The 57920-nt window shown below is 41.9% G+C and overlaps 1 protein-coding gene and 1 long non-coding RNA gene across 8 annotated transcripts in view; both read left to right on the forward strand.

Moving 5' to 3' along the window:
• Nucleotides 1-6272: 6272 nt before the first annotated feature.
• WEE1 (WEE1 G2 checkpoint kinase) lies at nucleotides 6273-22997 on the forward strand. Of its 5 annotated transcripts, none has more exons than XR_005530568.1 (13): nucleotides 6274-7156; nucleotides 8595-8800; nucleotides 9519-9579; nucleotides 9758-9930; nucleotides 10415-10536; nucleotides 13890-14036; nucleotides 16375-16470; nucleotides 16557-16642; nucleotides 17469-17639; nucleotides 17736-17881; nucleotides 19020-19108; nucleotides 22388-22667; nucleotides 22766-22842. XR_005530568.1 is itself a non-coding variant. In XM_039244617.1 (12 exons), the coding sequence occupies exons 1-12, from the start codon at nucleotides 6581-6583 to the stop codon at nucleotides 22882-22884; spliced, it is 1992 nt and encodes a 663-aa protein (XP_039100548.1). In that variant the 5' UTR covers nucleotides 6273-6580; the 3' UTR covers nucleotides 22885-22997. The 5 variants fall into 5 exon arrangements, 3 of the variants coding, with proteins under 3 accessions (XP_039100548.1, XP_039100550.1, XP_039100549.1); XR_005530569.1 differs by having other exon boundaries at nucleotides 22388-22568; nucleotides 22766-22826; XM_039244617.1 differs by lacking the exon at nucleotides 22388-22667 and having other exon boundaries at nucleotides 6273-7156; nucleotides 22766-22997.
• A 30723-nt stretch (nucleotides 22998-53720) lies between these two features.
• The window catches only part of LOC120240019, a 9177-nt gene continuing 4977 nt past the window's right edge, over nucleotides 53721-57920 (forward strand). Inside the window, exons 1-2 of one of the 3 annotated variants that reach the window (XR_005530563.1) lie at nucleotides 53721-53782; nucleotides 54884-55107. This is a non-coding gene — a long non-coding RNA (uncharacterized LOC120240019). The other 2 variants (XR_005530564.1, XR_005530565.1) reach the window with 2 other exon arrangements.

Raw genomic sequence — 57920 nt, forward strand, 5'->3', positions numbered from 1 at the left:
TTTTTGCGAAGTGACCTTTTCAGTTATTGAAACTCAGAACACAGAGAAAAGCAGCCCTTTGTGCCTCTGTAAAGGAAAAACAAAGCATTGTTGGAGAAAATGCAGCTACTCAGTTCCATCCCAGTAGAAAGGAGTTTTAAAAATATCAAGGAGGAAGCATGATGTTTTGGCTAACTGCTTTACAGAGCTATAGTTTTAAATATGTTGACTGAGAACTCCTTTCTTATCTAGGGATCATACCATACCGTGATCAGTATTTTCTCTTGGGAAAAGTCTTGAAGTTAGTATCATTGCCACAGGCCTGACTGATTGCAGAGGACTATCAATTCTTTCAAGATTAGGAAGCCTGTGTAAGGGCTGAGATAACTGGGAGCAGGCCTGAAGGCTGCTTTTACTAAGAAGGCTGGTTACAGGCAAGGTTTCATATATGTGCAGATATAGCTTTTGAGTGCCCCAGCATGGTCTCTCACAGCTGAAGCCCCTAAGCAAAAACTGAATGAGAATCTTAGGTCCTCAAACTTTTTGTATGCCTTTTTGTATGCAGTCCATACAAATTGAATAAGAATATTCCTTTAGGTATGGAAAATATTCATATCCATATTCCATTCCTACATATTATAATTGATATAATCCATACCTCAAGGATATAATGAAATTTGTACTTGATCTACCTTAAATAAATGTTAAAAGCATAAATAGAAATAGTGTTAGTAGTCATTAAGGATTAATTAGGCATGAGAAGAGATAATGTTTATTTCATTAAAATATAAGCTTTCAACTGACCACTTTTCCTGAGCCATACTTCTCAAGTTCTTATATCAATACAGTTGACCCTTGAACCACAGGGGTTTGAACTCTGCAGGACTACTAATACATGGATTTTTTTCTATTAATACCGTACAGTACTGGAAATGTATTCTCCCTTACAATTTTATTGTTTTTTAAGTTTACTTACTTATTTATTTTGAGAGAGAGAGAGAGAGAGAGCAAGCACAGGAGGGGCAGAGAGAGAGAGGGAGAGAGAAAGAATCTCAAGAAGGCTCTGCACTGTTAGCACATAGCCAGATGCGGGGCTCAAACCCATGAACCATAAGATCATGACCTGAGCCAAGATCAAGAGTTGGATGCTTGGGGCACCTGGGTGGCTCAGTCGGTTGGGCGTCCGACTTCAGCTCAGGTCATGATCTCACAGTTCGTGGGTTCAAACCCCACATTGGGCTCTGTGCTGACAGCTCAGAGCCTGGAGGCTGTTTCGGATTCTGTGTCTCCCTCCCTCTCTGACCCTTCTCTGCTCACGCTGTCTCTCTCTCTCCCTCAGAAATAAATAAAACATTAAAAAAAAAAAAGAGTTGGATGCTTAACCAACTAAGCCACCTGGGTGCCCCTTTCCTTATAATTTTCTTAACATTTTCTTTACTCCAGTTTACTTTATTGTAAGAATATAATATATTCTTACAATATATAGCATGCAATATATATAATATATAATATATTCTTACAATATATAGCATGCAAAATATGTGTCAACCAACCGTCTATGTTCTCAGTAAGGCTTCTGATCAACAGTAGGCTATTAGTTACATTTTGGTGGAGTCAAAAGATATACACTGATTTCTTATAGCAAGGGGTAAGCACCCCTAGCCTCTATGTTCTTCAAGGATCAACTGTACCATTTCTGTTCTGACTTGATTTGTATACAATCAGCCAGATGCTTAACTGGCTGAGCCACCCAGGTGCCCCCTTGTTTTGTTTTTAAAGATTTGGTGGGGAGAACGCCTGGTTGACTCTTTTTTTTTTGAGTTGGCTCAACACCCAATAGGGGGCTCAAACTCATGACCTCAAGATCAAGAGTCACATGCTCTACTGAATGAGTCAGCCAGGCACATCCCTAATATATATATTTTTAAATTTTACTAATTTACCTTGAGAGACAGATGCAGAGAGAGAGAGAGAGAGAGTGTGTGTGTGTGTGAGAGAGAGAGAGTGTGAGTGGGGGAGGGGCAGAGAGAGAGGAAGGGAGAAATCCAGAGCCCCCAATGCAGGGCTCAAACTCACAAACCTTGAGATCATGACCTGAACTGAAGTCGAGTCAGGTACTTAACGAACCGAGTCACTCAGGCACTCCCCTAGTATTTGGCTAAGTGAAAAACAGATTTGACCAACATGGTTTCTTTTCTAAATAAATTAGAAATCTATCAGAACAGGCTCCTATTTAGAGAGAGTTATTATTTCTCCAGAATCAAAACATAAACTAGAAAAGATTCAGCTTTGGGTAAAGCCTAGCTATTCTCATGAAACATGTCTACAGACTGAAAAATTAGTCCCTAGTACTGAAGGATATTTCATTCAAAAGTGTACGACTTATGTTACTAAGAAAATGAACATATATTTAGGTACTTGTATACATTTAAAAAATTTGAGGGGCAACTGGGTGGCTCAGTTGGTTAAGCATCTGACTTGGGCTGAGGTCATGATCTCATGGCTTGTGGATGTGAGCCCCAAACTGTGCTGACCGTGCAGAGCCTTCTTGGCATCCCCTCTCTCTCTCTGCCCTCCAGGACTCGCCCTTTCTCTCCCTCAAAATACATAAATAAACTTTAAAAAAAAAAAAGTATTTGAGAGGGTGACTTAGGAATCCCAATCATAAATCTTCAGGGCAGGAATCTTGCTTATCTTGCTGCTAAGGAAGGTGAATGGGCTGACAATAGTGGTATTAAAGTCTTATACTTGCTAAGTCATCTGTCTAAAGGAGATAAACAGGTTGTTTGTTCTCCCAACACCTAGAGGCAAGATTTTTACTCAGTTATTACAACATTACCACAAACTTGTGGATTCTGCAAAAGTTGCCTAGCAACATCACAGTTAGGAACAACATTGGGTGGAGAAAAGAACAGGAAATTTGAATTAGATATGCCCGGGGCAGGTGGGCGTAACTCCATCCCTCTGGTACAGTGAGTGCTGTACTCAGAGAAGCATGAAATTTAAAAAATCAGAACAATCATTTAGAATTTCAGTTAGGACATTGCTGCAGTTAAACCATAGCACTGTGCCATGTTCTCAGCTAGAGGAGGTAGGGCCCAGGTTTCTAACTCATTTTGGCACTTTTGTGTTAAAGAACACTAGCTTTTTATTCAATTATTCCAGAAACATTTATTAAGTTCCTTTTTGGGGGCCAAGGCACATTGCTGGTCACTGGAGCTCTAAAGACAAATAAAACTTGATCTCAGCCCTGGTTGGAAGGGAAGCCAGACAAGTAAACAAAGACTGTTACTGAGTCCATGCCAGGTGTGGTGGAAAATCTGGTTCGTGGAGTGTCTCTTTTACCTAGAAGTGGAGGAAGTTAAGGAAAGGCTTTATAGAAGAAATGGTTCTCCCACTGAGTCTTGTTCCCAACTTTTGAAGAAATTCCTTCTTTCCTTCAGTCATTCTATACATTCAATGGAAATTTACCTCTCCCATTCTGTGGACAGACTTTGGGGCCAAGAATTCAAAGTACTGGGGCTGGGGACCAAGAACTCTTCCCTTCCCATTTGGAAGCCAGGCCCTTTTGCCCTAATCTACTTCAAGGACCTCCCAATTTAGGTAGGGAAGCAGACAGGTGGCATGGTTAAGAGTTGAAAAAAACAAATGTTAAAAGAGTGTCTACCTCCAAGAAGGAGCAGCTGGGATACTTCTGTACCATTTGAATTTATATTGAAATAGAAAAATAAGCCAATCAACAAATATTTAAATAAGGACTCTATTATCACTCAGAAGATATTGAGCACGTAAGCCATGTTAGAATACTGCAATAAACAAAATAGAAAAGGTCCCTATACTCAGGGAACTCATTTTCTAGAAGAGGATAGTAATAAACAATCAACACACTTTGAGATAGATATAAGCCTGTTAAGGAAATAACAGGATGTTGTGAAGGAGTGAAGGGGGAGGGGAAGTGAGCGTGCATGGATAGCAACAGAGGATATAGAATTCCTACAGAGAAGGGGCTCAGGAGCAACATTCTAGTTGGGGAGAGGTTATCTACTGAGCTTTAAAGTTTACTTAGGAAACACTATTTTCACATACAACTCATGTTAAAAATCAATAAAGAGTAGTTTTCTAAAGTTATTTTTTAAATTTTTAAAAATGTTTTTATTTTTGAGAGAGTCCAAGCGGGGGAGGTGCAGAGAGAGGGGAATAGAAGATTTGAAGCAGGCTCTGTACTGACAGTAAAGAGCCCAATGTGGAGCTTGAACTCCTGAGATCATGACCTGAGCCAAAGTTGGATGCTCAACCAACAGAACCCCAGGTGCCCCTAAAGTTATTTTTATTTACACTTACATGAAATTAAGAAAAGTGATTCAATATGGTCAACTACCCATATCAAAGGATTATACTGCATCAGGAGTGAAGGAGAGGAGGTGTTGTAGGAAGAGTGCTAGAAACCATTCCCTTTGGGGTATCCCCACTAGGGATCAGAGAATGCCTCTCCTTGAAACATGACAAAAGGGTAGAGTTCCAGTCTTTCAAGAGCTTAGCATTGAATTTGGATTAACATACAAAAAAAAGACACAAAAGCAAATGTCTGGAGAACACAGCTGTTTACCCTTCACTGCATCTTCAGTTATGTGATCTCAGGGAATTTTCCATGTGGTAAGTTTTTTTAAAAAATATAATTTATTATCAAATTGGCTAACATACAATGTATATACAATGTGCCCTTGGTCCATGTGGTAAGTATTAAAATGTTCCATTATTAAAAATGCAGCTTGAGGTCAGTCTTTGAAATGTGTTAGAATATAGTGGTAAAGTGTTAATACTCATAAGGTGCTACAATAAAACAGACAATAGAAATAAATATAAGTGGCCATTGGAGCATGAACACTGTCCAACCATAGTAGTCAAAACAACAAAATTAGGGGGGCTTGAATGGCTCACTCAGTTAAACCATGGACTTCACTCAGGTCATAACCTCATGTTTTTGAGCTCAAGCCCAGAGTCATGCTCTCTGCTGCATGATGAAGCCCGTTTCTGATCCTCTGTCCCCCCTTCTCTGCCCCGCCCCTGCTCTCTCTCAAAAAACAAACAACATTAAAAACAAAACAAAACAAAATTACATTAGCAAACATTAAATATCCACTAATGCCCAAAATTCATGAGCAGCGCGCTCTAATCCACTGCCAGTGAGAACGTAAATTGTTTTCTTCTGGGGGGCAGTTTGGCAGTTTATAGCCTTTGACCCAGTAATTCTCACTTCTATGAATCTATCTTTAAAAAAAAAAAAAACCTCTACACAGAGGGGGAAAAAACCACGTGAGGAATTAGAATATTCATCACGGGGTTATTTACAACTGAAAAACCCCAGAAACTTTCCCGTGCGACTCTAAAGGGCAGATGAAACCACAATTTGACAGGCTACTATAGGAATTTTTTCTTAAGCTGCATTTAAGATTGCAGTGAGGTGGGCCAATCCTTTTTGCCAACATTGGCCCACGTGCTGGCAAACAAATATAAACACCGTGGCCGCGTGGTGGGCACTTGGTTTCGTGGTGGGGCCGATTGTGGTGTCGCTGGTATTTACTCTCGAGTCTGGGTTGGCCTGCCGTGGCCTGGGGGAGCTCGCCTCGTTGCGGGCACACCCGACCCTGAGAGTCACCCTGGAGGGAAACTAGGGCTCCAGAGGCCTTCCCCCCACAGCCGGTTTCCCCGCCTCGGGGTCATGTGTGTTGGCCTTCCTGCTGATTTCTGGGTCTGGCCTAAGCAACAAGCTCAGTTCTCAAAGTTCCAGAGTCACCATTTCCGGCCCAAACCTCTACCCGGGAACGTGACTGCCTACAGCCACGCCTACAACGCCCCAGTGGCTCGCACCAAAGGAACGCGCGGCTGGCACCGGAGGCACGGTGGTTCCCTGCTGGCCCCGACCCGGAGGCACCCAGAAGTGTTCCCTGATCCCCACCTCAGACCCCAGAGCGCCTGAAGGACCGAGAGCAGGCCGCTTCCAAGGGGGCGTTCGGCTGGGCCTAGTCGAGCCCAGCACCCTTCGCTTCTCCCAAAGGGCATTCTTGGCTGCCCCGTCCGGCCCAGACCGGGCGGCGCCCGGCCCGGCTCCCGGAGGTCGGGCTCGCTCATAGGCTGGTGGCGCTGCGCCCGCCCAGGCCTGGCCGCCGAGGGCGGGCGGAGCCAGCGGGTTCGCGCCAAAATCGCGTAGCCGATCCCTCCCCCGCGGGCTACGTCGCGCCCTCCTTTTTTTTCAAACCCCGGGCTGGGCGGGGATTGGTGCGCTGGGCACTCACGTGGTTAACGGTCGCGGGAAGCCGCGGAGCCCGAACCTGCGGCTGGACCTGCGGGGACACCAGCCTCCGCGCCCGGGCCGCCCCGCCTCCGCTGGACAGTCCGCGCTGCCGCTGCCGACCCCCGGCACCGCCGCCCGCAGTCCCGAGCGCTCCGGAGCCGCAGCCCGCCGCCGCGCACGTCCGCCACCGCGGCAACCAGGCGCGCCCAGTCGCACGTGGCGGACCCGCCCCCTGGGCAGTCCGCGTCCTCGACTCCGCGGGCTCCGGCTCTCGGCTCCGCGGTCCTCGGCCTCGGGCACAGGGACGTGATGAGCTTCCTAAGCCGGCAGCAGCCGCCGCCTCCTCGCCGCCCCGGGGCTTCTTGCACTTTGCGGCAGAAGCTGATCTTCTCGCCCTGTAGCGACTGTGAGGAGGAGGAAGAGGAGGAAGAAGAGGAGGGCAGCGGCCACAGCACTGGGGAGGATTCGGCCTTTCAAGAGCCTGACTCTCCACTGCCGCCCGCGCGGAGCCCCACAGAGCCCGGCCCCGAGCGCCGCCGCTCGCCCGGCCCGGCCCCCTGCAGCCCCGGGGAGCTGGAGGAGGACATGTTGCTGCGGGGCCCCTGTCCCGGCGCGGACGCGGCCGGCGGCGGGGCCGAGGGTGACTCGTGGGAGGAGGAGGGCTTCGGCTCCTCGTCGCCGGTCAAGTCCCCGGCAAACGCCTACTTCCTGGGCAGCTCGTTCTCGCCGGTGCGCTGCGGCGGCCCGGGGGATGCGTCCCCGCGCGGCTGCGGGGCGCGCCGGGTTAGCGAGGGCCCCTGCTCGCCGCTGCCGGACCACCCCGGGACCCCGCCGCACAAGACCTTCCGCAAGCTGCGGCTGTTCGACACGCCGCACACGCCCAAGGTGAGAGGACGCGGGGCCCGGGCGCCCCGAGCCCGCGCCCGCCCAGCCTTTTAAAAAGGCCGCGGCGCCGGGAGCCGAGCGCGGCGCTCCCCGGGTTCGGTTACATAACCGCCCGGCCGCACCCCCACTCGCTCCCCTGAGCCGCAACAAAAAGTTGGCAGCCCCTCTTTTTGGCCCTGCCCAGAAGTTGTCCGTTAAGATTATGTAACTGAACAATGGGCCTCTTCTGGAACTTCTTCATCTTTCAAAGGGGCTGATCGGCGCGGTCCAGGTGGCTGACGATTTCACGCCGGTCGAGTCGGGGCCGTGCCGAGCGTGTCAGCCTGGAGTGTGGTACTGATAACGTGGTTTGGAAGGATGTGGAGTGGTGCTGGCGCGGCCACCTGACACTCCCGAGCGCCGCAGCCATCTGGTGCCTTTTAAATGCAGTGATGGGCCCTGTAATTTGGGCGGCACACGCAGGAGTTCGGTTAAAAATTTTTTTTCATGAGCTTATCGTTTCGTGTCATGTGGTCTTAAAGGGTTAAGTTGGAGGTATGCAGGAAGACTGCGCTTCGACTTGGGAGGAAAGGCTGTTTTTCCAAGCATTTCCAGTCGTAAAGACTCCTTAATTCAGGGTAGCTTTTAAGCGTCTATCGGTGCATATTTATCGGGTAAGCGTTTGTTTACACCCTTGGGTTTGCAATGCGCGTGTGGTCACCCCGAGTGTAATGATTAAGGATATTAACTCTTAAAAGCCAGCAGTGGTGGTGTTGCTTGGACCCTTGTGCTTTCATACTGCTGGTAACGTTATCACAATGAAGGAGGTGTTCAGCACCTGTTGTTGAATGGCAAGTGAGTGTGCAGATTGCCACTTGGGGAACTTTAAAAGCAACTGTAGATTTTAAAACGGACCCTTCACGAGATTAAGACAAGCATCACGTTTGTAAGAGTAATATGGAAAACGTACCTTTTAAGTGAGTGCGGTTCAGTATCGTTAGTTCTAGGCAGACCTCAGGAAGAAGTGTGGTTTTTTGAGTGTTCTTGTGTATTAGGGACATGCCCAAGGCAAGATCCCTCTGGAGGCCAGGGGAGGAGGCCAGCGGAGGTGGTTTTGAAAGCCCTATTTGGATGGGGGGGGAAGGGAGTTTTTATGGGGCTCCCTGACTTCTTTGTATTTTTAAATGGATTGAAAGTTTAACTTTTAGACTCTAAAGTAAACTTCACTGTAGTCTGCATTTCTACTCATTTTAGTATTAAAGACCTATTTTTGTGGCTATTTTTTCAGGAAAGGTGATCCTTTCAGACTCCTCAAGTTAACCACTGTTTATTTTGCTTGAGATGCACTGGATTGTGTGTTGCTTTGACCTACAGTATCAGCCATGTGAAAGGCTTGTTGAAGATTGGGTTGAGAAGGCTGTAGGATTTAGATACTAAAATTTCACTTTTCCTGTCCTAGAGTTTGCTCTCCAAAGCTCGAGGAATCGATTCCAGCTCTGTTAAACTCCGAGGTGGTTCTCTGTTCATGGATACAGAAAAATCAGGAAAAAGGGAATTTGACATGCGACAGACTCCTCAAGTGAATATTAATCCTTTTACCCCAGATTCTGTGTTACTTCATTCCTCAGGACAGTGTCGTAGAAGAAAGCGAACACATTGGAATGAGTAAGTTATTTAGTTACCATCCAAGGTTGGTTTGTGGTACTTCTCAAAATTTAATTTCATCTGTATGCCATGGAAGTTTATGCTCTGATATTTTTCTGTTACTAGCACTTCCCTATGAGGAGAGGCAGGTGGAAAGTAATCACCTGTGGAGAAGTAGTGGTGTAAGAAAGGAAGGAATAAAAAGGTTAGATAGGTTATAGGAAATCTGGTATAAAAATGAGGCGGGCAGAGAGAGTTATTTAGAAAGACTTTAGGGGTGCTTGGGTGGCTCAGTTGGCTAAGCGTCCGACCTCAGCTCAGGTCATGATCTCACGGTTTGTGGGCTCGAGCCCCTCGTTGGTCTCTGTGCTGACAGCTAGCTCAGAGCCTGGAACCTGTCTTTGGATTCTGTGCCTCCCTCTCTCTCTGTGACCCTCCCCTGCTCATGCTGTCTCTATCTCTCTCTCAAAAATAAATACAAACGTTTAAAAATTTTTTTAAAAATAGACTTTAATTTTGAAACGTGTGGTGGTATTGACTTGTAGACAATATGAAATTTTCAGTAGGAACAGCATTTTAATCAGCTGAGTTATATCTTGTAATTACAAAGTTAAGTGCTTTCTTGTCTGTTTTTATTCATTAAAATGCATTTTCACTGTACATCTATCAGATAAAGTTTTGGGTCTCTAGTTGATGTATCTGTCAATCTGTTGATGGAAACATACATAATGTTTTCCAGTTCTTGTGAAGACATGGAAGCCAGTGATTATGAGTTTGAAGATGAAACAAGACCTGCTAAAGTAAATAGCTTTTTATTTTTTTGTTTCTGAAATTTCATTTTCTACTTAACAAGTTATATATACATGTTAAATATTCATTCAACCATAAAACGTAATGATTTTTAAATTTCACACATAGGGCTATCATAGCAAAAAATTATTTTCGTGTCTTTGTATATATGAATATATCTTATTACAGAGAATCACAATTACTGAAAGCAATATGAAGTCACGGTATACAACAGAATTTCATGAGCTAGAGAAAATTGGCTCTGGAGAATTTGGTTCTGTGTTTAAGTGTGTGAAGAGGCTGGATGGATGCGTTTATGCCATTAAGCGATCAAAAAAGCCATTGGCTGGCTCCGTTGATGAGTATGTATTAAAACTTTTGTCTTTTATTCCCTATGGTATTGCAAACATTAAGGTTTTACGTAATCAAGCACTGAAATTAATTCTCTCACTTTTGAGAAGCCATAATAATTTAATTAGATCCTTTTCATTTTGTGCCATAAATTCTTACTGAATTTGGCAAAATAATATAAGTAGTCTGATTTTGAAGCCTAACTTAAATTTCTTTTTTCTGGTAGTATCCATGAATTCACAGTAAAATGGAGTTTTATTTTTCTCCTAGTCCTAGAGCCAGCAAGGTTCCTTCTTTGTAACTGACATTCTTCTTTAATGGAAGCCTTTAGAAAAATCTGATACAGTCTTAACCCCCTCCCTCTTAAGCAGGTTATTCTTCAGCATAATGATAGATAACAAATCAAGTGTCTTTTATGAGGTTTCAGATAAATTATTTCAGTTTAGGCTTGAATAAAAATGATGTACCATTCTGTCAATCTCAAATTTCTCCTAGGCAGAACGCTTTGAGGGAAGTATATGCCCATGCAGTGCTTGGACAACATTCTCATGTAGTTCGATATTTCTCTGCATGGGCAGAAGATGATCATATGCTTATACAGAATGAGTATTGTAATGGTGAGTAATACATTGTTTTCTTTGAAACTTGTGAGCTCAAAAAAAAAAGAACACTGAGGAAATACTTATTTTTATCTGAAGTCCTGCTCTAATTCTGTCTCTTTTATTTCTTAAAATTCAAAGATCAAGAAGCCTGACATAAATTTCAAGTTCATTGCCTACCTTGATGTTAAGATTGAAAACCTTGTCCCTTTTACCTTAACAGTAGAATTGTGCATATTGTTTGTGTGCCTGTTAGCCACACTGATCTTGAGAGGACAATGGACTTGCCAGATATATTTTAGAACTCCTAGCATGTAGCATAGTTTATGTGGAATATAGTAGTTAATAACACAGGTTCAATGTATCTAGTCTTTTCCATTTCATTTTATGTGCTATTACTGGTTGCTCATAAAGTGACAGTAGACTCTCCATTGTTCTGAATCTAGCCATTTGTTCAAAGTATTCTATAATCTTTCCCCATTCTTGTTTATCCAGCCTACTTTACCACTAGAATCCACTCAGAATTTATTATTTTACACTCTTTTTTAGTTCTCTAGCTGCACCTCTCCCCCTCATTTCCCCTCCAAAGCAACAAAACCAGTATCTATAGAGGTTCAAGTTTGGACCTCTGGAGAGCTTTCAATTTCAGCAAGTCTTTCCAGGACCAACTTGGCTCCCCCCTTTTGTTCATTAAACCTTTATCAAAACCCTGGTCTCAATTCTGATTCTTGTAAATACCTGTTATTAAATAGGTAAATCGTTATGTACACTGGATTTCCATTTCTATGTATTTTTGAATATTAGAGAATTTAGAATTTAGTGAACAGTTGACAGGTGACAGTAGTGATTTATATTTGTCTTCTTTATTTTTGTTGGTTTTCATTATTTTTTTCCTTAAATAAGACCAGCCGTCTCATAGCTTGTGAATGAATAGATGATGTAAGTAGTGGATTTTCAGTATTTAAAGACATTGAACAAAACAGAGGTAAAAGCCATTTCTCACACCTAACTTCTTACTGAGTTGTCGTTTTATTAGTTCTCTACACTTGAAAGAACTAAGTGCTCAGTATACAGCATTGCTGCCAATTTGTTTCATACATCTCTTAAAATGTTTCTATTCATATCATCAAAATATGTATGTAGCTGTCTCTCATGGCCTTGTGGACTATTCTGATTTTTAACCTTCATTTTTCAGTTATTGTACTTAATATAGGGCAGTCTGACTGTCTTCTACACTCCATGTTTGCTAGATGCCATCTTCTAGTTTCTTTTTCCGTCTAACCTTATTGATGTTGCTGGTTGTCCTCTTAACAAGTATTTCTGTAGCAGTCCAGGATCACAAATTTGTAACAGTCTACCAAATAAATATGTGGTGGTGTAATTCAAATGATTTTGAGAAAACTCTTGGTCCTGAGGGGATAGAGGAGTGAGTTGTCTTGCTACCCTCTCATTATGAAGACTTTGTCCTAACAAAACAAAACCTTGTCCTGTAATAAAGTTAAATTATAAAATAAGCTTTTGAAATGGTTTATTATTTTGGAACAGTATATAACAAATATACAGATCTTTAAAAATAAATAGACCTGGGTGAAACAGGGTTGCCTCAGTATAGTTGTTCTTTCTGTGTAGATGAAAGGAAATAAGGTGAACTAGATACATTTGTGAACTCTTCTTTTGTGTCCTTTTGCCACCATTCTTCTCTTCACATAAAGCTTTGAATGCCCGAATAATAGACCTGATCTTCAGATCCTTTTCCATAGTTTCACAGGGAAATGATCCTATTATCATTGCATTTGTACATGGTGATTAACTGATATCCTTTATCATGACTTAAGTTTCTTTATTATCTCAAATGTTCATTTGCATTTTAAGTCTTTTGTCTTGGTTTGGTGATAGACTGAAATTTTTACCCCTGGTAAACAAATGTGGAAAAATGTTGATGGATAGGGGAAGAGAACCTGAAATATCCATTGAGAGTGTTGCTCTTCTCACCTCTCTTCCTTTCAGTAATGAGATAGAAGGAACTGGCCTAGCTATAGTTGGTAGACCCACTAAAAAGCAGCCATATTCTGTCTAATTTAACTTGGTCTAGGACTTCAAGCCCACTTGTCTGACAAGCTTATTGACCTCCCTTCTATAGCCCTCTTTTTCCTGCAGTTCAAAATTTGTGCAATTCAAGTACGGAGAACATACTTAAGCCTAAAATATTGAGGTGTGTGATTTATTTTTATTTTTATTTTTATTTTTAAAACACATTGGACATTTTGCTACTTCCCCTTTCCTGACTAATGTATCATAGCTAGATCAGTATACCTTCCTAACTTTATTACCCTGGCTCCAATTTCATTATTCCTAACTAAGCTTTAAACAGAAGTGTTTGTTTTGGTTTTTGTTTTGTTTTGCTTTATAGAAGTCCTCTTTTCCTTTGAGATAAGTTATAAACTTACAGTGTTTTTTAAAAAAACTTGTATAAACTTACAAAGCTTCTTAAAAGTATAAACAAATTAGCTGGTTTGATTCTATAAAAGTAAGTTAAAACTATACTAAGATACTGGTTTTTACCTATAAAATTTATAGACTATTGTCAAGGGTGTGGGAAAACCAGTATTCTCATACATTAATGATGGGAGTATACATTAGTACAGACTTCTCTATGGGGGATTGTGTGTGTGTACGTAAAATTGCCCCAGATTTGTCTTCTAAAACTCTCAGCTATAGAAATGTCCCTCTCAGCTAAAGAAATTTATCCTGTATATAAGATAGTATTACACACACAAGCCACATAGTAGTATTGTTTTTGATTGTACAAACTCTAGAAACCAGTAGGGTTTTTTTTCTATGAGATATATTAAATGTGTGTGATATGACCAATGTACAAAGTTAATCCTTGGACTGTAGTGTATAGTAACAAAGGCTTGGAAATTATTTTAAAATGTTCCTCACTTAGAAGAATGGTTAATTATAACCATTCAGTGATACAATGGAATTTTGTAGACTTAAGAGAGAACAAGGTAGTCTTTGTGTATTAGTAAAGGATGATCTTGAAGATCATGAAAATGTTTCCACTGTGTAAAAAGGAGTTGAAAAGGATATATAAGAAACTAGTAACTTTCGTGTATTCTGGGAAAAAGAACCAGGTAGATGCTGGGGTATCTGGATGAAACAGAGACTTTACATTATATTTGTACCCATGTGAGTATATTACCTATTGAAAGAAGAGTAGATATGATTTTGATTTCACAAACAGGAAGGAGAGAATAGGTCCTATAAAATGTTATTTTCTTTGTTGAATTTGTGATCATTCAGTAAAGATGGAAGGGAGAAAAATATTTCAGAAAGAAGAAATTGCTAATTTTTCCCATGTTTGTTAGGTGGAAGTTTAGCTGATGCCATAAGTGAAAACTATAGAAGCATGAGTTACTTTACAGAAGCAGAATTGAAGGATCTCCTTTTACAAGTTGGCCGGGGCTTGAGGTATATTCATTCAATGTCTTTGGTTCACATGGATATAAAGCCTAGTAAGTATTACAAATTCTCTGACATGTGTTCTTTGTGTTATAGAGAATAAATGATTTCATTAAAACAATTTGAAAACATACACATCCAAAGGGCGCCTCAGTGGCTCAGTTGGTTAAGTATCTGACTTGATTCCAGCTCAGGTCATGATCTTCTGCTGGTTTGTCAGTTTGAGCCCCGCAATCAGACTCTGTGCTATCCTCAAGGAGCCTGCTTGGGGTTCTCTCCCCCTCTCTACCCCTTCCCATCTCGTGCTCTCTTTTTCTCTCTCAAAATAAATAAGTAAACTTAAAAACTAGATATATAGTGTGTACACACACACACACACACACACACACACACACACACACACACACTCCTTACTGTTTTTTCATTGTTAGTTTTAAAAGACCTTTGAGCCACATATTAGTATTTTATGATTTTCAGTCACCTTTTCCCTTGTTATCCCAAAATATTTGAGACAGTAAACTAATTTTTATTAAAAATTGGAAAAATTTGCTACATCTTATGGGAACCACATAGTCATGCACTAGGACTCTGATGGGTAGACTGAGAACCTGTTGTTTAAAGCCACTCTCTTCTGTTACGCTGTAGAACTATAATCATAAAATAATGCTGGTACTGGTAATGGGGTTGTTAGCATACAATGAGATATGTGAAAATGTTTCTGAAAACTTATGTGTTATACAAACATGGTGGTATTTCTACTCTATATACCATGAAAGTGTTACTTTTATTTAGTTACATTTATTCAGAAAATAAATGGCACATTCAATATGATTATCTTACATTAAAAAGATGCAAGTGAATGCTACAATGACATTTTAGTGCAAATCTCTCTCATTTTATTAAAATAACCTCATAGTGTACACACTGTTTTAAAACTTGTCATATGTCAACTCTTTTTGTTTCAGTAAATTTTTATCTCCTCTAATAACCAGATCATGCTTAAAATTTTCCCAGCTATCCCAAGTTCTTAATGGTTGATTTGTCCATGCTAGTATCCATTTCAGGACTCTGCCCTGCATCTGCTGCTATCCCTTTTTTTTTTTTTTTAAAGGTTTTACCCTTCCTCTACTTTTTTTTTTTTAATGTTTATTTTTGTGAGAGCATACACGCCGACAGAGGGAGAGGGAGACACAGAATCAGAATCAGGCTCCAGGCTCTGAGCTGTCAGCACAGAGCCCAATGCAGGACTTGAACTCACAGACTGCAAGATCATGGCCTGAGCCAAAGTCGGACACTTAACTAGCTGAGCCACCCAGGTACCCCCAATGTTTGTTTTTGAGAGACAGTCCACAAGCAGGGGAGGGGCAAAGAGAGAGGGAGACCCAGAATCTGAGGCAGGCTTCAAGCTATCAGCACAGAACTCATGAGCCCAAGACCTGAGCTGAAGTCTGACACTTAACTGACTGAGCCACCCGGGCGCTCCATGGCTAGGTGTTTTTAAGTTGAGTTTAATGGAGTTTCTTTGTTTTGTTTCTTTTTTGTCTATGGAAATGTGCGATTCATGAGAAATTAAATCATTTTACACAACCTACTTTAATTCTGTAAGTTACGTGAAGAATTTCTTAACCTATGTGTAAACAACTCCCTTAAGTTTTTATTTTCAAAAGGGAAAATACAATATTTGGACTGAAGACAGTAAATTTGAATTAGTAAGTTTTGCCTATACTCACTCATACCTTGTATTAAGTGTCAGACAAACACAGTGGACCCTTACAAGTACCAAAAGTGGAAAATATTAAGGCATATGAATTTTAAAAGTTCAAATTTACAAATACCATCATAAAATAAGTTCTATAAAGTGAAATTCGAAAGGTGATTTCAGTGACTGTAACATTTATAAACTCAATATTACATTGGTAAAACTATTAAAGTGAAAACTCACTGAAAGTATGTGTACAGCAGAAATGAACCACAAAGCTACATTGGGATGTACATGCTGTATGGTTAGTCAAATTCAAGTTCCATTATTTGTACTTTTCATACCTGTGCCTGTCTGTAGCATTAGGTAGCCTCACAGATTACTACATGATTACCTTTTGTATTGTTTCTAAGTAGTTAAAACCAAAGATCAATATGTAGATGTTAGTGGTCTAATGTAGTGGTTTCCAAGTATTCAAAGATCAGTTCTAGGCGAGAAAATAATGTTCCTAGAAAATACAAACCCAGTTCCTATCCCCTGAGATTCTTACTCTTCATTTGCTTTTAGGGTAGAACATAAGAGAATCTATACATTTAAAAGTTTTTGGGATGATTCTGATGCACGGCCTTGTTTGTGAACTTTGGTTACAGTATTAATTGTTAGTGTAGCTTACATAAATAATTGTTTGACAGGTAATATTTTCATATCTCGAACCTCAATCCCAAATGCTGCCTCTGAAGAAGGAGATGAAGATGACTGGGCCTCCAACAAAGTTATGTTTAAAATAGGTAAGCAAGAAAAATGATCAGATTATTACCTTAAAAATAAAGTAAGAGGCTGTTTAACTCTTGACTGTTTTTTTCAATACTTATAGGTGATCTTGGGCATGTAACAAGGATTTCTAGTCCACAAGTTGAAGAGGGTGATAGCCGTTTCCTTGCAAATGAAGTTTTGCAGGAGGTAGTTTTTTTTCTTTAATAATCCTATTTGCTTTCTAACAATGCAGACATTAAAAATTTAAGCTAATAATTAGTAAAATGGTAAAAAAAAAAAAAAAAAAAGCCTAAACCATCAGCTGGGGTATTTAATCTAGCAAATTTCAATAAAGGCAAAGACTTAAAGTATTCAACAATGGTGGAATTGTAGTAAAAGGCAAGTTCTCATACACTACTAGTGAAACTGTAAAATGGCGTAGCCTTTTTGGAGATTAAAGTATTTGGATCTATGAACGTTTTAAAATCCTGTACGCTTTGACCCAGAATTCCCATTTTAGAATAATGTAAGTAAGTCTTTAGCAATAAGAGAACAAAAATAAATAATGATATATAGTTAATAGTACTGTTCCAAAAATAGTGTGACAGAAAAGAGTATGACAAAATATTTTGTGATAATGAAAATAGAACACATAGAACAAATAAATTATACGATCCCATTGATCTTTTTATATGTGTATGTATATTTGTAACTTGATGATGATATATATGTTTTGTGTTTTCATATGAATGCCCCCAGAAGGATAGGAGTTTCTTTTAAGAGTTGAAGAGTTGACTACTGAAAGAGAAAAGGCATTTACTTTTAGAAATGTATTTACCACTCCCCTCCCAGAGTGTGTATTACTTTGTAATTTAAAAAAACTCCTTAGATTTAGCTTTTTCTCTGAACAGGTCTTAAAGTTAAATGTGGCATTGGATATTTCAGTTTAGTTCTATTTCTCACTTAATTTTACTTTGTTTTGGACATTTTTATATTCCCTTAAAAAGATTTTTTTTTTTTTTTAATTTTACAGAACTATACCCATCTACCAAAAGCGGATATTTTTGCCCTTGCCCTCACAGTGGTATGTGCTGCTGGTGCTGAACCTCTTCCTAGAAATGGAGACCAATGGCATGAAATCAGACAGGGTAGATTACCTCGGATTCCACAAGTGCTTTCCCAAGAGTTTACAGAGTTGCTAAAAGTAAGCATTTTTTTAATATAAAGCACTTTTTATTGACGTGGATTAATGTTTTGTTAAATTACCTGTTTTTACCTTACTTTTACTTATCTTTTTAAGATTATGATTCATCCAGACCCAGAGAAAAGACCTTCATCAATGGCTCTAGTAAAGCATTCAGTATTGCTATCTACTTCTAGAAAAAGTGCAGAACAATTACGGATAGAATTGAATGCTGAAAAATTCAAGAATTCACTTTTGCAGAAGTAAGTAAGGGTTTTTTTGGAATGTTTTATTTTAACTTTGTCATTTTCATTTTCAAATTTTATTGAGAGATGACTTAGGTTTTTTTGTCAGTGAAGGCAGTGGTGGTTTGGTATGCTGTACAGTTAAAATTTGGGGATTTCTGCTTTAAATTAGTGTTTGTGGCATATTAATTTGTATTGTTCCTCAACTTTAAAATTACAGACTTGAGAAATTTTTTTTTAATTTTTTAAATTTTCTTATTTTATTTATTTATTTATTTATTTATTTATTTTTTGAGAGAGAGGGGGAGATAGAGCATGAGTGTTGGGGAGAGGCAGAGAGAGAAGGAGACAGACTCCAAAGCAGGTTCCAGGCTCTGAGCCATCAGTACAGAGCCCGATGTGGGGCTTGAACCTCGAAATCATGACCTGAGCCAAAGTCAGACGCTTAACCAACTGAGCCACCCAGGCACCTCTGGACTTAAAAAAAATTTTAAGACTAGCATGTATTTGCAAGTGGTAATAATCCTCAATCCCTTTGGCAAAAGCTAAGTGAGTCTGTACAGGTTTTTTTCCCCCTAAAACTCTCACCATAAGTTAAAATTTTGCTTCATTCTTTTCTACTATTTTTATGAAAGGATTAAATTACTGTCAATTAGTAGATGAGTCTCATATTTGATTTGAATGACCTTTGACATTTTCACTAAAATTATTGGAATGCCAATTCTAATTCATTTGCTTTATTGGTGATTTTAATGTAATAAAACTATCTTGAAATATTAAAAGGTTTATTTGCCACTAGTTTGATAGCCATCATGGTTCATACAAATAGAATTTTCCTTTTATCTCTATTATATAGACATTTTCACAATATGAATTAGAGTTATTTGAAATTAAGACTCAAAGTCCTTATTATAAGCATCTTTTACTCGTGTTCAGTGTATATATTTTACTTTTGAGAGCACAAAATAAAACCCTAAATTTAAGTTGTTTGAGCAAAAGCAAAGTTAATACTATAATTTTTTCCCTCAGTTGTATCTTTAGAATAATAATTACATGCTAAGATCTTCTAGCTGATAATATATGTTTGGCTTCTTATGATCCCTTCCTAGGATGAATACAACAGGTGACGTCTTGTTTTCTATTTTTATGTTCTTAGAGAGCTCAAGAAAGCCCAGATGGCAAAAGCTGCAGCTGAGGAAAGAGCACTCTTCACTGATCGGATGACCACTAGGTCCACCACCCAGAGTAATAGAACATCTCGACTTATTGGAAAGAAAATGAACCGCTCTGTCAGCCTTACCATATACTGAACTACTCATTTCCCACCTCCCCAAAAAAACTGTGACAAGAGGAAGCTAGGTTGAAATCACTGCTAGAATCCAGTTTGCAATTACTTTCTCAATTGGTATCAGTAGTTTTACTGAAATACCTTTAGAACTTTTACTTGTGAATTACAGTTGAAAGCTGTATTTTGACCAGTGCTATATCAGGCTTTCGTCTAGTCTTACTAGTCTGTCTTCTGTAGGATGTCAGTCACTGTTGAATGTTACACCAGCCTTTCCAGGGTTAACCACTGTGGTGGTGTGCTGCTTATAGTTTGCTGTTGCATTGTAATAAAAGGTGACTTTCCCTATAGTGACCTGTAAAAAGGACTCAAGGGCTTTATTACAAACATATTCTCCCTTTGAAAAGGGAAATGCTAAGAGACTCCGTACTACTCAGCCTTCAATGTACCTGTGTGTCAATCTTATATTTCTTTTTTTTTTTTATTGTGAATTATACTTGTATATCCAACTGGGAGCACTTTGTAGGCACTGCATGAACCATGGAATGATAATTCTATGGAAGTATTGCCTTGTGAATTTGCTGCTATTTTAGTTTTGTCCTTGCTGTAAAATTGTAGCATTAAACAATCATTGTTGTTAATAGGCTTTTTTGGAAAACAATTATGTGAAATATATAGCTGCTCTTGATGACAAGCAGCTATTTGCCTTTTTTTTCTTTGAACTTTGAAGCTAGTGCATTGGAGTAATGCACCTTTTTTTTCCCTTTTGGATTGCTGTCTTAATGTAGTATAATTATTACTGGTTTTGTAATTTTTCCTGATAATGCCCTTCCCTGACCCTTTTTTAAAATGTTCCCTCCCTCCACCCAATTTTTGTACTTGATTGTATTGTTAGTCTGTTTTTAAATGTTTTCCCCGGTTTCTCTTCAATATTTGTGTATATAAACTAATCTTGGCGATAGTGTACATAGCTGTTTGAAATGCCAGAATGACTTCTGACTATTCCAAGCTTTTCACAAAATATATTTTATCAATGATTAGCCATTTGACTAATAATACTGGCTAACCAGACATTGCAAAAACAAAAACAACATAGAATTTGTCTATCGTTTGTTTGCCTATTAATTTTGGTTTAAAACATGTTTGCACATGTCTGCTTGACTTGTGTTTTACTAACATTGATTGGCATATTAAAAGTCACTCTGAGCTCACCATAATTGCCTAAATCTTTGTGATGCCTGTTTTCTACTGTTTAATCTCTATCACTACATTTTAACATTTAGAGTATAGTGTATATAAAGTCTAAAAGCAGAGGGCACATTTTTGATAGGATATGAAGCATTTATTATTTAATGATGAGCTTTAGTCTACATCAGTTACATTTTGTGATTGAAGAAATTGTCCATTGATGATAAATGTTTTTCATTTGTCGTTATATTTAATATTTGTTCATCACATTGTATATTATATACTTGATCTGCTAGAAATGTAATGTAGTTAAAAATAGCTTTAGATTATTAAGTGGATGTAATGACTCATAATTTTCTAATTTGACCTGAGTCATAGAAGAGAGCTTTAAAATGAAGTTGTAACTCAATTGAACTAGGGCTGGATTTTTTTAAGAATTGAGAGCAGATTTAAATGATAAACAGTGTTTGCTAATTCTACATGTGAACTAGGCTGGATTTTTTAGAATTGAGCGACTTAAGTGATTAAACAGTGCTAATTCTATGTGACATCTTTTTCTGATATAGATTAGAATCAGAGTAAGGTCACACACACACAAAGATGTCACAAGAGTTTTGTGCTTTTTGATCATAGGTAAACAATTTGTTTGATTAGGGTCTATTTCTTCCCACTATAAACATTTCTAATAACCTTAATTATTCGGCTTTTAAGCCTATGGTATGCTAAAAAGCACATTTTAGAGGTGTGAAAGGAATTAGTGTAGACAGGAACATTAGATAAAAAGCTGCAAAGGCTGGAGCAGGTAACACATTTCAGTAGTCACTGAAGACAAAGCTATAAAAAGTAGAGAGAGTTGGTGTATATTGGGATCACTCAAAGTCAAGGTGCGTTTTTCAAGTGCACTAGCTTCAAAGAAAAAAAATCAAGTGTTTTTCATCAAGTTGATATTTGCAGTAAATTTTTCACATATTGTTTAAGAATATTAGATTAAGTAGGGGAAAAAATCTGGTTTTCTAAGAAGGAACTCTTAAGCCATCTGAAAGCTGAGGAGAATTGAGCTAATATTTATTCACCACAGGATGCTTAACATTGAGTGCCTTCTATGTACTAATTGGTAGACAAAAGACCAGTGAAAAATAGTCTTTGCATCTTGGTACTCAGGATAAAATAGAGGAGACCCAGATAAATGTAAAATGACAATAAAATGAGATAAGTGCTATGTTGGAGGGATTCTACAGGTAGAGTGATAGCTCAAAGGACAGTTACATAGCTTGGGAAGATGCTGGTGGTAGATCCAGGGGATTATGTGTAGACCGGTTGGGAATTAGGTGTAGACTGGTTTTATAGCTATTATGATTTGGCAAGAGTAAAGAGGGCCTGAACTAGGACCCCTGTAGATGGACATATGCGAATAGGGTTTTCGTTAGATGAGGAACACTACACAATGAACAGATTTTGTTTTTATAACAATGAGAACTTGTTAGCATAATACCAGGAGGAAGCTACAATTGCTAATATTGAAACATTGAAGAATTTTCCAGAAAAGTTAACTGCAATGCAAAGTTAATAAATGCTTGTTACTGTTTGAGACAGATATTAAACAAAAAAACTACTGTTTTGGAAAGCTGACTTTAATAAGGAAGAAAAATTTTAAGTATTGACTATGCAGTTGGGTAGGAGGAATTCTACGTTGCAGTTGAGTGCAAATGGAATTGTTGCCCTACCTTTAACTTGCCACAAATCCAAGGCGGTCCCCTTTAATTAGTGAGCTAATGTCTTTTAAAGGGCCAATTCTGAAGCTTTGGTTTTCATTTTCACTCTGTTCCAGAGGTCAAGAAATAAGAAATAATAGCTTTTAAAATGTTGCTAACAGCTGGATTGAGTAATGGTTTCAGTGGTCTTCTAATTCTTAAAGCAGCAGCAGCAGCATCCTGACATTAGAGTAGTTTTCCTTCCCATTTCATCTCCACAAAGCATTTTCCTGACTTTAGCCAACAGAACAAATAAGTCATTGCATCCTTAAGGTATATTTATTTGTGAAATTTTTAAAGGCCAATGAAAGCGATCGACAAGGAGGATGGATCAAAAAAGAATTTTGGAAGTGTTTTGGATATTGTGAAAATCCTAAGTGAAGCCTGAAACTAGGAATTTGGAGGAACCTGCCTCATTCAGTATTTTGAAGGCATTTGTAGAACTGTAAAAAGCATCAATGAACTGATTTGACATTGCAGAGTGAGTGGATCTAGAAGTTTCTCCTGCAAACCTGGTTGTATTGTTAGAAATCTCTCAGAAGCTCAGCAAGGTAGATTTTTATAAAAATGGAGGAATAAGGTATCATTGAAACTTACCCTTCCCCCAACATTAAGCTTTTAAAAACTTTGAGAAGCATTCATCTGAACATCATTGAACTTTTTTTTTCTTTGTGGCAGATGACCCTAATTTTCAATGCAGTTCAAAGGTCTCTGGAGTAAGGAAAAATATCTATGTGTGCTCTAGGAAGACTTACCAGGAAAAGATGACATGTTCTGTCCAAACTTCATTAAACTAAGAGTCTAAGAAACTTCGGCCAGTCCAGCCCATGAAGAAAAATACCTCAAGGAACATTTATATCATAGTTCATATTGTTTAGTTTTATATGGTTAATAAATATTTTGAAGAGCATTATATTTATTTTGAGTTTTGACATTCTTATGAAATGGGTTTCCAGGTCTGGAATTCCAATTTATGCCTACCAATCTGTTATGCCAGTGGGAAATTTAGTGTACAATGACTCCATTTAGGATGATTATCCAGAGAGGAGTCGCCTTTTTGCAGATGAAGAGGCTGAGGTAAGTTAAATAACTTAGGAACTCAGTTTGGTGAGTAGGAAAGATAGAATTCTGACTCAGATGTTCTAGCAAAGAATCCTGCTTTTTCCAGACACATGAAAGCTGATAAATCCTATTTAAGGGAAAGAGTACAGGCAACAAAGAGTAAGAAGGGGCAGTCTGAATATTGGGGAAATTGGGCAGTCTGGTGTCATGGAAACCAAGAGAGAAGCTTGAAGGAGAAATTAAGTGTGACTATATACAGAAAAAGATTAAGTGACTCAAAGCTCCACGAAAGGCATCTAGAGTGGAGATCTTTGGTGAGCAGTTTCAGCAGAGGGGTAAACACTTTATTACAGTGACTTGGGGTATAAAATGGGAGATGAGCAAATAGAGACAGCAAGTATAAATCGTTTTCAAGGAACATGGCTTGAGAGAGAAGGGCAAGGGAGGAGAGGACTGTAGTTACAGGAGAACTGGGTTTTGCTGTTTTCACTACCACTTGTTGATCATTGATTATGTACTAAATGTTTTATATACATAATATAATTTAATCCCCATAAAAACTCTGTGACAAAATCCCCATTTTGCACATGATATTTAGAGAGGTAAAAGGAATTTCCCAGATTATGTCGCTATGAAGTTTCAGGATTCAAATTTAAAGTGTTTGTCTTGGGGGGCACCTGGGTGGCTCAGTCGGTTGAGCCTCTGACTCTTGATTTCAGCTCAGGTCATGATTTCATGGTTTGTGGGATCAAGCCCCACATTGGGCTCCGTGCTAACAGCTCAGAGCCTGCTTGGGATTCTCTCTCCCTCTCTCTGCCCCTCACCTGCTCACGTTAATAAATGAACATTAAAAAAATATAAAGCATCATAAAAAATTAAGAAGTGCCTGGGTGGCCCAGTTAGTTAAGCATCTGACTTTGTTTCATGATCTCATGGTCTGTGAGTTTGCGCTCTGGATTGGGCTCTGTGCTGACAGTGCAGAGCCTCCTTTGGATTCTCTGTCTCCCTCTCTCTCAAAAATAAATTAAAAAAAAAAAGTGTTTGGGAGCACCTCGTGGCTCAGTTGAAGTATCTGACTCTTGATTTCAGCTCATGTCATGATCTCACAGTTCCTGAGATGGAGCCTTGTGCTGGGCTCTGTGCCTGTTTGGGATTCTCTACCTCTGTCCCTACCCCACTCTTGCACATGTGCACTCTGTCTCTCAAACATTAAAGAAAAAGAATTAAAATAGGTAAAGTGTTTGACTGAACCACTAGCCAAATTCATAGCAAATACTCTAAGCCTAGAGCAGAGGAAGGATGGATGTGAATGAGACAAGTTTGAAAGTGTTTAGAGGAATGCAGGAAATGGGGGAGGGGAATTCCAGTATGATGGCCCCTTTTCTGAAGCTGCAACTGAATCCTGTGAACTGAAGTGCCTGAGGACAGAGCTCATGTATGGGAGGAATGCTGACTCACTCTGCTGCCTTCTTTCCTTGTGAATGAGGTGGTTAAAACATTTTCAGAGTATACTATATAGCTATTTAAAGCAATGTTTCAAGGAATTTCTATGATTTCCAGAAATGCATGTGTTATAATGTTCAAGTGAAAAATCAGGAAACAAAATTATATATAAGGGATTTTTTTTAAGCATTAAACAAAAGAACAGAAGGCTAACAATGGCTGTCATTTGAATGGTAGAATTGATGGATATTTCCCACTCCTTTTTCCTTTCTGAACTTTATGTATTTTTTTAAAAAAATTTTTAATGTTTATTTTTGAGAGAGAGAGACAGACAGAGCATGAGTGGCGGAGGGGCACAGAGAGAGACGGAGAGACAGAATCATGGGGCTCGAACTCACAAACTGCGAGATCATGACCTGAGCTGAAGTTGGATTCTTTTTTTTTTTTTTTTAATGTTTTATTTATTTCTAGCAGAGAGAGAGACAGCGTGAGCAGGGGAGGGTCAGAGAGAGAGGGAGTCACAGACTGAAACAGGCTCCAGGCTCTGAGCTGGCAGCCAGCACAGAGCCCGACGCGGGGCTCGAACCCACAAACCGCGAGATCATGACCTAAGCGAAAGTCGGACGCTTAACCGACTAAGCCACCCAGGCGCCCCGTTTTTTTTTTTTTTTTTCTTTTAAATGTTTTATTTGCTGAAGTTGGATTCTTAACCGACTTAGCCACCCAGGCACCCCAGAACTTTATATATTTTAAACAATGAACCTTTATTTGATAATCAAAAAAAATAACTTAAAAAATCTCTGATAACATGCAGTCAATACAAATTGAAAAGTCACCTACCTGACAAATTTGTCCAGTGATCATTCCTGTACATTTCTGGTAATGAAGACCTCTCCCTTGAATACAGGGGCATTTATGTGATCTGGGCTGGGCTAAATGCAGTTTTCCCTGGAAGCTCCACTTGTTATGTTGGCCAAGCTTTCTACTACTTGGAAAAGGCCTATCTACAGGAGAAGAGAGTGAATCAACATGAAAGTAGAATTGAGAAAGGAGAACAGTAAGACCTGACAGTGTATCAATCCCTGAAGCCAATCTTGGTTTGGTTCCATGACGGTATATATTTCTCCTTTTGGCCTAAGGTTTTTTGAGGTGAGTTTGCAATTTTGCAAAACAGTAAGCTATTTTGAGGTGAGTTTGAGGTGTTGGTTGCAATGAAGAGTTTGACTGGTACAACATTTTTCTCCAAACTGGCAGCCACGGATATTCTAAGTGTTGTGTGACTGGGAAATGTATGCCAAAGATCCTGCAGTCCCTGGATTAATCCCTTTGCTGAGGTTCCTGCTGTGTCAGGACTGACATGTGACAGCAGCAGCAGACTCCCCCATCTCCTCCTGGCCTACCTCATTTCCTGGTGACTTATGGTGAGAAGAACATCAACTTTCTAGTGACTACTTTGTGCAAAGTACCAACACAGCAGTTCCAGAAAGAATTCTACTGAAAGAACTTAACCTCCACTGAACAGGATTACATCACCTGGTTCCATTAAGAGCTAAAGGGATTTATGCAGCCAGGTGATTTAGACAATAATTATATGTACAGCTGTTTGCCTGCCTGCCACACACTACTGCTCTGTCAAAGATGCTATTCTTTTTTTTTCTTAAGTTTATTTATTTATTTTGAGAGAGAGGGCAAGCAGGGGAGAGGCAGAGAGAGAGGGAGAAAGAATCCCAAGCAGGCTCTGCACTGTCAGCACAGAGCCCGAAGCAGGGCTCGAACTCATGAACAGGGATATCAGGACCTGAGCTGAAACCAAGAATTGGACACTTAACTGAGCCACCCAGGTGCCCTCCAAAGATGCTGTTCTTAAAGAAAGAAGCTGGAGATAAAAGCCAGTAAAGTGTCTTTAATTTGGATTTGGATTTGACATATGAATTTGAAAGAAAAAAAAAAGGTGGTATTTTAAGCCTCTTCATTCTGAGGAATGAAAGGAGTAGTGGGAAAGGGAGAAGACTTAGATCCATCATGTGCTTCCCAAAAAGAGTCCTGGTTGCAACATTGAATAGATTGAGAGTAGGGGAGCCTAGGTGGCTCAGTCAGTTAAACATCTGACTTTGGCTCAGGTCATGATCTTGCGATTTATGGGTTTGAGCCCCACGTCAAGCTCTGTGCTGACAGCTCAGCACCTGGAGCCTGCTTTGGATTCTGTGTCTCCCTCTCTCTGCCGCAATCCCCCCCGCCCCCCCCCCAGCAGATAGCATTCTCTCCCTCTTTCAAAAATAAACATTAAAAATAGATTGAAATGTACAGTGGAATTGCACTCATGTTCGCTTGATTGCATTCTCTGGTTCATTTTTTCAATCAAATGTATTTTAAGAATCTGCACTGTATTAGGGATTAGTAGATCATGTTAGGTACTAAATTACAAATGCAAACAAGATAATCCCCTACTCTCCATTACATGGAGGTATTAGGCAGAAACAGCTATATACAGTAAAATAAGTGTTCTTTTTAGGGCTTGCCTAGGTCACTTTGGAGACCAAATAATAAGCAACTAATCCAGTGGATAAAGGGGTGGATCTTGCTGTTGCCAGGACAGGTGACACTTCATCTAGGTCTTAAAAGATAAGAGTTTGCTAGGTGGATAAGGTAGAAGGGTTTTCTAGGTGGAGGAATTAGCATGAACAAGGCACAAGGAGTGAAACTGCATGGGGTATTAGGATGGTGAAGGCATATTGTGTGCGTTGGAGAAGTGAGCTAGTTTTGGCACAATGATATTGGGAATTCAACTTTATTTTGCCAGGTTCGTGCTCTCCATTTCTAGGTGTTGGTTCTGTGATAAAATGTTGAGAAATAGGATTTCTGTCTATTCTTATGCAGAGAAGAGTTGAAAACAATGAGGGGTGAGCAAATGAAGGAAAAGTAGGTAGGCTTTATCAGTCAAAGAATGTGAGTCATAACAGCTCTAAGCGGAAAAGGAAAGAAAAGCCTCTGTCACCTTGACAACTTTGGCCTCTTCCAAGTCCCATCTTCTCCTGGGATGGGCCTAGAGAATCTGGTCCTAACACAACACCAGCACGGCTGTCTGCTCCTACAGCAGGCCAATTCTGGGCACTGTCCCCCCAATCCCCAGTGTTCCTGGTGCTGTCTCCTCTGTGTCTGGACCCTGTACCTGAGCCTTGAGTGCTACCGTTCCGTGCCCCCTCCTATCTCCTGGGCTCTAAATGCTGAGCTGGCCCAGTAGAGATAGGACTGCGGGCTGGTGGTAGAGGGCAGGGCTGTATTTTGGAGCTGAGCATCTATCTCTTCCTCTTTGGTAGGGAGCTTCTTTTCTTTCTTATTCCTCAGTGTCCAGAGAGGACCAAGAATCTAGCTGCCTCCTACACCTAAAGACAACATACCTGCTGGTGAGCCTCCATGCTGTTACTTTTGTGAGCTTGGCTGGAGTACCTGCCAAGTCAGCTGGGTTGGTGCTTTCTGTGTAAAGGCTGAAATTAGAGAGACAGATCCTAACCAATGTGGCCAGAGGGTAAATTAGAGCTAAACTCTTAGGGGATGAGAAGAGCCAGTACAGAAAACCAAATTCAATTGCAAGCCAGAGGCAGAAGGCTTGGGTCCTGGCGTGGACTGGGAATAAGTGAGAAGAGGTTGGCACAGTTCCCACCTGCTCTCTCATAGGTTGTCAGCCGTGTACAGTTAATGTATCACACTGGTTCACACACTAGTGTGAGTCTGCACCACTAATGCTCCCTCCTTTACTCTTTCTTCTGCACCTAGCATTGAAAGGAAATCCTTCCTCAACCACTAGGCTCCTTATGTGAAACTGGAGCACATGCAGATTTTTATCTGTATGCATTTTTCCTTCTCAGGAAGATTTCAAGGCTCTCCCTTTGAGCATAATAGAGCAACTCAGAGACCGGATGGTGAGAGGGAGGAAAACACAGAGGGCAGCATGGGCATAGATGCTCAGGCAGCTTGGGAGAGAGGCCACAGTCTGAAGCCTTAGAAGTACAGAAGAGGGGGGGAGCCTGGGTGGCTTAGTCGGTTGAGCGTCCAACTTTCGCTTAGGTCATGATCTCGCGGTTCGTGGGTTCGAGCCCCACGTCGGGCTCTGTGCTGACTGCCGGCTCAGAGCCTGGAGCCTGTTTTAGTCTGTGACTCCCTCTCTCTCTGACCCTCCCCTGCTCACGCTGTCTCTCTCTCTCTCTCTCCTAGAAATAAATAAAACATTAAAAAAAAAAAAAAAAAAAAAAAAAAAAAAAAAAAAAAAAGAAAGTACAGAAGAGGGAGGATGGCCGAGGGGTCTAAGAGGGGAGGACAGAGCAAGGAGAGAGGGCTTAGTCATGTCACCTTGTGTCTGGCCCATGAGCTTAGTATGGGCAACACCCTTAAGGCTATTTGACTGTTTGTGGGAGGATTAAGAAACACTTATTTAGCAATGATGTAGTAATCCCTACTAGGAGTGGCTGTATTCCAATTCCAATATTCTAACTCTGACATTCTAATACTTCCTTCTACTCTGGAAAGTGTCCTTGTCACCTCAAGTAGGTGTCTAGCATCCAGGACTATACTATGTGACTGTATCCGCATGGCATAGCTGATGGGTCCAGTAGCAGACACTTGAATCAAGAGGGCTAATAAGATCTCTTCACAGCCCAACCACTGGTTGTATGGGAGTCAACCCCCAACCCAAGCCAGGCCAGAATCCCTCCTCAGAGTGAAGAGAGAATACTCTAGTCTCTCTCTGCTGGGGACAGGTGGGATGTGAGAGAGGCCTGGGAGCTACTGGCACTCAGCCATACCAAGGAAGTCAATGTGTAGCGGGGAGGAAGCGTGTGAAGCGTGTGAAGCTAGCTTGTGAAGAGAACCAGATGCTGAATCTTCAGTGCCAGTTGTACCTGACCAAGGTCAAACTCCCATTCCTCTAGTTTAGTTGATGCTTGAAACACTCAATGGCCCTGCTGTTCTTTCTGAAAGCAGTTGGTTAGCTTTTAGTTTCTTGTGTCATGCACCAAGAGTTCTCACACAGATGACAAACTAAGTAGGCTAAATTAATGTTGTCCAAACCTTTGTTCATCCTTAGACCTCAGATTACTCTGCATCTGTCAGAGGAACTGTGTCAATAGGAATTGTTTTGCCTCCCCCCCCAACCCCCTGCCATTTTGGGGAGCTCCATTACCAGAGCCACTGTCTGCTTTTCTAGGAAACTACTTATGTAAGAACTGGTCCCTAACTCTGAGAGTCCACACTTTAGGAGAAGATATGAAACCCAGAAACCTAGACACTTTCCTGGAGTATCCATCTATTTTTAGCTTTATGTGTGACCCAGTCTCTTCTCATAGAAAGCTTAATATTTGCTTTCTATGAGAAAAGCAAAACTCATTTGTGAACATGAAGACAAATGCACTGCACCTGCTCACTTAGGTCCTCTCCCACAGTCCATGACTTAGGTCAACTGCCCACCCAAGATGGGCAGCTGACCAATGCAGAACATTTCCTCCTGAAATCATTCGTGGGAGAAGAATTCACAGTTGAGCAACTCAGGATTATGCATGTTTTATATTCACTGATCTACTGACTAAAAAGAATGTTTGGGACATCCTAGATTCATAATAATGAAGATGGTTCAAGCTTCCTTTTCTATCCAGAGGAGAGGCAGCATCTGCCAGTCTTAATGTAGACTCTGCTATTTCACACAGGGTCTAATATTTTAGTGAAGAAAGCAGGAGGTGAGGTTATAGAATAGAAATTTCCATTTTGGGCATGTTGACTTGAAGATCCTTTGAGGGGCACACTGGTAGCAATATCCAAAGGACAATCAGCTATGGAGCAAGACCAAAGTTGTAGACTCAAGCATCATTGGTATTTGAGCAAGTGGTTATTGAAACCTTGGGCATGCGTGAGATAGGCTAAGAGGAGTTTGTAAAATGGAAGAAGTAAACCCAGGGCAACACACTGGGAACAGTGATATTTATGGGATTGGTGGAGGAAAAGGAATTAGTGAGGAAGATGGAGAAAGAGTCTCTAAAGAGATAAAAGAAAATGAAGGGTGACTGGTGTCTCAGTAGTTCAGGAGAGGAGAATTTCAAGAAGGAGGAGGAAGTGGTCAACGTAGAGAAGAAGACTAATAAAACAAGGCCTGAAATGTCCCTCTATCTTAACAAATGTCTGGTGACATTGGAAAGAGCAGCTTCAGGGATATCGTAAATAGAGAATTCAAATGTGAGTGGGCTGAAAGCAGAGACCTTGGCCCCGGTCCAGAGACAGATGAAATTTTCCCCACTATTGCTCAGTGGTATGTGATGACAAGAAGTTGGAAGGCAAGGAGACAAATGAGGCAGTGAAGTAAGGAAAGGAGAGCTGCAAGAGCAGCTATGTTTAGAGAGTGGGATTTTGTCAGAGTGTAGCACTTTTAAATGATGACAAGGCTCAGAGTGTGGCCAAGAGGATAAGAGGCCCAGGTGGAAAGAAGGGCAAAGGTCATTGAAGACAAGGGAGTCAGAGACTTTAAAATTAAGATGTAGAATGTTTATCCGCAGAGACACTAAGTCATCCAAGATGGTGGCAGTATTTACCCTAAGAATTCTGAGAGCCAGGGGCCCGTGTCCCCAGTGAATGTTGGAGGCTAGGTAGATGGCGGTGCCAAGGAAGAGATGGCAGTCTCAAAGAAGAGTGGTGGTCTAAGAGAAGCAGTGAGGAGTGGAAGGATGCTGACCACCCTCCTCCTTGTCCCATGGAAGGTGGGCTTTCGGAATAAGTTGGGATGTCTCAAGAGGTTAGCAAGGGAAGCCATGTCTTCAGCCAAATTTCAGTTAAGGCAGAAAGTGGAAGGAGCTCCTTTCTGTGGGTAAACAAAGGTTCAGGTGATAGGGTCAGGAGGCTGGGCAGGGAGCAGCATCAGCCCAAGAGTGCAGGAGAAGCTAGGTTACTGAACTCACTTACATTTGGAGAGTTAGCCTGGGATGACAGGGAGGGAGGGGGCACAATGGGACTGATTGGCCGGGACCCAAAGGAGACCATGATTGAAATGGCCTCCATGCTGTGCTATTTAGGGATTTGTACCAGGTTCCCAATAGAAATTTAGTGACATTATTTGGGAGTCTTTGCAGGGCTAGGCCCTGGTGAAGGGATGGGTAGTTAGACCCAAGCAAGAATAGGAATAGACAGTGGTGTCTGGCACCTTCAACCCTGGATGGATATGCTTTTGTTGTGGATCCTGTGGCAGGTCCCTCATCCATGCCACCATCTCCCCTCTATAGAAGAGTCATGCTCTTTAGGTAGGATTGGCTTCACCTCCAGCCCCAGCGGTATGTCCTTAACCAGTTAGTGAGACCCCATTCTTCTCGCCCAGTTGACCGGTTCACGGAAAGACCTAAGCCAGCTCTGCCCTCCTATGGATGTTGGCTTTCCTCTGGCCACAGCAGTTGCTTTGGGATGGGCCCATGACAGACATTGGCCTAAATAGATTGAAGCCCAGTAACCTGTATGGATGGTGTGGTGTAAGGATGTACAGCCTGAAGGAACTGCAGCCATTTCTGCACCAGCAGGAAAAACAGAGTAAGGACAAGGCCAACACACAGAGGAGAGCAGAGCTGAGGGAGTCTCAACAGAGTCCAAGCCCCTGAAGATGTTGGGAACTTCTGGATCAAACCACCAGTCAAGTACTTCTTGCTTCTGAGATAATAAAGGACTTTAAGGATTTAAAATAATTTGAGTTGAATTTTCTGTTACATATTTTGGGCATCCCTTTGTCCCATCAGCTCTGCCACATGACCTTTCAGGGCCAACGTATGTCTGTGGGGGAGGGCATGGTGTGGATTCTAGTGTTCTTACCCCTCAGAAGACTCTGATTCTGAAGACGGAGCTGGATGTAAATAAACTAGGAGCCAGGGAGGGAGCCAGTCTATGACAGAGAATATATGGCTCACAGCTTCTATCTTGGTGACCCAGGCATTTATTTATATTTTGCAGAATCTTTTACACCCTCAACCTGTATTCTTAAGCAGTCTCCCTAAGTTACTTTTCTGTTAATGTTTCTCCTTGTCTCTTATCTTTGCCACACTGTTAGTATCTTCTTTCCCTTCCCCAACTCATTTATTCAGTGAGTATTTGTCAAGCACTTACCATGTGGCAGGCATTGTTCTGGGCACTGGGGATACATCAGTGAACAAAACAGATATAGATGTAGATATAGATATAGATAGATCTATCTTTAGATTCTGATAAAGTGGAAAATCCAAAGCAGGGAGGTTTTTTTTGTATGCTTGCCTGAGAAAGTTGCTTTGGCTTCTGAGTAAAGATCTGAAGGAAGTGAGGCATTGATCACACAAGAGTCTAGAGGGGAAAGCATTCCTGGTAGAGGGAATAAGTCCAAAGGGCTTGAGGTAGGCATCTGCCTGGTGTGTTTGAGGAACAGCAAGGAGGCTGGTCTGACAGAGAGGAGTGATGGAAAGGCTAAAGAGTACTAGGTGAAAATGTCAGAAAGGTGACTGGGCCTTTAGGGCATAGTGAGCAGTTCAGCTTTTACATCTGATGGAGACAAGAACAGGTTTAAGTAGAGGCCTGACATGGCCTGACTTAATTTTAAAGCAAAGAAGGGTCAAGGATGACTCCATATTTTTGGTCTGAGCAAATGAAAGAATTAACTTGCTATTAACTGAGATGAAGACTTGAAGACTATTAGATTCTTCTTTGTGGTGTGTGTGGGGGCAGGTATGTGTGGTGGGGGAATGGAGAACAGGCAGTCAGTTTTGGACATTTCAGTTTGGCATCCATTTGGAGAGGTCAAGTGGACAGACAGATGTTTGGGTCTGGAATTCAGGACAGAGGATAACCTCACTAAAACAACAACAACAACAACAACAACCCCTTGTTTTGCTTTTACTTTGAAGACCCCTTCCCTGAACTATGACAATACTCATATCTTTGGATACTTCATTTAGAAAAGCTCTGAGCGTACTGACAATGAAGGGGTGGTATTTTATGGAAGAGGATGGGGGTGAGGCAATCTTTTTGTGATGTCACCTTCCATGGACGCTAAGGTCTTGTTAGTTAGCATATCATCTCAGCATAATGAAGTCATCATTGCTGTAATATGTATACAAAGTAAACCAATTTTTAAAATATTTCAAGTATTTCTGCATGATTTTTCAATCATGAAACCAAATGGTGCTCTACCAGTCATACTCTCTTGCCTCAGGGGTTTTGTACTTTCTGCTCCCTCTAACCTGGAGCACTCTTCCCACAAATATGAACAAGATTTGTTCTTTTGCTTTGTTCATTCTCTGTTCAAATGCTGTCTTATCAGAAAAGCCTACCTTCACGAGATTCAAATAGCACGTCTCATCACTAGCTGTTTTTCTACTTAAAGTGATCACCACCTCATGTGGTGTGTATGTTTCCTGTCTGTTATCCTCCATTACTCCTCAATAGCTATTTGCTGAATGAATGAAGATCATTATACTGCTGTTCAAAAGGACTGTATAAAGCTATCGTGACTTTATTTAATTTTACCACTTTGCTAAAATATGCATTATAGTATTAAACATCTTTACTACTTTATTTTTTTTTATTATTTTTTTTAATGTTTTGTTTATTTCTAGGAGAGAGAGAGACAGCGTGAGCAGGGGAGGGTCAGAGAGAGGGAGTCACAGACTGAAACAGGCTCCAGGCTCTGAGCTGGCAGGCAGCACAGAGCCCGACGCGGGGCTTGAACCCGCGAACCACGAGATCATGACCTAAGCGAAAGTCGGTCGCTTAACCGACTAAGCCACCCAGGCGCCCCACATCTTTACTACTTTAGTAGATGTAAGGTACTATGTCAAGGTTGTTTTAAGTTTAAAATTTAAACTTAATATAAAAAAATTTAATGTTTATTTATTTTTGAGAGAGAGAGAGAGAGACAGCGAGACAGCATAAGCAGGGGAGGGTCAGAGAGAGAAGAGAGAGAGAGGGAGACACAGAATCCCGGACACAGGCCCCAGGCTCTGAACTGTCAGCATAGAGCCCGACGCCCCAGTTTTTGCCTCTTTAAACTCCAGTTTTAAGTTTGGAAATGTTAGTCCTGGGGCTCTTGGGAGGCTCAGTTGGTTAAGGGTCCGAACTCGGCTCAGGTCATTGATCTCACGGTTCGTGGATTCGAGCCCCGCGTCGGGCTCTATGCTGACCGCTCAGAGCCTGGGGCCGTGGATTCGAGCCCCGCGTCGGGCTCTATGCTGACCGCTCAGAGCCTGGGGCCTGTCTCCGGATTCTGCGTCTCCCTCTCTCTTTCTCTCTCTGACCCTCCCCTGCTCACGCTGTCTTTCTCTCAGAAATAAAAACATTTAAAAAATTTTAAAAAGATGTTAGTCTTGTTTAGCAGTTTCTTCTTTTGTTTCAAAGCCTCGAGAACGCTGGCATTTAGCCGCAAACATAACTGTTTTACCCCACATAATATAGTGTTTCTATGTTCTTTAAAACATTTCGCATTTTAATCCTCTTAGAGTTTATTTTGATGTATAATGTGGAACTTAGATTTCCCCCTCCCCCCAAATTTTCATTCCTTACTAAGTAATCCTTCCTTACTGCCGTGTTCAAGAGTACTACTTTATTCTTTGTCTGATCAGGATCATGTCCATACACGTTATGTTGGTTTAGTTTCATTCTTTTCCGTTGAGCTCAGGTTCTATTTTTAGCTCAGATCTCAACCTCTGAGCTGAAGAACGGAAGGAACATTTCGCCCCCTGGAGGCGGCCTTTGTCCTCCAGGATCAGGGAAGCCAGAGACCGGGCAGCAAGGGCGCTCACCATCCTGGTATCTGGCCTCTCAGCCGGGTGGAGGTGTTGCTCTGCACTCCTCGGGAAGAAGATTCGGGGCCTCCTTCTGCCCAGGACTCCTGGGGCCTTGAGCTTCTCCGATCCCATGTCTTTAATATCCAGTAGAACCGGACCTGTACCCGGTGGTCATGTGAGGACTGTCGCCCCTGGGCCTCTCTTTGCATCTTTCCACGCCCCTGACCCCAGGCAGGTGGCCCGCTGTTCTGACCTTCCGCGCGGAGGCCCGCGGCACCGAGGCGCAACGTCCCGACAGGTTGTGGACACTGACTTTGGGTCGTACTGAGAAGCTGCTCTCTGGGCCCGCACATTTCCCTCCACGTCCCCAGCTGTTCCTCACCCTTCTTCGAAGATCACTGACTATTCCCACTCCTAACAGGGGGGCTCGCTGTTGGAAGCGCTGTCGAAGCCGACACGGTTCACACATGAAAAATAAAATATCTGATTTATTCAACAGATGCGCACACCTGCTGTGTGCCAGATACTGTTGTCAGACGAGTCCCGTACTGAGCCAGCCCCGGGCGCCTAGAACCAGCCCGGTTTGGTCGCCAATGTCGAAATCATTGAACATGGTCTTTGAACGTCTCCGGAAGTGAGTGCAGAGCCGGGAGGGGCGATAGTCCTGGAGCTGGCAGCAACGGGGAATGGGCTGCGCTGTGCACCCTTCTCCTGCCTCTTCCCATTAATCCGCCAGCCGCGGAGATGGAGGATGTTCAGGGCGTGCATAGCCTCGGGCCCCGCGCGGTCCAGCGCAAGGCCGCGGCGAGTCTGAGGCCGGAGCTCCCAGCGCCCTTGCCGCCCCTCATGGCGCGCCCCTCCCGCAAGAAGGCGATGAGCAACCCGGGCCAAGGCCCGGCGCCCCGGTCTGCCCAGCGGAGGGAGCTCGCGAGCAGGACATGCCGCCCACGCCAGGGCTCCTAGCGGCTCGCCCGGGGGGTGCTCGCCCGCAGCGATCTCAGAGGCTGAACCTAGCGCTCAGGCCCACGCCCATAACTCTTTGGACCTGGGCTTGACAGTCCACGTCCGGAAAGCCCGGTCATAACTGGAGAATAAAAAACTTAAATGTATGTGAACCAACCAGCGGCTGCAGCATTTCCGTGAAAAAACCCCGAAAAGCTGGGGTCTGCTTTAGCAGATTTTGCAGATCCCCCAAGGCTGAGATCCGGAGCCACGCGCGCTGCAGTGCCCGGGTCCGGCGTAGGGGACCCGCCAGCAAAGACAGCCTTTCTGCAGGATGAGGAACACCTGGGATAGGAGAAGACTTTCAACATGCTCCTGGACCTGCACAGGCACTTACTGTCCCTCTGGAAAACATGCACAGCAACAAATCTCTGAATCCAGTATTTCTTTTAAATGCATTTGTATTTATTCATTACAATCCTATCAACAGGCTTGAAAAATAGTGTTCACCGTTGTATACTTGTGAGACATAATATTTATTCGGGCCCAGTAGGGGTTCTTAATCGGGGGTAAGATTAGTCTAGGATTTTGGGTAGTGGGATCAATGAAAATCCTGAAATCGTTTCAAATTTTTGGGCTGATGTGCATTTTTCTGGAAGAAGATCTGTAACTTTTATGATTACCAAAGAGTTCACAAACTTAGCTTGGTGAAGCAGGGCTGGTCTGAAGTGAAGGCTCAAGGGGTTTATGAACTCAGAACTGTTTGCACTAACCTAGGAATCTAGACCCCTCTGAAAGAGTTTGGTTCTCTGGTGAGGGTTGCTGGAGCCTAAACTTGACTCTCCCTCCTTACAGAAGGTCCTCTCACCCCCCACCTAGCAAAAACTTTCAGGGGCAAGTTTGGTTTCCTTTTAAAGTCAAGTTAAGTTCAAGGAGATTTACTTCTGCATTTCTCTGAGCTTAAATAGAAATAACTCTCTGGTGGGTTTTTTCCCTGGGTTAGTCATGCAAATACCGTATGTTTCATTTACACTTGGTTTCGGCCTCTGGGGCAGCCCTCTGCACATGCCTGGCCCAGGACCTCTGCCTCCAGGCATCGGAGTCTCTGGGGGAACTTAGGTGCTGACTTCGGTGAGGCTGGGATTTTCCTCAGCCAATGCACCCACGAAGCTAAAACGTGTTCCTTTTAAGGAAAAAAAGAATGCAAGATTAGTGTGTGTGTGTGTGTGTGTGAAGAAAAAACTACAAAACCACCCATAATCCCACTAATAGGCCTAACAACAATAACTAATTTTGTTTTTAATGTCAGCTCTCCTATGTGTACACATAGGATTATGTGATTGTAACAGTATAGTAATTATAGTAATTGTATATTAAGAACTGTTCTTGGGGCGCCTGGGTGGCTTAGTTGGTTAAGCGTCCGACTTTCACTTAGGTCGTGATCTCGCGGTTTGTGGGTTCGAGCCCCGCGTCGGGCTCTGTGCTGACTGCCGGCTCAGAGCCTGGAGCCTGTTTCAGTCTGTGACACCCTCTCTCTCTGGCCCTCCCCTGCTCGCGCTGTCTCTCTCTCTCTCCTAGAAATAAATAAAACATTTAAAAAAAAAAAAAAAGAACTGTTCTTATAATTTACAACTTCTTAGCATACCATAAACATTTTACTGTCCTTATAATCAGCGTTTTTAATTTAAAACAATTTTTTTTTTTTTTGTATTTTTGAGAGAGACAGAGTGCGAACTGGGGAGGGGCAGAGAGAGAAGGAGACACAAAATCCAAAGCAGTCTCCAGGCTCTGGCTGTCAGCAAAGGGCCTGACGTGAGACTCAAACTCACGAAAGGAGAGATTATGAACTGAGCTGAAGTCAGACGCTTAACTGACTGAACCACCCAGGTGCCCCCATAATCCATGTTTTTAATGGCTGCATATTTTTCCACCCTACAGGCACACTTCATCATCTACCTTTGTTGTATGAGCTGCCAAACGTCTCAGAAGTGGGGAAAGTGAAAGAAGAGTGAAGTGATTGGCTGGTGCTCCCCTGGCCAGTACAGCTTGCTCCCTTCCTGCCCAGGAGGGCAGCAGATGTGGGCTCCAAGCTTCAAAGCTTCCCAATCAGCTCTGTAGTGCAGCTGTGTAGACTGAGAGCCTACTCAGCCTTCCCTTCCCTCCCTCACCTCCTGTGAACTGAGGCCTGTCAAGTTCTGGGACAGGATGTGCTGGCCCCTGAAGGGGATTCTGGGAAGACCTAATGAGATCATTTAGACATTCAACTGGGTTAACCAGCAGAGTTTTCAAGCATGCAAATTTCTGAAAGGAGTGAGACGAATTGGAACTAGGGTTAGCAGTACCCCAGGAAAAGAATCTGCCTGCAGGGTTACGCACAAAATTCACTGCGCCCTGGGATCCAGAACCAACTGGACACACAAAGGGTATAGCAATTTCATCCTTAACCCTGAGCATGTGCCTGTGTGCATAACTTTCTCCACATCTTTCCTACTTGGAGTGTGGTATCATAAAAATCATCCCATTATGTAACTGTGGCTACAGAAGAAAGATGGCATGGGACAAAGATGACCTTTCACTTTTTATATTGGGTGTTATTTGAACTCTTTAAATGAGCAGGACTTTTTTTTTTTTTTTTTTTTAATTGGTGGTTGGGGTGCTTGGGTGGCTCAGGCGAACTCTTGATTTCAGCTCAGGTCATGATCTCAGAGCCCCGCATCAGGTTCTGTGCTGATAGCTCGGAAACCGCCTGTGGTTCTTTCTCTCTCTCTGCCCCGTTTGCACACATTCTCTCTCTCTTTCAAAAATAAATAACTAAACTTAAAAAAAAAAGAAAATATGGATAAAAACACAGACATGCAGATAAGCCAGTGGCAGTATTGCTGACATCTGTCTGCTCACCTCTACCCTCGATGGTCCTGCCATGTTTCGCCTTCATTCTCTTTCTCCAGGCCTGTAAACTCCTGAGAGCAAGGCCAGGGTTACTATTTGATCTCCAGAGCATAGTACAGCTCTCAGCACAGAGTGGCCAGTAGGTCCATCAATTAATATTCAGAGTGAATGAACTATGGCAACAATCTCCTATTGGTCTCTCTGCCTCTAGTCTTACCTTTGCTGCTAATTAAATTCAGCAAAGATACACTGATGTCCCTTATAGGCCAGGTGTTTCTTGCTCTTGTCTTTAAAACTTGTCAGTTTCTGTGTTCTCCAAAATCAATTTTAGAATTTGTATTATAAGCTTGAATAATTTCAAAGGATATAATAATTTCTGGCTTATTTCATAAACTGACATTTAAAATTGCTGTAACACTTTTTAAAAAAGGTATCTAATAGAATCTAAATACCATGGTAGGGGTGCTTGGTTGGCTCAGTTGGTAGAGCATGTGACTCTTGATCTCAGGGTCGTGAGTTGGAGCCCCATGCTGAGCATGGAGCCTACTTTAAAAAAAAAAAATCTAAATACCATAGCAGCTTAATGCCTACCATTATTCTTTTTTTCTTTTTTTTAAAAACCGACAAACAAGGTCTTCTTTAAAGCTGGAATTTTATCTTGTGCCATTTTCTTCTTAAACTTGTAAAATCCATTGCCCTTCTTCTCACAATATTTTATCTTGATGCAAGTCTTTTATTGATTACCTTATTATTCTTGTCTCTAATAACAAAATATATAGGAATTGAAATTAAAATTTCCTAAGATCATTAGGTTACAGGTGCTAAATTTTTTTTTAGGTGCTAAATTTCTTCTGGATGGAATAGCATTACAATTATTATTAGTACATAATTGATCAAAACAATATAAATATATCATAAATTATAAATAATTATTAACCATGAAAATAAAATTTTAGTGAAAATGTCTCTCTTGGGCCCGTGTTTTTATTAGTCCATGTATTGATGGTTAAATATTACCTTGTTTACATAAGTAAATGAGGGGCACTTGTGGCTCAGTCAGTTGTGCATCCAACTTCATTCAGCTCAGGTCATGATCTCATGGTTCATGAGTTTGAGCCCTGCATCAGGCTCTGTACTGACAGCTCAGAGCCTGGAGCCTGCTTCAGATTCTGGGTCTACCTCTCTCCCTGTCCCTCCCCTGATCACTCTCTCTCTCTCTTTCTCTCTCTCAAAATAAATAAACATTAAACAAAAAAAGTAGGGGCACCTGGGTGGCTCAGTCAGTTGAGTGTCTGGCTTCAGCTCAGGTCATGATCTCATGGTTCATGAGTTCGAGACCCATGTCAGGCTCTGTGCTGACAGCTCAGAGCATAGACCCTGCTTCAAACTCTGTGTCTTTTCTCTCTCTTTACCCTTCCCCGCTATCTCTCTCTCTCTCAAGTAAATAAATATTAAAAATAAAGTAAATGAGAATGGAAAGAATTTTGTTATTGCAGTCTTTCTTGATTATTTGAGCCCCTTCTGAGTTATGTGCCAAAAATCACATGGCAACCTATTATCAAAAATAAATTTAAAAAAATTTTTTTAATGTTTTATTTATTTCTGAGAGAGAAAGAGAGACAGCATGAGCAGGGGATGGTCAGAGAGAGAGGGAGACACAGAATCTTAAACAGGCTCCATCCAGGCTCTGAGCTGGCTGTCAGCACAGAGCCCAACACGGGGCTCAAACCCACGAACCATGAGATCATGACCTGAGCCGAAGTTGGACACTTAACCAACTGAGCCACCCAGGCGACCCCAAAAATAAATTTTAATAATCTATCAGCTGATAACTCAATTTTCAGTTTTGCTGAAAGCAAAGGAATTGGAAAGCACCTGACTTTCAAAAGGATTTGTTACCCAGTTAGACTCATCCACTTTTCAATTTCTGGGAAACATACCAAGAAAGGCTTTACCAAGACTAAGCAAATTAAGATTACTCATATCTTTTATTCTTTCATAGAGGCACCTTATTTAACCCAATATACTCAGAAAGAATTGGGAACATAAAAATATTAATTTAATTTTTCTTAAATAGTTTATTGTCAAGTTGGTTTCCATATAACACCCAGTGCTCATCCCCACAAGTGCCCTCCTCTGTGCCCATCACCCCCCTTCCCCTCTTCCCCACCCCCATCAGCCCTCAGTTTGTTCTCAGCATTCAAGAGTCTCTCATGGCTTGCCTCCCTCCCGCTCCCCAACTATTTTTCCCCTTCTCCAAGGTCCTCTGTTAAGTTCCTCCTAATCCACCAATACGTGCAAACATATGGTATCTGTCCTTCTCTGCCTGACTTATTTCGCTCAGCATCACACCCTCAAGGTCCATCCATGTTGCTACACATGGCCAGATTTCATGGTTTCTCATTGCCATGTAGTATTCCATGGTATAGATAAACCACATCTTCTTGATCCATTCGTCTGTTGATGGACACTTAGGCTCTTTCCATGTTTTAGCTATTGTGGAGAGTGCTGCTATGAACATTGGGGTACATGTGCTCCTATGCCTCAGCATTTCTGTGTCCCTTGGGTAAATTCCTAGCATTGCTATTTCTGGGTCATAGGGGAGTTCTAGTGTTAATTTTTTGAGGAACCTCCACACTGTTCCAGAGCAACTGCACCAACAGTGTGGGAGGGTGCCTGTTTTTCCACATCCTCGCCAGCATCTAGAGTCTCCTGATTTGTTCATTTTAGCCACTCTGACCAGCGTGAGGTGGTGTCTCAGCATGGTTTTGATTTGTATAAAAATATTAATTTTAATATGCCTTGCCAATATAACTTTTTTAAAGTTTATTTTTATTTGAGAGAGAGAGGGAGAGAGAGAGTGAGCGCACAAGTGTGGTAGGGGCAGAGAGAGAGGGAGAGAGAAAAAATCCCAAGCAGGATATGTCAGCACAGAGCCCGATGTGGGGCTTGATCTCATGAACCATGAGATCATGACCTGAACCAGTCAGCAGCTTAAACCACTGAGCCAACTGAGTGCCCTGCCAATATAATTTTTAAAAATAAAATGCTCTAGAGCTGCTGGGTGACTGAGTCGGTTAAGTGACCAACTTTGGCTCAGGTCATGATCTCCTGGTTCATGAGTTTGAGCCCCACATCAGGCTCTGTGCTTACAGCTCAGAGCCTGGAGCCTGCTTGGGATTCTGTGTCTCCCTCTCTCTCTGTCCCTCTCCTTCTATGCGCTCTCTGTCAAAAACAAACATTAAAAAAATTAAAAATAAATGATTTTATCTTTATTTGAGAGAGAGAGAGAGAGTGCATGTGAGTGGGGCAGAGGGGCAGAGGGAGAGAGAGGGACAGAATTCTAAGCAAGCTCCGTGCTCACTAAAGAGCCTCACTTGGGGTTTGATCCCACAACCCTGGGATCATGACCTGAGCCAAAATCAAGAGTCCATCGTTTGATCGAGGTGCCCCAATGCTTTTGTCTTTTTTTTTTTTTTTTTTTTTTTATAATATTTCTTTGTTTTGCGGGGTGGTACACAGAGAGAGGGAGAGAGAGAAACCGAACAAGCTAAATGCTCAGCATGGAGCCCTACATGGGGCTCGAGCTAAGGACTATGAGATCATAACCTGAGCTGAAATGAAGAGTAGGATCCTTAAGCAACTAAGCCACCAGGTGCCTCTGAATGCTCTTATCTTATTATAAGCTTTAAGTATAATTTGTTAAAACCTTGGAGCTGCATATGTGACTCATTCAATTTAGGAGATATGTTTGCATGAAGAAAAATTGGCAAAACTAGTGTATTATCAAACCAACCAGCCAATCAGGGTTTATGTTTTCTTTTTTTTAAAAAAAATTTCTTAATTTTTTTTTTTATTGAGACAGAGAAAAACAGAGCATGAGTGTGGGAGGGGCAGAGAGAGAGGGAGACACAGAATCAAAGCAGGCTCCAGGCTCTGAGCTGTCAGCACAGAGCCTGATGCGGGGTTTGAACCCACAAACTATGAGATCATGACCTAAGCTGAAGTCAGATGCTTAACTGCTTAACCGACTGAGCCACCAAGGCGCCCCTGTTTTCTTTTTCTTTAAAAAATTTTTTTAATGTTTATTTATTTTTGAAAGAAAGACAGAGTGTGAGTAGGGGAGGGGCAGAGGGAGAGGGAGACCCAGGATTCAAAGTAGGCTCCATGGAGTGTTGAGTTCTATGCTGCGGTGCAGAGCCTGGTTGAAATTCTCTCTCTCTCTCTCTCTCTCTCTCTCTCTCTTCCCTTCTCCCTCTCTCTCTCTCTGCCCCTCCCCCACTTACATTCTTGCTCTCAAAATAAATAAATAATAATAATAAATGGGCACATGAGCCCCACAGCTGTAATGAGTGGAATCCTATCAACCACCTGCATGAACTTGGAAGAAGTTTTATCCCCAGAATCTGCATAGTGGAATGCAGTCCCACATTTTATCTCATAGGCTTTTTGAGACTCTGTTTTTTTTTTTATTTTTATTTATTTCTAGGAGAGAGAGAGAGACAGCGTGAGCAGGGGAGGGTCAGAGAGAGAGGGAGATACAGACTCCAGGCTCTGAGCCAGCCGTCAGCACAGAGCCCGACGCGGGGCTCGAACCCACGAACCGCGAGATCATGACCTAAGCGAAAGTCGAATGCTTAACCGACTAAGCCACCCAGGCGCCCCAGTCTGAGACTCTGAATAGAAGACCCAGTTGAGCCATGTTGACCCTGGACTTCTGACTTAAAGAATTAGGGGATGATCCGTGGGTGGTTTTTTCTTGTTTGTTTTTCTTAGGTTTTTTTGTTTGTTTGTTTTTACTATTTAAAAAAAATGTATTTGTTTTGAGAGAGAGACAGTGTGCATGCAAGCGAGTGAGAGAATCCCAAGCTGGTGCGGAGCTGTCAGTGTAGAGCCCACTTGGGGCTCAACCCCACTAACTTTGAGATCATGACCTGAGCTAAAATCAAGAGTCAAATGCTTAACCGACTGAGCCACCCAGGTGCCCCACCATGGCTGTTGTTTTAAGCCACTTAATTTGTGGTAATTTGCTATAGCAGCAATAGGACATGAATCCACCATACTATAATTATTTATCTTATTATTTTAAGACATTGATGTAACCACTTTATCATTATTGATCAGCTTCCTAATGCTTTTACTTCTTTTCTTTTACAATTTAGACTCTCTAACCTGCCATTATAATTATTCCCTTAAAAATCCTTAGCTCAAGAAAAATTACTGACTGGTATGACTGCTTTTGTTGAAATTCCTGATTATTGACCCCAAATGAGTCCCCAAGAACTGCCTGAGTGTCCTTTCACATTTCCCTAGGAAGATCTCTGTCTATACAATCTCTTGTCCTCTCTTCTCAAATCTCCAATCTCCTGCCTACTCCTTAATTCCACCCCCCACATGTCAGTTCAAGGGAAGGATATATCTCTGCCCATCACAAGCCAACCTCTCCTCCTAGGCTCTGCATCTGTTGCTCTTACCTCTCCAAGAACCCTTTCTTTAATACCCTTCCTTTTCCTATGCTAATAACATATGTGTGAATCTGGATTATTCCTTGTACGCCCATTTGTAACCCTCCCTTGACCCTATATCCTTTTCCAGTCACCATTCCATTTCTCCACTTCCAGTCACAGCAAAATTCTTGAAAAAGTTGTTGACTTGGGACGCCTGGATGGCCCAGTTGGTTGAGCAAGTGGACTCTTGATTTCGGCTCAGATCATGGTCTAGCGGTTTGTGAGACTGAGCCCCACATAGGGCTCTGCACTGTCAGTGCAGAGCCTGCTTTGAGGTTCTCTCTCTGTCTGTCTCTCTTTGCACTTGTCACTCTCTCTCCCCTACATGCTCTGTCTCTCAAAATAAAGAAATAAATTAAAAAAAAAAGTTGTTAACTGTGTTTCTACCTCCTTACTTCCCAATCACTCTTTTAAAAGATGTGTGGGATGGGGTGCCTGGGTAGCTTTGTCAGTTAAGCATCAGAGTCTTCATTTTGGCTCAGGTCATGATCTCACGGTTCCTGGGATCAAACCCTGTATTGGGCTCCATGCTGACAGGGCAGGAGCCTGCTTGGGATTCTGTCTCCCTCTCTCTCTGCCGCATCCCCTGCTTGCACTCTCTCTCTCTCTCAAAATAAATAAACTTAAAAAAAAAAGTTGTGTGGGATGTGTATTTATTTATGGAATAAATACTACATTTGATCCTTGATATTTGTTGAGCACTGCTCTGCAGTTTCCACTTTCGAGGAGTTCATGGGCAGACCACTACATATGGCATTTGCAGCTGGTGACAAGTGCTGCAGAAAACAGAGGGATGTGATAGTTTTTATGACCACAAGGGCATGCAAGAAATCCACATGGAGCACCCACAATGTGCCAGGAACAGCTCCTGTTACTGAGAATACGTCAGTGAAGAAAGCAGACAAAGAGTCCTGTCCACACATTTACATTCTAGTGGGAGAATATAGAAAATAAGCAATGACAACAAAAAGTAAAAAATATATATTTGATAGTGACGTGATATAGAGAGAAATAAAGCAGAGTTAGGGATTCAGGGGGAGAGTAATTTTCAATAAGGTGGTCAGATAAGGCCTCACTGAGAAGATGCATTCAAGTAAAGACCTGAGGGAAGAGGAGTCTGGGGGAAGCACATTCCAGACAGGGAAAAAAGCAGCAGTGAAGACCTCAGGGCAAGGGCGTGCCTAGCTGTTTGGAGTAACTGTAAGAAATCACAAGGAATGACCAGGCGGCCAGCTTGCCTGGAGCTATGTGAACAGAGGGATGAGTGGGCAAGAGGAGGAGATGAACCCAGAGTCATCAAAGGGCCAGACTGTGCAGGACAGATGTTGGCAAACTTTTCCTGTAACATGCCAGATAGTAAATATTTTAGGCATTGCAGGCCACACATGGTCTCTGTCCTGTATTCTTCCTCTCTTTTTTTATTTTTTAACAGCCTGTTAAAAATGTAAAAGTCTGGGGGCACCTGGGTGGCTCAGCCGGTTAAGCATCTGACTGGCTCAAGTCATGATCTGAGCCAAAATCAAAAGTGGGACGCTTATCAGACTGAGCCACCTAGGCACCTCCACTTTCTCTTATTTAATGCAGGGTTCAGGGCCAGACCAGATTTGAGGGGAGAGGCCCCTCAGGAACATGAATACAGCAGCTGTAATCTACTGGGGGTAATCACAGTGACAGTCTAATACCACTGAATTGAAAGCTAATAATTGAGGCCAAATGAGATTGTGGTTTGGACCAGGTGTTGACAATGGAGAGCATTCTCTGGTTTCTGAGTATGTTTTGAAGGTAGGATAGCATTGAATGCTGGTAGCATTGAATCTCCACAAGGCAGAGTTGAGGGTAACTCTGAGGTTTCCAGACTGAGCACATGGAAAAATGACATTTATTGAAAAGCCAGGACTGAGGGAGAGGAAGGTTTGTGGGAATATCAGGAGTTCGGATTTGAAATGATAAGTTTGAGGTTCTATTGGACATACCCAGGGAGATGTCAAGGAGCAGCTGACTATGCAGGTTTGGAGAGGTCTGGTGTGGACGCAGAGCTTGCTAGTTTTCATTAGAGATGGTATTTAAAGCCACGAGAGAGGACGATATCAGCAAGGCAGCTTGGGAGCAAGAAAGGGAAATCCCCAAGTGCCAGAAATCAATGAATAAAAATTGGTACTCTATGGAGAAATTCCAGAACGGTGTGGGCAAGGAGATGTTTCCAAAACCTTTTTAGAGAGAAAGAACAGTTTTCCACAAAGGCTCAAGGATCAGGATGCCTCTGAATTGTCAGTTTTCTCGCGGAAAACTATGAAGCAATGGGAAAATAACTTCTAAATACGAAGAAAAAATAATTTCCAACTTAGATTTCTAATCCTACCAAGCTGTCAAGTGAGGGCAGGAAAAAAATATTTTCAGATGTGCAAAGTCTCAAAAAATGTTATTTCCTATGCACTGCTGGGACATAACAGGAGAGTTAATTCCAGCAAAATAAGGAGATAAACCAAGAGGGAGGAATAATGGGAACCAGGAGACCTGGTCTACATCACAAGAGAGAGGTGAAGGAAATCTCAAAAATGATGCTGAATGGAAAGTCTAAGGTGACGATGATGGCACAGACTTTGAGAACAGCCAGTGCATTCTGGAGCAAGTCAGAAGGCTCCAGGGGAGACTTCTTCAAAAGTAGATGAAAACGGGTAGGGTGCCTCATGGGAACAAATATCCTGGAGAGGAGATTTGTATGGCTGATGGAATGTCCAATGGCACATTAGGATAAGTACATTGAACACTAAGCAAATAGAAATGTAGACTTTTTAAAGAGAAAAGAAAACGAAGAATAAAAGCTGCCGATTGATTGTAATACACACTGTAATTTTGGAGATGTTAACATATGAACAGACGTATGTGTTAGAAGTTCATCTAGTAAAGGCCTGTGAGTAGCAAACATTTCTTAGTTTTTATATGCTGAGATTCCCCCTCCTCCAACACTTGTGAATAATAATTTAGCTGAGGATAAATTTCTTTCATTCCTAGGACTTTTTCTTCAATTCTGGAAAAAAAAAGTAATCTTCTCTTCAAATATGGTTTTTTCCTATCATTACTCTCAATTCTCTCTCTGGAACGCCTATTATATACATATTTTAGATTTTTAATCTATTCTCCATATTTAAGAGAAAGAGAGACAGGTAGAAGGAGATAGACATCTCAAGCAGGCTCCACATCCAGTGCAGAGCCCAACGCAGGAGCTTGATCTTGTGACCCTGAGATCATAACCTGAGCAGAAGTCAAGAGTCAGATGCTTAATCCAGGTACCTCTATTCCCCATTTAAAAAAAAAAAAGTTTATTTATTTTGAGGGATGGGGGAGGGGCAGAGAGAATCCTAAGCAGGCCCCATGCTATTAGCACAGAGCCCAACTCTGGGCTGGATCCTATGAAACATGAGCCAAAATCAAGAGTCATACACTTAACTGACTGAGTTAAGTGACTGAGCCACCCAGGCACTCCCTTCATATTTTTAACTGCTGTTTCTTTTTGTTTATCTCATGCGACAATGTTCTGAATGAGCTCCTTAGTTCTCTCTTCTAATTTTTTAATATACTCTTTGACAGTAGATTACTCTAGAATTTCTCCCATTTATGGCCTTTTGGATTTCAATTAGGGTATTTTTCTCTTCTTTTCTTATTTTATGTTTTAAGTAATCTCTACCCCCAGCGTGGGTCTCTAACTCACGACCCCAAGATCAAGAGTCACATGCTCCACTGACCGAGACAGCCGGGCACTCCTAGGGTATTTTTCATTTCAAGGATTTCTAATTGGTTATCATTTATATTGTTTCATTTCTGCTTATTTTTGCTTCACACTTTCCTTTTTGAAGTGGTGTACATTCATCTCCAAACATTTTCAACATACTATTTTAAAATCTTTTTTACACCTTTTCCAAATCTCTAGAGGAAATTTGAGAAAATTTGGGATCAGATTATTAACTTCAAAGGCTAGCTTTCTCGCCAGTAGATTCTTTCATATGTTTTGGAACTATGGTTCATAAGCTTTTGAGTGTGAAAGATCTTGTTTTTGCTTGATTTTTCTGTCTTTCTCTTACTTTCCTCTCATCCCTTCCCTGGATGCTTCCATCTGACCCTCTGGTCATCAACGCAGAGCCAGGGCCTCTGCTCACAATTCTCCACCTCTGGAAATATGGGGCCAGTAGACGGGTTGACAGTTTCTCTTTGTTCCTTACCTCCTTGGGCTCAAATAAAGTCAGGGCCCACAGACTGACAGCTATTTTCTTCAGCCTTTTTTTTTTTTTTTTTTTTTTTAATAAGTTATGGAACCCACATCAGCCTCTGGGCTCAAGCTGTGAGCATCAGTCTCCTACACTGACGGAAGCACTTTATCCCCACAGAAGCTGAACTCTTGCCCAGCTGCCCCTGTCCAGCTTCTAGACTTAGAGTCCCTAAGCCTGAGACTTTACCCCATTCATTGTACTGTGTTTCTACTCCATCTTTGGTTCATGGGGATATGTAAGAGTTAGCTGTATCTTTTTAAAAACTAATTTTTATTTATTTATTTTTTTAAATATTTTTTCTTTATTTCTAGGAGAGACAGAGAGAGAGAGACACCGTGAAGGGAGGGTCAGAGAGAGAGGGAGTCACAGACTGAAACAGCCTCCAGGCTCTGAGCCGGCAGTCAGCACAGAGCCCGACGCGGGGCTCGAACCCACGAACCGCGAGATCATGACCTAACCGACTAAGCCACCCAGGCGCCCCAAAACTAATTTTTATTTTAAATTAAAAAAATTTTTTTACATTTTAAATGTCATGGCTATGTGAAGCAAAGGGGTTTTGGAGATATAAATGTACTTCCTTGTGTTGACTTCAACCTCCTCATACCTGCTTTCTGTCCTCCACCCTCTGCTGAAACCATTCAGTCAGACTCACCAATGATCTCTACATTGCCAACTCCAATGGACATTTCTCTGTCCTAATGTTCTTGACTATTCGGCAGGTTTTGACGTAAGTCATGCTTATTTTTGTGATATAATTGATGTATAACATCGTATAAGTTTTAGGTGTACAACATAATGATTCGATATATGTATATATTGCAAATGATTACCACCATAGGTTTAGTTAGCATCCATTTCCACATATATTTACAATATTTTCCTTGTAATGAGAACTTTTAAAATCTATCATCTTAGCAACTTTCAAATTTATGATGCAGTATTATTAACTCATCACCATGCTGTATATTACATTGCCTTGGCTTATTTATCTTATAACTGGAAGTTTGTACCTTTTGACTGCCTTAACCCACTATGCCCTCTCCTCCAACACTCATCTGTGGTAGCCACTAATCTGTTCTCTGTATCTATGAGTTTGAGTTACTATTTTTTTTAGACTCCACATATAAGTGAGACCACACAGTATTTGTCTTTCTCTGCCTTATTTCACTTAGCATAATGTCCTTAAGATCCATCCACGTTGTCACAAATGGCAGGATTTCCTTTTATATGGCTGAATAATATTTCACCGTATGTATATGTGTGTGTCTGTGAATCACATTTTCTTTATCTATTTATTCACTGATGGACACTTAGGTTGTTTCTATGTCTTGGTTATGGTAAATAGTGCTGCATTACTGACTCGTTCTTAAAACATCACTCTGCTTGATTACCTGGCACTCTACTGATTCTTTTTCTTGTTGTCTTTGCAGCTTGATAGATGAGAAGTTTTAAGATCTCTTTTTGGGGGTGCCTGGGTGGCTCAGTCAGTTAAGCGTCCAACTTCAGCTCAGGTCATGATCTCACGGTTCGTGGTTTCGAGCCCCGCGTCGGGCTCTGTGCTGACAGTTAGCTCAGAACCTGGAGACTGCTTTGGATTCTGTGTCTCATTCTCTCTCTGCTCCTCCCCCCTTGTGCTATGCCTCTCTCTGTCTCTCAAAAATAAATAAATGTAAAAAAAAATCTCTTTTTGTCTTCTGGCAATAACTGTTGCTGATTAAGTAGCTTGCTGCATTCAGTTTGTTAGTCTTTTGTAGGTACTCTTGTCTTTTTTCATAGATTATAGATTTTTGTTTCTTATGTTCTCCAGTTTTATTATTGATGTTCTCCAGTTTTATTATACTATCTAGGTATGACTTTGTTTGTATATTGCACAACATCTTGTGACCTGCACCTGATGGATAACGCACAGAACCTGATGTACCTGTGAGTTCAGGTTCCATGCTGGTGCAAAAACAGCCCTGGGGGTTCAATTTATCACAGAAAATTGTTTTTCTCCCTGTGATCCAGGCCAATGGCAAGCTTTCTTGCTCCTTCCCCTGGCTGGTAAACAGGGTTTTTCTATCCTCTTACGGGGAGCAGGTAGGACCTTTGTTACAAGTCCAGGACTTGTTAGGCACAAAGCCTTATCGTCTGTTGCCACATCCATGTTAAAATCTCATCCTTAATATCTAAGGCCTATTCTTTTCCAGCTTCAGATTCTGCTCACCATGCTAGCTGTGACTCTGATTTTTGCTTCCTGAGAATTTCCCTTTCTTGCTTTCAGTCTCAGAGAGATCTTGTCCTGCTTTCAAGATATCATTTTTGAACTCAAAGCAAAGAGTTTGATGCTTTCTCCTCACTGGGATTTTTTGAGCCTTCTTTCCTGGGCCAGTAAACCTCATCCTCAAGATCTTGTACAACTAAACTTGAGTTCTAGTCACTTGAAGCAATCTTTAATACAGTGGAGTTTTGAGGGGCACCTGGGTGCCTAAGTCAGTTCAGTGTACAACTTGAGCTCAGGTCATGATCTCGAGGTTTATGAGTTTGAGCTCCACGTCAGGCTCTCTACTGACAGCTCAGAGCCTGGAGCCTGTTTCAGATTCTGTGTTTCCCTCTCTCTCTGTCCCTTCCCCCCTCATGCTGTGTCTCTGTCTCTGTCTCTCGAAAATAAATAAAAACATTTAGGGCGCCTGGGTGGCTCAGTCAGTTAAGTGTCCAACTTCAGCTCAGGTCATGATCTTGCCATCTGTGAGTTCCAGCCCTGTTTCAGGTTCTGTGCTGACAGCTCAGAGCCTGGAACCTGCTTTGGATTCTGTGTCTCCCTCTCTCTGCCTCTCCCCTTGCCCTCTGTCTCTCTTTCAAAAATAAATAAAAACAAACTAAATAAATAAATAAAAACATTTTAAATTAAAAAAATATATAGTGGGGTCATTTGGAAATTACTGAGCTTCAGAATAAATTACAAGTTCCCCAAACATTCTGTTCACAAATATATTTTCTGTTATCTTTTCTTACATACCCAATGCATTTGAGAAATTGAAGTACTTGCTATTGTCCAGCTACCCGAGTTTCTCATATCCACAATCTTGCATGTAAGTCTCCCTTTACCCATAATACTTTTGCCATCAGCTCTGGTGAAATCCAACCTTTCTTCCTTCCTTCCTTTCTTTCTTCCTTCCTTCATTTCTTCCTTCCTTTCTTTCTTTTTTCTTTCTTTCATGTTTTATTTATTTTTGAGAAAGAGAGCACAAGTGGGTTAGGGGCAGAAAGGGTAGGGGACAGAGGATCTGAAGCAGGCTCCACACAGCCAGCAGAGTGTGACAAGGGGCTACAACTCTTGAAAAATCATGAGATCATGACCTGAGGCAAAGTCAGCAGCTTAACTGACTGAGCCACCCAGCCTCCCCCAACCTGCCTTTCAAAGTCCTGCAAATTGATATCAGGACTTGTGGGCTTAGGTCTGGGCTCTGCTACTTCTTAGCTGTCCCTCCCCACCCCCCTTTTTTAAACCTATGTGACCTTCAACTTTTCATTTATAACACAGAGATGGAAATATTTATCTCACAGAATTAGAGCCTTTCTTTATGACTCTTTGTTTGGAGTGACAGAAAACCCAAACTAACAAAAGCGCCCGTATAGGTTTACATAGATCTAGGGGCAGAGATGGCTTCAGGCATGGGTGAATTCAAAGCTCAAATGATATCATCAGGACCTTTACATTGTTCTCTCAGCTCTGCCTTTTACTGCCGCCTTCAGGCTCAAGTTCAAAGAGTGGAAAGATGGTTGGCAGCAGTACCAAAACCCAGAGTGTTTCTGCTTCAACTGTAGCAGACAAGCCTGAGAACTTCTTTTGCAGAAGTTTCAACTAAATTCTCATTGCTTTCATTAGATCATATTCCCATCTCTGAGGTGGTTGCTACAACCAGAAGAATTGGATGCTTGGATTGGCTGTGACCCAGGAGACAGTCCTACCTCAGACGTCGGGGGTAGTCCTGGCGGCAGCACATGGGCTGACAGTGGGTAAATGGATTCTCCAGTGAGAAGTTGAGTTACATTTATCAGGACAGTGAGAAGATGCTGAACAAGAATCACTGCAGATCCTCCACAGGTGTGCTGAGGAACAAATGAACTGATAGAGGGAAACTGACTTCAGAAAGTCCCATTCAAATATAAATAATGACTATTATGTGGTTCTCGCTCTCTTGTGGCACTTACGTTTTTTCCCTTCTATTTATACTCATCTGATTTGTACTTTGTCTCCTCTCTACACTCTAAGCAGCTAGAGAGCAGGGTCTGTGCTCTGGTCATCTCTGGGGCACTCACCGCTCCTAACTCAGCACCTAGAAAATAGGTGCTGTTCAATAAATGACGGTGGGATAACGGAATGAACCTAAAATCCAAAGCATTCCCCCAAATTCTGTTAATCCATAGGTCAAACTCTCAGAAGGCTTTGGAGACCTTTCGCCTTCCACTGGAGTCATAGATGAGTCAGCTCTGGCTTTCTTCATAGTGAGTGGAGAGTGGGGTGAGAGAAATAATTTCAGGCAGATGTGTCCTTGCATTGATTTATTGACCTGGCCTAGCTAAGACCAGTGAGAAAAAAAAAAGTTATTTATTTATTTGCTTGTTTAACTTCTGCTTTAGTTTTCTCTCCCTGCCCTTATTACGAGCAATGTGCTTCAGGAAAGCACAGACTGAATGAAGAAACTTCCCAAAGGCACCGACCAGCAGGGCAGGTTTGGGCCTGCCTCCTGATCCTGGAGGCCTGAGCTTTCAGGAAGTTTTGAGTTGAATGAAAGGAAGTGCTACGAGTTCTAGTGGAGCCGTTGGAAGCGCAGCCGGGTGAGTCTGTTCTGTGTCTCTGGGGTTGTGCTCATTTCCTTAGATCTCCTATTGGGCACAGGGTCTGGAGCTGCCAAGGTCAAGTGGAGTTTGGGAAAACAAGCTCTTATGACGTGCAGACTTCCAGTTATAAAATAAGTATGTCATGGAGATGAAAAGTACAGCATGAGAAACAGAGCCAAGAAGATTGTCATAACGTTGTGTGGTGACACATGGTAGTCACAGCTGGTGGTGAGCAGTGAGTAATATACAGAATTGTCAAATCGCTACGTTGTACATATGAAACTAATGTGACGCTGCATGTTGATGACACTTCAATAAAACAAAAAAGGGACCCAGATTATCTCTTGAAATAACATACCTCCTCCAGAGTTGTCTTGGAGCTGCTCTTTGGCTGATTTACAATAGAGAAACGCTTTTCAGCCACAAGTGTTAAGTAGGAAAGGCAGTGTGGCTTAACGTATAATGTATTGGGGCTGTAGGGACTCACTAATTTTCAGCCTGCCTTCTCCTATTTTGTAGCAATGATGCTATTCCAGGAACCCGGGTCCTATGAGGGCAGAAACCAAAGGGACAATATTTTAGAGAAGGAAAGTTTCACCGTTACAGGTATCCTGAACGTGAACGTGAACGTAAACACTTGACTACCTTGCAGAGTCATTGTTGGAAACAGTGTTTCAGCTCCTGTACATGAAAGACAATTGCTGGTGGGTGGGACAGTGGGAACGGGAATTGTCCAAAGGCATTGTTAGCAAGTCAGGAGTCACCAAAGGAAAATCTGAGCTGGGCAGGTCAGCAGCACCCAGCCTGGCGCTTGGCAGGCTTGTCAGCACAAGCGGAGTGTTGCTTAAAAGGAACTCTCTGTTCAGTAATTCACTTCCTGGACCATCCAAATCAGTGCAAATTCATTTCTAGAAGGATATCCCTTGACTTCTAGGTTCTGACCTTGCCTCTCCTTCGAGTCTCTGTCTCCTCCCTGGTTGGCATCTTATCTTTCTTCCTGACACTGGCTTCCTCTTTGGACCTCAGCAGTGCTCTCAGAACTGTTTTGGACAATGTTTTCTTTGTCTGAACCTGCCCTTTGGTCTCTTTTCCCCCCAGGTTGTCATAGGTGCTCTGCCAAAGGATCTGAAGCAAAATGGTCTTATAAAAAGGGCCTGGACTTGGAAACCACACCTCAGAGGTAGATTCTAATCCTAGCCCTGACTGGATGAACTTCAACAAGTTATTTCATCTCTCAAGGTTCAGCTTCCTCATCTGCAAAATGGGGATAACTTATCTTACTGGATTTCTATGAGTACTTAGTAAGATAAAGGACTTAAAAGGTGAGCATGTTAACCCTTTATAAATGGCAACTCTTATTAAGAATGAAGAGCAGGAGGGGCGCCTGGGTGGCTTAGTCGGTTAAGCGTCCGACTTTCGCTTAGGTCATGATCTCGCAGTTCGTGGGTTCGAGCCCCGCATCGGGCTCTGTGCTGACTGCCAGCTCAGAGCCTGGAGCCTGTTTCAGAGTCTGTGACTCCCTCTCTCTCTGACCCTCCCCTGCTCACGCTGTCTCTCTCTCTCTGCTAGAAATAAATAAAATATTAAAAAAAAAAAAAAAGAATGAAGAGCAGGGGGGCGCCTGGGTAGCTCAGTCGTTTAAGCATCTGACTTTGGCTCGGGTCATGATCTCACAGTTCATGGGTTCGAGCCCCGCATCGGGCTCTCTGCTGACAGCTCAGAGCCTGGAGCCTGCTTTGGATTCTGTGTCTCCCTCTTTCTCTGCCCTTCCTCCACTGGCACTCTGTCTCTTGGTCTCTCTGTCTCTCTCTTGCATGGGTGAAAGTAAATAAACATTAAAAAATAAAGAGTGAAGAGCAAGGGGTACTTGGCTAGATCAGTCGGTGGAGCATGTGAGTCCTGATCTCAGGGTTGTGAATTCAAGCCCCAAGTTGGGTATAGAGATACTTTAAAAATCTTTACAAAAAAAAAAAAGTGAAAAGCATGCTAGAAGAGACAGATCACACAAACACTACCGACTTAGTGATAGCATCTGACCAACAGAATCAGGCGTTTACCCTAGCGGAAATGTCCAGCATAGATGGAGCCTTCACTTCCTCATTCGTAACCTGCTCTTATGTTTCACAACCTGTTAGTCAGGAAATTGTTCTTAATATCTAACCTAAGTTCCTCCTGCTATAATGTGTCATATCACACATATTTTTAAATAATACCCAAATAGACCCATGAAAATGAGCAGACTTTTCTATGAGTCAGAGGCATTCCCAAGCCTTGGTTTACTCTTATCTTCAAGAAACCAGAGAATATTTGTTGTGTGACCCCCGCAGACCACGGACTGTGCTGAGGTATGCTGGGAAGCTCCAGAGCCCTGTTATGAGACTCCAGCTCTCTTGAGACTAGTGTCTCACTGAGACCAGCAGTTTCAGCCTTTCTCTCTCTCTGTTTTTCATTTGCCAGTGAATGGTTGCCCCTAGTTTAGAAAGCCTAGGAACACAGCAAAGGAGTTCAGCAGGACTGATCACATTGGTGGCTAATCGCTGTTATGCAACTTGGCTCTCGCAAGGATTGAAATGCAAATTGTGTGTCCTGTTGGTCTTCAACGTTCAAGCAGAGGACATTTAAACAGCCTCAGTGTAAACAGATCACTCCGTAGGTGCATTTTGCAGCTAATCCTTCTTGCTGGGCTGTTGGTAGGAATCACATCTTTCTAGCCTGTGTAGGCCTGAATGTAAATGTCGAAGAAGCACCCGTGGGAGGGAAATGTTTGTTCTACCTGGCAGCACAGGGCAGATGTCTCAACTTTTGCGCTTATCTACTCTATGGACATGCTGTAAACGTATGGGGTGAGGTTGCAAACTGGCAGCCTGTGGACAGCCTATAGTTGTGTTCTGTTTGGCCACACAATGTTTTGTTTTTGTTTTTGAAGTTGAATTGGTTGCCCTGATCTAAAAATTCACATGATCCAGATTTCTGACTTTTGTTGGAAAGGGGAAGATCTGGCAACACTGAGCTGTAGCTTTTTCTCATAGTGACATCATCAGTCTGAGTGGGGAGGCACTCCCTGTAGATGGGACCACCATTTCCTTCTGCCTCACTTCCACTCAGTTCAGTTGCGGAAACTGCCTGAACCCTAAAGGCATTTGTGTTGGGGACTCTGGGTCTGTGAAATCCTCTTCGGTCATTGATGGAGAGCATGACTACTAGTGTTTTGTCCCTTTGGGTTCCCTATAACTTGCCTTCCTCCACCAGAAACGATACCAGAAGAAGTCAGTATTTATGACTCCTGCTGATATGTCTTCTCTGAGTTTATATTTAATGCTACAGCTGAATACATGTGTCATGTGACCAGCAGATGTTCATATGAGGATCGAGAGGAGGAATTCCTCTCTTTAAAAAAATTTTCTAAAATGTTTATTTTACTTATTTTGAGAGAGAGAGAGAGAGAGAGAGAGAGAAAGCACAAGCAGGGGAGGGGCAGAGGGAGAAGGAAAGAGAGAATCCTAAGCAGGCTCCGTGCTCAGCATGGAGCTCCACAGGGAGCTCATTACCGACTGGGAGACCATGACTTGAGCTGAAATCAAGAGTCAGATGCTTAACCAACTGAGCCACCCAGGTACCCCCAAGGGATGAATCCATCTTTGAAATTTGTCTCTTGGTAGTATTTCTAGGTTCTTTAAAGTCCAAGGGCTTCTGAGAAACAGTCTGCGACTTCCAGTATCGAGATAACTGATGCTTAATTTATCAAATTTACAAGCCTCATAAAACTTAGAAAATAAAAATGTATTACGTTACATTTTTACATTTAAATCCTGATTACTTATATTTAATTAATTATTTTTTTTTTTGTCAAGGAACTTTCTTGTTTACTTCTAGGAGTTCTATGCTTTCGGGTGTTTTATTTAAGTCATTGATCTTTTTTTGTTTTTTAAAATTTAGCTCGACAGTGTACACAGTGTGCTTTTGGTTTTGGGGGTAGATTCCCATGATTCACTGCTTACATACAACATCCAGTGCTCATCCCAACAAGTGCCCTCCTCAATGCCCATCGCCCCCTCCATCAACCCTCAGTTTGTTCTCCGCATTCAAGAGTCTTTTATGGGTTGCCTCTCTCTCTGTTTGAAACTATATATCCCCT

Source organism: Hyaena hyaena, unplaced genomic scaffold, assembly GCF_003009895.1.
Source record: "Hyaena hyaena isolate Hyena2069 unplaced genomic scaffold, ASM300989v1 scaffold_245, whole genome shotgun sequence".
In the NCBI taxonomy this organism is placed as follows: Eukaryota; Metazoa; Chordata; class Mammalia; order Carnivora; family Hyaenidae; genus Hyaena; species Hyaena hyaena.

Bases quoted from the DNA above. Each gene is read 5' to 3' on its own strand.
- WEE1 (XM_039244617.1), top strand. From the start codon at position 6,581: ATGAGCTTCCTAAGCCGGCAGCAGCCGCCGCCTCCTCGCCGCCCCGGG. The intron at 8,801-9,518 runs GTAAGTTATTTA...AATGTTTTCCAG, and splicing joins AAGCGAACACATTGGAATGA to TTCTTGTGAAGACATGGAAG. The intron at 17,640-17,735 runs GTAAGCATTTTT...TATCTTTTTAAG, and splicing joins AGTTTACAGAGTTGCTAAAA to ATTATGATTCATCCAGACCC.